The following is a 72,089-nucleotide window of genomic DNA, read 5'->3' on the forward strand; positions in this document are numbered from 1 at the left end:
TAATTACCCTTACGTTGAATTGATTTCGGGTTATTTCAATTTACATAGAGGTAACTTTCTAATAGATCACACCTTGTCAATAAATTTAATTCAACAATCAGCAATAGCATCATTCGTATACATAGAACGTAATAATTCAACTATATCTCGACAAGGTGCGATTCATACTATTGGAAATACAATAATAGAATTTAGTAATTTTTCTTTGAGATTTGAAGTTGACGCTTATTCTCATAGTGATACAGAAATTATAGGTATATTAGGAGCACCATTTCTGGATCAAATTTTTGAAACTAGATATTTTGAAAGAATTGCAATCATTTACGAAAGAGAAATTTGGAGACGTGAATTATCAATTCAGAGACGATTAAGACGTCGCGTAGCTAATTTCTTCAGAAATAATTTATTTGGAAGATCTTCTATTTTTCAAAGAATTTTCTCATGAGTGAACATATCAATATCATTTCATTCAATTTAGAGATTTATCCGAAAATTCACATATCTTCCAAAAATTTAATAGAGAATAGAGGACTCTTTTTAATTAATCCTGCCTTGGATATTAATTTAATAAACGAAAACAAACTCACTCAAAATACTGAAATCAAAAGAATTGAAAAATACACAATAAATTTCGGGTCATTCGTTACATCCGGAACAACAAAAATAGCAATTGCTAATAAAGCAATAAAATTTAAAACTTTTATTAATCCAAACCAACCTGAATTAACAGGTATATTAGGATCTCCTTTCCTTAATACAGATCCTAGTAAATTTACATTCTAATTAACTACATATTACATGTATTGTATAATACTATTCACAACACTTTTTATTGTAACATTTTCAATAATTTGGTGGCTAAGAATTTGGTATATAACTCAAAATATTAAATTCAATAATTCATCCAATATTTTAATTTAAACAAATCTCAAGAATAAAAAAAAATTATATATAAAGCAAATTTCACACCTATACGAGAATAATACTCCCAGTAAAATTTAATTAATGAACTCATATTTTCAGTTCTTACTAAAGTATAGCGAATTATATCCACTATTATCATTAAATTCTTCATTCTTTACAAATAAGGAAGGCCTATTCATATTAGATCCCTCGTTACCTATTAATATCATTAAAGAAGACAGACTTAATCCATTTTTAGGAGTAAATCGTATAATAAAATACTTTTTGAGAGACGGTACTTTACGAACGCACGGAGAAACAAAAGTTTGTATTAATTATACAGTAGTAGAATTTCAAACAATAATTTGTGACGACAATTCAGATATTATTGGAGTTCTAGGGCTTTCTTTTTCATTTGATATTATTAACGAACTAATTTAAATTAACATCAAAATGCCTCGTAGAAAACGCCAAAAAGATTATGTAGACGATAATAATGACGAAACTACAGGACCAAGTGGTTCAACCTTCACAACCTCCATTAATAGATCCCTTCATGATACTATGGTAAATTCTATGGCTGAATGTTTTGCGTTACAACAGGGTATAATGAATATTCCTTTCTATGACGGCCATAATATGCCAGTCAAAGATTTTATTGAAGATATTATAAATGCTGAATCTACTATTCCAAAACATTGTGAAGATCAGTATTTAAAATCTGTTCTTGCTAAATTAAAAGGTGCTGCTAGAAGTAGTACTCATGGTAAGTTTTTTGGAACCATTCAACAATTAATAGATCATTTAAAACAAAGATTTTCTACTCATAAATCATACGCATGGTATTTACAAGAAATATCCACAATTCGTATGAATCGAAGCGAAAATGTTAGTGAATTTTATGACAGGTTATCTCAGTTACTATCAGGAGCAAATTCAACACTTGCTAATTCCTATGGAGCAATTAATGCTCTAACCCAAATGAAACCCCTAAATCATTGTGCTTTAGAAGCCTTTATAAAAGGACTCCCAGATACTATGGCAACCATAATAGAAGCGCGAAATCCTAAAACACTTGATGATGCGTTTGATATTGGTTTAGATTTCGAACAACGTCATGGTTATCACAAACCTGACTACAATGCTTATCATTATTCCCGACATCAACCACAAGATTATAGATATCGAGAAAGAAGTCCCAGCAATAGAGTGCAATTTTCATATCCTCATGAACAAACGAGATATCAATCTCAATCATCTGCTCATACTGGAATATTATGAAATCCATATCCACCTTATATGCCAAATAATAATTTTCCTCAACAATACTCTAACTACCCTAACTTCAATTTTCCTAATGCTTATATGCCATATAATTCTTATCCCTTTTATCCTTATCCTCCTCCACAAGAACCATATTTTGGTAAACCTCAAGATGGAAATAGAACACCACCTCGTTCTCAATCTCCTCACTCTTTTGAAAAGAGTAATTTAAACTTAAACACGACTCGACGGACAGACGCGACGACGAGCGAAGATTTCAAAGAGCGTCAAGCCAACGCGAGAATTCTATCACTACAAAACACATCTTCCATGCCAGAAACTCTAGAGAATCCCCATTAATAAATATCAAATCCCCAAGCTTTCAAAGACTATCAGCAACTTTACTAATAGATACAGGCGCTGACATAAACATAATTAAAGAAGACGTAATATTGCCAGAGTTATTCATAAATCAAAGCGAAGCTATACATATAGCCGGAATTGTTCCTATTAAAATTCTAACATTAGGAACAGTTCAACTAGACATCAATTCGAAACTAATAACTTTTCAAGTAGTATCTACAAATTTCCCTATAGAATCGGATGGTATACTAGGTCGTAAATATCTACGTGAAGAAAAAGTTGAAATTTCATTTTGGCATAATACTATAGTCACACATTCAGATCCTGTAAAACCTATATTTTTCGCGGATAAAGAATCAACAGAAGCTAGAGATGCATTAACTAAAAACAAAGCTAATAAAAGAAAAAACGTAACTATCAAAGCCAGAACAAGACAAGTAATACCCATTGATATTTTAAACACAGAATTAAAGGAAGGATACCTACCATTAATAAAAAAAGCTGAAGGATTACTAGTAGGTGAAGGAGTAGTAACAAACGACAATGGTGTTTGTCATATCTATGCCATAAATATGACATCTGAGGATGCAGAAATTGAAATACCACCCCAAGAATTAATTCCTTTCGAATTCTATAAATTGCCAGGTGAAGATTTAGATAACTATTCAACAGATGAAGAATACATACCACCAACAGATAGAGTTTCAGCTATATTAGAATGTTTGCGACTTGATCATTTGAATGAAGACGAAAAAGAACATGTAAAGCAATTAGTAAGAGAATTTCCAGACAGTTTTCATCTAGCAGGAGAACAATTAACACCAACACATATGGTACAACACAAAATTCTTACAAATGACGAAATACCAAATCATACTAAGCAGTATAGATTTTCACCAACCCAAAAAGAAGAAATTGATAAAGTTATTGATAGAATGAAGTCAGAAGGAGCTATAGGTCCTTCTAATTCACCATACAACTCACCACTACTCATAATTCCAAAGAAAATCGATGGAACTGGTAAGAAAAAGTGGCGAATAGTAATCGACTTCAGGGCACTAAACGAGAAGACAATTGGTGATTGCTATCCATTACCGAATATAATTAGTATACTTGACACCCTCGGAGGAGCTCAATATTTTTCTATATTCGATTTAGCAAGTGGATTTCATCAAATTGAATTAGATCCTCTTGATAGATCAAAAACAGCATTTTCTACTATACATGGACATTACGAATACATAAGAATGCCCATGGGATTAAAAAATTCACCATCAACATTTCAAAGATTAATGGACCAAGTTTTAACAGGACTTCAAGGAGTTGAACTATTCGTATACTTAGATGACATCGTAGTTTACGCTAACGATTTAGAAGAACACGGTAAAAAGGTAAGACGATTGTTACGAAGACTAAAAAGTGCAAATCTTTCATTACAACCAGAAAAATGCGAATTTCTTTTTAAAGAAGTAGCTTATTTAGGACACATAATAAGCAGTGAAGGTGTAAAACCCAACCCGAAAACCGTAGAAGCAGTTAAAAATTTTCCTACACCTAAAACACCCAGAAATGTAAAACAATTTCTAGGATTAGCAGGATATTATCGAAGATTCATAAAAGATTTTTCAGCAAAAGCTAAACCACTATCTAATTTGTTAAAAAAGGAAGCTAAATTCGAATGGAATCAACAGCAAGAAGAAAGTTTCAAAGAGTTGAGAGAAGCTCTGTGTACTAGTCCCATTTTACAATACCCAGATTATGAAAAACCATTTACATTAACAACTGATGCTTCAGACTTTGCTATAGGTGCAGTTTTGAGTCAGGAAAAAGACGGTTTCGACCTTCCAATAGCATATCTTTCTAGAGTACTAAATGCACCAGAATTAAATTACTCAACAACTGAAAAAGAGTGTCTAGCAGTTCTGTATGCAGTTCATCATTTTAGACCTTATATATATGGTGAGAAATTTACTTTAATAAGTGATCATGAACCATTAAGATGGATTGACACCATAAAGGACCCAGGGCAACGATTAATAAGATGGAGACTAAAACTAAGAGATTATGAGTACGAATTTAAACATAAATCAGGAAAACTAAATACAAACGCTGATGCACTTTCTAGAAATGTTAATGAAGAAATTAAAAAAAATTCTCAAACTGAGATCGAACAACAGAAGCAAGTTAGAATCCTTATTAATAAAAAACTTGATAATGACCCAAAGAAACCAAAGAAACCACCGACAAAAGTTTATGTGAATCCTCTAAAATCAAAATTACAACCTCAAAAATCAATACTAAAACCATCAACATCAAAAGGTAATTTAAATCAAAGTACAATAGGATCAAGAGTATCACAAAGAAGAGCAACACAACCTAGAGTAATAACAATAGATAAAGATTCAGATGAAGATATTACTGAAGAAGATATAGAAATACCAATTCCCCCAATTCAAAAACCTAGTAGAAGTTTGCTTCCTAGTTTTAAACTTCCATCAGCAGCTATAAAAAACATGCCTGGACCTAAAAGTGCACCTCCACAATTTCTATCCAAAAATGTAAATTTTCCAACCTCAGAAAAAACAGTAATAACGATAGAACCACCAGTTAGTGGAAGCGAAGAAAGTTCCGACGAAGAAGAAAACAATGCGATGAACTTAAGCAGAAAAGAAATAACTCAAGACTTAGGAAATTCTATATCGCGATTTAATCAATCCCTAAAACAACATGAAGATTGGCTAATAGACTCACCTCAACCCCCTAGAGATTGGATTATACACTCAGATGGAAACGACGACGAATCTATTCATAAAGCAGCTAACGAATTAATTTCAGGAGACCACTCAGAATTCTCACAAAAATTAGATTTTTATTGGGATTATGCTAAAGGTGAATCTATGTGGCAGAAAAATCAAACAGATAATTTCGATATTGAAAATTCAATTAAAGAAACAATAGAACCAGAAAAATCAATACATCAAACACCACAGAAAAACGATACGGACAAAAACAAACTCAAAAATGTCACTTTCAGACCCTCAACATCAGAACCTAACACACCTGTATTTTTCAAAACTCCAAAGGCTATGTCAACACCTTATCACACTTCATTGCACGAAACAGATGTCGATACAGATGATGAAGATGAAGGAACCACAGATGATAATAATAAAGATGAAGAAGAGAAAAATGAAGAAAAAGAAAGCGAAGAAGATAAAGAAGACAATACAGAAAATGAAAAAGAGGAAGATGAAGAAGAATCCACAGACAACGAAACACAGGAAAATAAGTTTAATGCTATAAACAGCATTCCTCCAAATTTGCCTCCGAATTATTCAAGAACATCAGAAAAATCTTCAAACATCACAAGTGACAGAGAAAATCTTACTTATCATCGAAATAACTATCTTCATTTTCTATCTGCCGATTGCGAGTTCACAATTCCGATAAGCAGATTACTTATTGACATTGCAGTAATAGATCCTGAAGAAATAAAAAATAAAAAACCCATAAAAGGACAAATTCTTGTAACCCCAAGAGGACGATATAACATATATTCTATAATAGCAAAAGATAATTACTATGATCCATTATCAAAAGAAGACATTATTTTAGGAATGCAAAATTTAAAAATACTTCTTTCTAACGAGAAGGCAAAAGAAATAAGAATTTATCGACATGGAGACTTTACAGACGAATTGTTAAAAGGAGAACTAAGACAAATTATTGAATCAGTTTTCTACAATGGCAATATTAATATAACTATGTGTTATGGACAAGTATCTGTTCCTAAAGAAGAAAATAGAGAAGATATCATAAGTGAATTCCATAAAAGTAAAATAGCAGGACACAAAGGAATAGTGAAAACATATAGAAGAATTCGCGAAAAGTTTTATTGGCCACGATTAAGGGAACAAGTGACAGAATTTGTAAGAAAATGTCCCACATGTCAAACACAAAAATTAGTTAGAGTAAAAACTAGAGAACCTATGATTATAACAGACACACCCCTAGATGTTTTTGACAAAGTTTCACTAGACACAGTAGGAAAACTTCCTACTACCCCAGACGGAAATTGTCATATTCTCACAATGCAAGACCATTTATCCAAATACTGTATAGCAGTTGCAATTCCAGATATTTCAGCAACTACTATTGCTCATGCTGTTGCAAAAGAATTATTTTCAGTGTATGGAGCCCCAAAAGTAATTTTAACAGACAAAGGTACTTCTTTCATTGGCAAATTAATGTCAAAATTATCCAAAATTTTCAAAGTGCAACAAGTTACAACCTCTGGTTATAGGCCCCAAACAAACGGTGCTTTAGAACGTAGTCATGCCGTTTTAGCAGACTATATAAAGCAATACACTAAAGACTATGATGATTGGGACAAACTACTGCCCTTTGTAATGTTTGCCTACAATACATCCGTGCATGAAGCCACCAATTTTACCCCTTATGAGTTAGTTTTTGGAAAAACTGCTCGTTCTCCTAGTTCTTTTCCTCAGGAAGTTAAATTAGAAACATATGGTTCCTATTTAACTGAACTTATCACCAAATTAATTGAAATAAGGGCACTAGCAGCTAAAAATCTGATAAATGCTAAATTAAAATCTAAAGAAAGGTATGATAAATCTATCAAACCTTTTCAAGCAAAAGTCGGTGATAAATCTTATGTCATGAAAGAAGGTTTAAAAAGAAAATTCGATCCTCATTATCATGGTCCATACAGAATTGTGGATATTCTAAACAAAAATAATGTTATTCTAATAAATGATAATGGTCACAGGTTCCAAAAACATGTAGATAAGCTAAAAATTGCACATGAATAAGAATAATAACATGATTTTAATTTTTAGATTTCCGAATCCATAATTTTCTCCCCACCACTACAAGGAGAAATGGTATCAGCTTTTACGTTTCCAAAAGGAAAAATAGACAACATATCATACCCAAAAGGAATACTCGAGGAATTAACAGCAGAATACAACCTTAATAAACCCAATTATATAATTGACAAAACCACAGGACCCAATTTTAATAAATTATGGCAAGTGAAGTGCGCAGTAACAGACAATAAGAATAATAACATGTTTGTTGCTACTGGAAATGAGTGCAGAACAATTAGGGAATCGGAACATTCAGCAGCCAAAATAATCCTTAAAGAATTAAATGACACTTATTTCTTTAGCGAAGAAGAAAGACCCAAAAACCTAAAACAAAAAATTTATGTAATGTCCCACGACGAACCATCAGTACTAAAATTAAAACTTTTCAAATGGGAAAACTGTTGTGAATATTGCTATAAAAGAGGGCACGTTAAAGAACAATGCTTTAGCGTAATCAGAAATAAGAAAATATTAAGAAAAGAAAATCCAACAACAAGCGTATCTGACGATTCAGATGAATTTTGGAATTTACCAGCTCCTACCCTACCATGGGACTAAAATAACGCGATAGATTCCAATTAACAGTTATTTCAATAAGCCATGTATAAAATTTTAATAAATTAACTGTTAATAGGAAATTAAATAAAAATAAATAAATAAATAAATAAAATAAAAATAAATAAATAAATAAGGATAATATAATTATATTCAGTTATTAAAAAAAAAAAAAAAAAAAAATATTATAAAAACCTATTATACATATATAATTATCCATAATAAAAAAAAATATATATTATATTAATAAAATATATGTAAATAAAAAAAAATGTATACTTATAATTTAATCAATAAACCAAACAAAACATTAAAATAAGGACGAAAGAAAAGAAGGAAGAGGAATGGTGGTTGCCTTCTTTTTTCCTCTTTATTTCAAACAAAAATAATTATATGTAAATAAATAAATAAATATATAATTACATATAAAAGACGAAAGAAAGGAAGGAAGAGAAATGGTGGTTGCCTACTTTTTTCCTCTTTTAATTAATAAAATCCATAATTATAATTAATTAATCATAATCATAATAATATAATTAAATTAATTAATGAAATAATAATAACAAAATCCCACAATTAAAACAAATTAACTAAGTTATAATACAATATTAATAAACTAATTAAACAATAAATTAATTTTAATATTAATAAATAAAAAAAAATAACTTTGTATCATATATAATCAAAAAAAAATTATTATATATATAAAATAACGTCTGTTAAAAATAAATCTGTTTACAGATGGAAATTCCTGTTATAAGTTGGATTTTAAATGCCAAAGACTACATCACAACAATTAAAGATGGTTTTATACTATGCTTTCAGCTACTCTTACTAATAATAATCATCATCATAGTAAGAAAACTGTACTTGTGCTACTTATTAATAACCACAAGATGGAAAAGAAGAAGAAACCAAACACCAATAATACAAAATTAATAAAAAAAAAATAATAATAATAATAATAAACAAGTCCAACCACTCCCTTACATTGAGGACAATGTAAAGTCTAAGGAGGGAGGAAAGGTCTTAAAAATCTGCAAAAATTTCGACAATTTTAAGCCCAAAAACAACAAAAATAGAATAAAAATAAAAATGAATAGAGCATAAGACAACATCATTCAAATGAGCGCGCCAGCTTTAAGCACGCATCGATTGTACATCGACCGTGCCCGCACCTCTTTTACTATGCATGGCACACCGCGATGGCCGGATAGTGGTTCCACTCAACCACGTGACTAATGCATATAAGTGCCTCCAGTATAATAGTAAGGCGCGCATGCTTTGATTTCTATCATGAAAAAGCGGGAACTGAATTCAAATTCAAAATTCAATTCTCGCTCTTGAATGATAAAATTCTAATACAAAGCTTAATAACAATAATTCTAACCATATTATTAATAATAAGTCTGCATACTATGCTTAAATAATTAACACTAACACTATAAATATTAATTGACAAATTAATATAATTATTAATGATGTTAATTTATATTTATTAAATTATAATTATGTTTATTAATCTATATTTATTAAATCATAATAATAATAATTGTTATTGATACCCAAATAATAATTAAAGAATTACAATAATGATATTAAATAGATAACAATAATTTATTATATAAAGAATCATCATCAATAAAAAAAAAAATTTTGCTTAATTAAAAATATTATTAATACACATATTTAATAAAAATAGTAATAAATATTAAACATAGTTTATTTAAAAATAATATTAATTATTAATTATAAATTACTATCATTATTATTATTAATTATCATAATTGTTATTATCGTTTATTCGTATAATTATTTACATTATTAATTATTATTAACTAATTAACTGTCTTAATTAACAACTAATAAAATGTATAGCCAAAAAAAAAAAAAAATTTTATTATTTATAATAATAATAAATAAATTAATTAATAATCACCTTAAAATAAAATAACAATTTAAATAAAATTGTTATTATTAATTAATAATTTTTGGTATACTATAAATCTATATAAAAAATTATATAAATTTAAAGAAAATAACTCAACAATTAAGGATATCAACAATTTTTAATTTTTAAATAATTATTATTAATAAATAATGACGTTTGAAAGACTCGAATCAAGCCTCAAGTATCAGGCGAGTATAAGAGAGGAGGAGTCGACTCATCGTGCGGAGGAGTGAAAGGCCCCACGCCCACTATCCAATACTCGCGCACTGGGTCTCATGCCTCTCCCCTTAAGCTGAGTCCAGAATGAGAGAGGGTGCGCACCGATGTTCATATCTATAGATATACTAAAGCATGCTGTAGTATACCTATAGCTATGAACATCGGTGCACAGACTCTCTCATTCTGGACTCAGCTACATACAGAGCGAAGCGAGAACCGCTCGACCCGCCATATTGTCGGCCAGACGTATGCTTCTATAATGCATTATTAACACGCAATTTAACACAAATTCTGCAATTTTCTTTTACTTTCTTTTAGGACAGCTTCATTCTAAGGTTATTATCATCGAATAATTGATAAATGAATAATTTATTTAATTAAAACTGCCAACAACAGTTAACAATTGTTTTTATGAGAGTAGTTGTGAAATTTATTGAATCGTAGACAATTGGAGATTGGTTGGATAGAGATATTGAACAAAGTAATAATAAGAAAAAGAAAGAAATCATAAATTAAAAAAAAAATAATATATTCATACATATATTAATACAATAAAATCAATTATAAACATCTTTAAATGCAGAATTGCTCGATGATAATAATTCCTTTTGATAATTAATTGTAATTTATTAATTATTATTTATTGATTGTTATTTATTAATTATTATTTATTAATTATTATTTATTAATTGTTATTTATTAATTATTATTTATTAATTATTAATTATTAACTATTAAAACCAAAAATGTTGTTTTATAATAACTAATTACCCATTTTGGAAAATCTAATGAAATTACATTATAAACAACTGACTTTTTGCAAAATTTATTACAATAATTCCTTCAATAATTATCGATTTTGTAGTATTTGGATGGAATTATTTTTGGAACAATTAACTACGACTAGTTAATTAATTGTTCCTAATAAAAACTATCAACATTAATCAGGCAAATAGTTGAAAAGAAATTATATATTAATTTTAATATTTTATGGTCAACAAATTCAATAAACCTAGCAATTTTGCCGATAAATTATAAATTATGTAAAATAATTGTTATGTCAAATAAGAATTCAAAAAAAATGTATATTCAAATTACTTACCTTTAATTGCGACTAGAACAGCAATGATGTTTTATAAGTTTAATTTTACAATTGTTTTAAAGTTTTAATTGATTGACAATTGCTAAAAATGGAAGTAGAGAAAGAAATGAATTATTTAAATACAATTTTAGTTCCACAAATTAAGCACCTTTAAATTTTAATTTTTGAGAACTCAATTATGAGTATATATTCATAAATAATAGATTTATTAAAAGAAAGTGAATAATTTAAAGTAAGAAGCTTCAATTTTAAAAGAACGAATGAGAGAGGTTTTAGCGAAATAAATAATTGTATACAAAATTTATAAGAATATGTCAAATTTATTCAAACACACACACTTTCACACTACAATAGAAAACACACACACAACCTACATATACTATTAAACGGACATGTATTATAATTATAAAAATACTCCTAAATATATGTAAAAAGAAAAAGAACAGAAAAGAAGAGAAAAATCTTATAAATTGCACAGACCGCACATACACATTTCAAATCTTTTTGGAACCAATTTCGGCAACGGATTTTCCTCCAAGACCACTTTCACGTCCTCAGGCTCCATATACCAGGAAGGCCTTGACTGCGACTCAAAAGAAGGTCCTGCTTGTATCCCAAAAGAAGGCCTTGACTGCAACTCAAAAGAAGGTCCTGCTTGTATCTCAAAAGAAGATCCTGATTGTATCCCAAAAGAAGACTTTGGCTGCGATTCAAAAAAAGATCCTGCTTGTATCCCAAAAGAAGGCCCTGGCTGCGATTCAAAAGAAGGCCCTGGCTGCGATTCAAAATAAGGTCTTAGTTGTGTCTCAAAAGAAGGTCCTGCTTGTAGCCCAAAAGAAGGCCTTGGCCCCGACTCAAAAGAAGGCCCTGGCTGCGAATAAGGTTTTGGTTGTGTTTCAAAAGAAGGTGCTGCCTGTGGTTGAAGAACAGGATCCAGCCACAATGGATCAACCAAAAGTGATTTAACATCCTTTAAGAAAATTTTTGGTTGAAAAATTTTATTCACGATGGAGGACTTCATTGACAGATCTAAAGGCTTATCTTCAATTTTGCATGACGACACAAACTTCGGTGCATCATCGATCCAAACCATAGTGTCCACAATTTTCCTTGGTTCTAATGGTTCTAAAACAAACAATACAAACAACAAAATTATTATAACTAGAAAAGAAAAATATCGTATAAAAATTATCAAAAAGAGAAAGAATCAATAAAGTTATATTAAATACATAACAAAAATAATCACCTGTCAATTCCAATGCCTTTGGTAAACTTGAACATCCCCCGCAATAGCAGCAGCTAGGACGATCTGGTCGTCTATAAAAAAAAAAGAAAGGAAAATGTAAAAAGGAAAAGAGAGAGAGATAAAATACACAAAGGAATTAAAATCATACTCACAGAACAAGATTCAGCATCGACGTCATCTGTGCCGAATCTTCCTGCATCTCCTTTTTCAAATGGCGCAGTTTCTCATTTCGAGATTTAACATCCACTTTTTCTCTATATCCTCCTCGCTTCGGACGTCCCGGACGCCCCATTGCTTCAAAACAATCTACTTCTAATATGGAGTGATGAATAGAAGCCGCTATAACTTGTAGAGACTTCAAAAACTTCTCCAAACCTATTGGGCAATCTCCTTCTCCAGACACTACACAAAAAAATACATATTTTAAAAGAAAAATAACAAAAAGGAACACCAATAAACACTTAAAAAAATTATAACAAAAAGAAGATTTACACTTCTTACTTTTTCAGGATGTTTGTATTCCGCACCTCAAGAAGTCAAACAATTACTGAAGATGCTGCATGTGCTACCATCCTTTATAGGGATGCAAAATGCTGAAGTTGACAATTTGAAATCACCATCATGGGAAACAAAAAGTCAACGACCGTCCTGAAAAAGAAGAAATCCATACCTACCTTAAGAAGATGATTAAGAAAACACAAACAACACATATCATAACACAACAAACACTCTATGTAGTAATTTTATCGTTCTTATCTAAGCGCCACCGAATGTAAGAAGAGCGCAAGGATATTGATATCACTGTAGACACTGTAAGTAGTTCACGATTAGGACATTCTCAATTTCAAAATTCTCAAGTATAAACTTTGTATCTCAATAATGAGACTTAAATTTCATCGAGACGTTGAAAAATGTAAGGAGGGAGGACTGTTACATCCCAGATACATTTTTAATTTTGATTATAAAGGCATATCTGTAATGTAACTTCACTATCTTAATTTCAATACATAATACTCAAGTAAAAAAACGTAAAAATACAATAAATGAGATAGAAGTTATAACTGAAATCTTATACTTTGTCCTACATATTAGAATAATGATCAAAAAAACAAAACCAGAGATAGAAATTAACAAAAATAAAGAACAATGCGTTGAATCAAAAAGTGACTCACGTAAGCTCGAGCGCGCCGGCTATGACCTCTTTCCCGCAACCCGAGTTCTAGGAATCATCGCTTGTAACTCGAGCATCATATTTTCCATATATGAGGTAAAATGTTGGCTAGTTGCCGATGAGACGCATTCTTTCTTCGAATCTTAATTATAAATAGAACTATAATGAATAAGTATTATTCTAAAGAATTGACACCTTTTACCCCCATAATTGTCTACAAACTCTCCCACTTTTTAATAATTTTATAGTATATAAGGCAAAGCTCTTTCAATAAAAATTGTCAAAAGTTCCGGTGCGGTTTATAAGACCAATAGTCATTGTAGAGCGACCCTTCAGTTTTTCATTAAAATTTGTATTCTTTCTCTAATCGGCAACTGCAGTTCGAGTTGTACTCGGTTTTTGTGCAAGTCAATTTTGTTTTTCACTTAGAAACAAGTTTCTTTCCGTAAAAGGTGCAAGAAAAGCAATTTGACACTTAGAATCAATTATTTAAATGAATTAACTGTCGTATTTTGCGTGTCAAGTTTCATTAATTGTAGTTTTTCACCAATTCTTTCTCTAATTGGCAATTGCAGACCGAATTGTACTCAATTATTGTGCAAGTTGCTTTTCTCACACTTAGAAACAAGTTTCTTTCCTTAAATAGGTGCAAGTGACGATAAGTAACACTTAGAAACGGTATTTAACTCTTGAAACAAACGCAAAAACATTAATAAGTTGTGAAAGTTACATAAGTGTAACATAACAAACTTTCTAAGTTTCATTCAATTGAAACAACTGTTGCAAACCAAACTTATAACGACCTGCGCTATTATTGAAATCTACGAATAAACCTGTAATTAAAAGTAAGTAACAATTGTATAATTATTGTAATCATACTATTTAATATTTAAATAAATTATAAAAAGGGAATATTTGTGTTGTTGTAACTCAAAACCCGTAGTTTTGACAAGTACAAACGATCCTACTTAAAAAATAAAGGTCAAGCTTTACCAACTTGACCATAATCAGCCTACCATTCCTCCAAAATTCTATAACCTAACCTAATAACCTCGCCTTCTGCTCGGGATGTAACAGTATTTAATTTTATGTTCTGATTTAATTTTAAAGGGGTCAAAATAAAGTAAAATATATTATGTTAAAAAATTTTAATGTAAATAATGTTATTGACAATTTTTTTTAATATTTGGAGTCATTTTAGTCGACGAAATGAAACTTTCAACAGCGATTCATTTCCACAAAACAAATTTAAAGTTCGAAGGTTTCACCGACCTCGGAGAGTGGACTCCGGAACATCAAAAGCAAAATGAAGAGGACCATGCTTTGGTGTTTATGTACCAGCCGTTTAAAAGATTATGGTTACAAACGCTTAGCTGTTTTTTGAGTGTCGATTGTGCATCTGGCACGGTCTTGCACAAACTATTATTAGAGTGTATTGTTTTGACTAAGAACAGCGGCTTTTTTGTCGATATGACTCCTGGAACCGATATATGTGGAATATGTTCGGTATCACAGACAAAGACATCAACGTATCTCACCCATGCTGTGATGCTGTACGAAGACTTTGGTTCTTCTCTGTATTCCCCTATCTCATTAACCCTTTAACGCCCAAATGTATAAAATTTTGACATGTAGTTTGAGGACTTATTTCGGTACTTAAAAATGAATAGAAAAATTTATCAATCATATTTTCTTAAGTTTTCATATGCGTTCTATCGAATGGCGTTGTAAAAAAATCAAAAATTCATAAACAAAAAAGTTAATAATGTTTTTTATAAAAAATGTCCCATTTTTATCAAATTTTTGTTTAATTTTCAGTTTTTTCTACTACGAAATAGCAAAAAAAAATAATTCCAAATGTTACAAATAACGTGACAAAAATATATAAGCTACACTGAGAGAAGAAAAGCACAGAATCCGTACTGTGTCAAACACCGGCTGTGTAAAATGCGTGTCAGTGCCCGTTCTTAATTTTATTCAGTTGGTGTCATTCATAGTTCAGATACTATGCTCAAGCAGCGCGGCGGCGGTACGAACTAATTAGTACAGGATCTGTTTCATAGCAACCGACAGATACTGTGCTTCTAAACAGTAGCATTTGAAGTACAACATCTGTACCTCAAGCCAAAGTCAAAATCCGTTTCACATTTTAGCACACCTATCACACAGTGGCACTGCTGCTGCGTTTAATTGGAGTACAGATGCTGAAATTTTCCATTTTAAAATCTGTGCTTTTCTTCTCTCAATGTACAAGATAGGACAATAGAGAAAATCTAAAATTAAAAGGGCGGCTCAAAAATGCAGTTTGAAGTACAAATTTTTTTGCAAAATTTCACTCGAAAGTGTGAAATTGTTAAAAGTGTTTAGATTCGTTCGAAACTTGTTACTCGGGGGTTTTTAAGGTTGCTGATTGTAAATCTAAAACTAATTTTCAAAATTCAAAATGGCAGATCCAATATAGCTGATTAATTTTTAAATAAAAACTTATCGGTTTGTTGAATTTCGTTTATCACATTCTTTAGCCGTAAAAATGTTTAAAATAATTCTAATGTCGCCCGACTTTCACTACGTGGAGGTAAACGTGAATGGGACGCGTGTAAACTGTTTTAAATGGCCCTCAAGTAAAAACGCGGTATATTTTCTCGATTCAGGCTCAAGCGGAATTTGCCAGTAACCAAGGACCAAGTCAGTTGTCGAAAGATATTTAACTCCCTCAAATTTCTGCAACAGTTCTTCAATTATCGGGGACTTTCATTATCCGACAAAATAATAGTATTAATGAAACGGGCATCTAAACAAATTCGAACTTCGCCATTTTTTATATTACGATTCTAAGAGGGTTACAGAATTCACTATCAGAATATTCAATTATTCCAAGATCAAACATTTCTTTTAATTTTTTATTTACCGCCGGTCGTAAATTGAAAGCTACAGGGTATGATTTTTTTACTACCGTTTTTATATTACTGAGTTTAATAGAATGACTATATATATTCGTACATCCTGGTTCGTTTGAAAAAACATTCTCATATGTAAGCAATAAATCGATTACTTTCCCTTTTTGTACGTCAGTTAACGAATTTAATCTCGCCACATATTCATAAACTTCATCCTTGAACACATAAGTTTCATTTGTTATTTGTCTCATACATTTTTGGCTCGAACAATTCTCGGGATCTACCAAATGTATCATATTTTCATGACCTTGACTACAACTGATTTCTTCGACCATTGTTATTCCATCCCCCAATCTACACCCGGAGGTTTGGCATCATACCAATTCATATTGTTTATTTCTATTACTCGACACGAACTACTTTTTTCCCTTGCCATACGAAATGTAACTAATTCATTTGGTAATACGTCTCCTTCTAATTTAATACATTGTTTTTCCGTATCAATTACCCCTTTAAATTTCGTAAGCCAATCTATTCCTACCAAAACATTTGTGGTTAGGCCAGGCACCACTAAAAATGGCGAGGACAACTTTAGAGTTCCTATATCGAGAGTCAACTGTATCTGTCTACGAATAGTAGTAACCTTTTTTCCAACTGCTACGCTAACCGTGAGATTACTTACTGGGAGTTCGATTATTTTACCACGTGCCTTTAATTCCTCATAAAATTGTTCTGAAAGAGCGGTAACCTCACTTCCGCTGTCGACTAATACGTTCTCGTCAATTTCGCTTATTTTCGCTAAAATTCGCGGACTCGAGACCTTCATTTTCAATTTTTCTGTGACTACCTTTTCGTCCGTTTCAACATCCCAGCAAAGATCTCTCTTTCCACATCCTGTCTCGTCACATCTAATCGCGTAAGGGCTTGCATTATTTTTGCTATGTCCTTATAATCGATAGTAGCTAAGACTTCTCATGCTCGTTGGGGAAGTTGTTTTACAATTAGATAATTAACCTCGTATTCTTCTAATGATGATAGGCAAAATTTCGCGTTTCTCAATTGTTCTGTATAATAACACAGCCACACAAAAAAAATAAAGTGTCTTGATCTGGGGTCGAGACATATGTATTTCGATGTATTTCGATGCGCTGAATCCGAATCCGCCATCAGAATTTGGCTAATGGGTCCTGGTTTCGTCCTAACCTCAAAAAATACCCTAAAATCGTTAAAATGGTCACTTTTAATTTATCAAAATTAAATCTAACCGCATATTGTTAATTTTCTAAGATCCCTTAATTTAAATCAACTATTCTATAAGCTTTTTAATTCAAAATTCATATAAAACATTAAATCTATCGAACCTAACCTCAAAAACACATCTAAGATTCCAAACAAACAAATTATACCATACACAGCGCAATAAAAATTATGTAAACTCATGAAAGTTACAACTTAGGTGTTTTTATGATTGCTGATTACGAATCCGGTGTTAGTTTATCAAAATTCAAAATGGCGGATCCAATATGGCGAACAATATAATTAAAATTTGTTTGGATTGGCTTGAAAATCGTTACTCGGGGGCTTTTGAGGTCGCTGATGACAAATCCCATGTCGGTTTCTAAAAATTCAAAATGGCGGATTCAATATGGCGGTCTTTATTATTTTAACGATTTTTTTCAATTTATTACTCGCGGTTTTTCGGCACCTTTGATAACGAATCGTATATCAATTTTTATAATCTTAAAGTCTTACGAATTGTTAGAAAAAAATTGTTAGAAAACAATTCGTAAGACTTTAAGGTAATAAAAATCGATATAGGAATCGTTATCAAAGGTCCCAAAAATCCGCGAGTAATAAATTTAAAAAAATCGTTAAAATAATAAAGATCGCCATATTGGATCCGCCATTTTGAATTTTTAGAAACCGACATAGGATTCGTCATCAGCGACCCCGAAAACCACCGAGTAACGATTTTCAAGCCAATCCAAACAAATTTTTAATTATATTGTCCGCCATATTGGATCCGCCATTTTGAATTTTGATTAACTAACACCGGCTTTGTAATCAGCAGTCATAATAACACCTAAGTTGTAACTTTCATGACCTTACCTATTTTTTATTGCGCTGTGTATGGTTGTTACGTCCGAATTCGTAACTATTTTTATTTTTTTTGTAATCACTATTTAAGTATTTTAGGAATAAGACACCTTTTATATTATTTAAATTCAAAGGAAATTCCAGGAAATATTGTCTTAGAATTAAGTTTTTTTTTAATTACACAATTAGTAGAAAAGATGTAATTCATCACTATTAATCTGCTCACCATTTTACCTTTTACGAATTTATCTAAAATTATTCAATCTATATTAAAAAAATAACTAAAAACTGCAATTTTTTATGTTTTCTTTGGGTGTTGTCAGAGTAATATTTTAAAAAAATATAAAATATTACAATTTTAAAAAAAAATACGAAATCAAAAAAACACATCTATAAGAAATTGTCAGAATCATCAAAAAACAACTTCACAGGAAGGACTTTTAAATGTATTGGTAAAATACCAAGGAAAAGAAAATACCCACACATTGGCAATATAGAATAGAGAACATCGAACTCTATCACGCCACTTTTAAAGAATTTGCAAGCTTGCAAAAAGCTTGCCTAGCAACAATGAAGTTCGAGGGGCCGTGTGCAACGGCATCCCCCACTTTACTGATTCTGAACCGATTTCCAGGGTGTGACCGATTATTCACATTGAACAATCGAGGAGTTTTAATTAGTATTTCCCGCAGAGCGGACGTTACCATTTTTTTATATTTTGTGATTTAATTCCCGCAAAAGGCGGAGGTTTATATTTTTTTTTGTCCCCAGAATTAAGGGTTGATTTTGAATTGCTATTGATTAATTAATTAAAGTGAATTGAATTGAAATTTTTAATAATCTTTTACGCGAATTGAAAGTAATTAATAAAAAAGAATACTAAGTGAAATATTATAATTAAAAGAATAATCACATAAAATACAAAATAAGTAAACTAAATAAAAAGAATATCGTTCAAAAAAAGATTGTGTTGATAAAGTGAATTAAAGAAAAGTTTGAAGTGGAATAAGTAAAATAAGATAGGGAGTGTTAAATATTAAACCTCTGTCTAGTGGTTTGAAAGTATTTTTGTCATAAATATTGTTGCCAAATAGTATCAGATTTGATTACAAATTTAAATTCGGTGAACCCGAAGTTTAAATATTAAAATCAATTTTGATATTCTTCTTTGATCAAGCCATTTAAAATATTATGCTGATAACAATTAAAGAATAAATTCAAAAGAGATAATTGAAGAAGTACACAAAGAAAATAACTAAAATAAGAAAAAATTATTAAGTATAAAAGATTCTATCTCAGGTGTCAATCTGAGTAGTCCACCTGAGAAAAGTAATAGGATACTTTTCTGTTCTGGATAAAATTAATAAAATTGTAAGTTGGTGAGTCAATTATTAGTTATCATACTGTTTTACACATGGTTACATTTACACATTAATATATTCTCTATAAAAAAAAATATAATTAAAAACAAATATTATTTCTTATTGTAACTAATAATATTCAAATACTACACAAGTTATATTGTTATACACGAATTAAGAATTTACAAGGGTATGTTTTATTAAAAGGGATATTTTGTCATATTAATTATTGTTTATTATTAAAAATAATCTTTAAGGGAATTAAAGATTTTGGTCACTTTGTACGACTTTTATGCTAATTCAAATCACACATAAGAGAAATAAATTAAGATAAATCATGTATTACTCATATTACTCAGCGTTTCATTGAAATTCTACCTTACTATTGCCACCTTTTCCTTTTGTCTTATTTCAATCAAAATACCGTCTAATCGGAGACGTTGAATTAATAACGTACTTAAAGAAGGGATCCTAATTTTTAAATAACAATCTTTATTATAAATAAACTTAATGTTCATTTCATACTATATGAAACTGAGTTTTGTCTTGATTCTAAGACTATTAAAAAAATTCTTTTCTTAATACAGTTAAGTTCGAATTCGATCAAAATATAAAAAATCTTTTAATTAATTATATTTAAATTATAAACAATCGAATTCAAACATAACAATGGTATAATTTGTTTGTTTGGAATCTTAGATGTGTTTTTGAGGTTAGGTTCGATAGATTTAATGTTTTATATGAATTTTCAAATAAAAAGCTTATAGAATAGTTTATTTAAATTAAGGGATCTTAGAAAATTAACAATATGCGGTTAGATTCAATTTTGATAAATTAAGAGTGACCATTTTAACGATTTTAGGGTATTTTTTGAGGTTAGGACGAAACCAGGACCCATTGGCCAAATTCTGATAGCGGATTCGGATTCAGCGCATCGAAATACATCGGAATACATATGTCTCGACCCCAGATCAAGACACTTTATTTTTTTTGTGTGGCTGTGTAATCTTGTAAAGATCGGTCATTTAGTTAAAATCGACGATTTTCCCAAATAGATTTCGCCAGCATGCGCGCTTCGATGGAATAGAACTCGTCTAAGAATTTATCTTTAAAATGCTAATAGTTTATAAAAGGAAATGTTCTCGCATCATGCCACATTCGGGCTTTTCCCACTAACGCGTCCTCAATTATAACTAATTTTAAATTTTCTGATACATTTTTTCTGAGAAAATATTTTTCTAACTCTTTGATGAATTCAATAGGATTTTTTTTTATTCCGTCGAATTTTGGTACGGGCATCAAAACTTGCATAGACTCGAAATAATTTAACATACCTCGTAAGAGTTCGTCTGGTACCCCATTTTTCACGTTATTATCACTATATTCATTTTTGTTATAATGTTCGTCTTTATCTATTTGTTTACTTTTATTCTTATATCGTTGATTATTTAATTCACGTTTTTGTGTTTCGTCAAAGATATCTACCTCGCAATGCCCATCATGATTACCCGACAAATGAGTCACATGCTTACCATAATTTAAGAAATCAAAATTTTCTGTTTGACAAAATACATTTGTTTTTTGTGTTCCACTCAAGCCAGCACCATCGGTCCTGTTGTTATTGTTTTCGATTAAAGTTTTGAGCCGACTAATTTCCAATCGTAATGTCTCGTTTTCCTTATCTGCTTGTTTTCGTTGAGTATTGACTCTCTCCAATTCGCTGGTCAATTCATTAAGTTCAGCTTGTTGTTTAATATACAATTCATAAGCCTCGTCGTCGACCTTGGAGCGTGTTTGTGGAGCCATTTCATACAAATAAAATCAAAAATTAATTACAATTTTATAATTTGTCAATATTCTCATTTCAAAAATATTCTTTCTTTAATATTCAAAAACTTGACTGCCTCTAGTTGGGCGCCAATTGTAATAAATACTTAGTTATTTATTTAAATCTGGTCTGAAATATAAAAAATTATTACACAAAATCAAAAATGAATTTAGGCTTTAGTTTATTTTTCTCGAGAATTATAACAAATTAGGATCCAATTATAATAAAAAATCATAACAAAATATTATTTCAATAAATTTACCATTCGAACCACTCTCACACAGATATGTACACACTACGCACACTTAGAATGTTTATACAATAAAAATTTACGTTGATTCGAAGTCAAGATCTTGTTAAATTAAAAAAAAAGATATCTTGAAATAAATAATTAGAATAAAATGTGGTCAGAGACAAATATAAATTAAAATGAAGGACTCACCGTAATGGTTTAAATAATTATACATAAATTGGTTTGTCTACCGACAATGTCAAATAGTTCTCGTGATCCGAGTAACATAAAATTTGTGTACTTTTGCTCTCGAAAAAGGCTGGAGATACGATCGTTGTCCCTCCTCTCGTGGACAGCGATTAAAATAATAATCCAGATTAGGAAACATATAACGATTATATTGAGCAGGCAGTCTAATTTTGTTTTCCTTTTGTTACAAGGAAATTCCCACAAATGGAGATCCTCTCAAAATGTATAATACTCCAGACAGATAAGAATTTTTCGAGAGTGTTAAATCGGAGACAGAATTCGCGCGTCGATTCACACGTGGTGATCAACAATTGCACACCAACCGCTACAATTATAAATTTAACAATTAACAAAAATCACAAACTATTCCTTTCCTTTATATCCTTTTTATAAATTCATACCTCTATCGAGCGTCGTGTTATATATAAAATATCTGCGCGTCACACGCAATTTAACAAAATTGAGGTCCCTCTTCGCAGCTATCGCGAAGGTTCCCTGACCACTGATCACATTTTTCAAATTTGCAGCAGAATAAGACTTTACATTTTCTCTCCCCACCATCACTCTGCTCTATACCTTTTCGTCTTATTATTATGAGTTACTCACATTCGCACCGAACAATATCAATCGGCCTTTTTCAAGGCCACTTAATATCTGCGCATTGCAATATTATATCAATCGGCTTTTTGAAAGACCACAAAATTATTGCGCATTGCAATATTATATCGATCGGCCTTTTGCAAGGCCACCCAATCGTCCCGCATTGCAAAATTATTTTTATCGGACTTTTTCAAAGCCATATTATACCCGCCATTTTGAATTTTGCAAATTGAACTTCAGATTCGTAATCAGCGACCTCGAAAACCCCCGAGTAAAAAGTGTCAAGCGAATTCAAGAAATTTTTTACCATTCGCTTGCCATATTAGACCCGCCATTTTGAATTTTGAAAATCTGACTTTAGATTCGTAATAAGTGACCCCAAAAACCCCCGAGTAAAAAGTTTCAAGCGAATTTAAGAAATTTTTTAAAATTCGTCCGCCATATTGGATCTGCTATTTTGAATTTTGAAAATCTGACTTCAGATTCGTAATCAGCGACCCCAAAAACCCCCGAGTAAAAAGTGTCAAGCGAATTCAAGAAATTTTTTACAATTCGCCTGCCATATTGGATCCGACATTTTGAATTTTGAAAATCTGACTTCAGATTCGTAATCAGCGACCGTAAAAAACCCGAGTAAAAAGTTTCAAGGGAATTCAAGAATTTTTTTTAAATTCGTCAGCCATATTGGATCCGCCATTTTAAATTTTGAAAATCTGACATCAGATTCGTAATCAGCGACCCCAAAAACATTAAAATCTATTTTGACCAAATATTTGTGCATCGTTTTTTAAAAGTAATTAATAAATATATTTACTTATTTTCGAGTTTAGCCTCTTCTAATTGACATAGTAAGGACGCCATTTTGAATTTTTAATTGTGCCACTTTGCAATTGAAAGGGGATGTCATGACGAGTATTTTCATGTGCATAACTTGTATTTTGATTGCATACAATTTTGGGCACAGCTTTGGGCCGTTTGACGTGAAACGTCCCAGCTGTAAACCACTGTTTGAAAATAATAAAATATTTCATAAAGGATGAATGGATAAGAAAGTGACTAAAATCAATTATAAAGTAATAGCATAGTTTATTGCACTTTAAGAAGGGTAATTAAAATTTGTCTCTTCACAGGCACGTAAAATTGGTAAACAATCATTTTCTAACAAATGTTTCTCTGTTCACAGGCACATTTTTCAAAATCTCCCAAAGAACCGTCATCACAATTGTTTTTAATTAACTGAATTCAAAAGATTGTAATAAATGTTGTAATAAATTAATTTAAAAATTATAATTTTTATAACTGTTTAGTTTAATGAACTAAATTATAAAATATATGTTTTTTATATTTGTGGCATAATTAAATAGACAGTTTAAAATTAATATTAATAATTATAATACCAATAACCATTTTGAATTTTTAAAATTGGATTTTAGAGTTATAATCAGCAACCCTAAAAACCCCCGAATAACAAGTTTCAAGCCAATCTAATGAGTTTATAGAATTTAATATTTTAAGAATGAATTAAAAGTTTAAAAAGTTAATTTGTTTTAAAAACAAATTGGTGTTGAAATTTAATAATATAAGTACTTTATACAAAACGAGCATGTAATCCCCGCTTTCTCGGCGCGTTTTTGAGACGCAAACTATGCCTTTACTTCAAGCAGCAGTTTTACCGTCCTAAGGACGAGAAAGTAACCTTTACTATAGTAAAACTACTGCTTGAAGCTAAGCCATGCTTTAGCTCTCAAAAACGCACCGAGTAACTGCTTAACTACCGGCTGAAAAACATTGAATGTGCCCAGAATGCAATAAATAAAAAATCATCAATTTTGTCTGAAACTGGTTACTCAGGAGTTTTCGGAGTCACTGATTAAGAATCTGATGTCGGTTTTTCAAAATTCAAAATGACGGATCTAATATGGCAAACGGCTTCTTTAAAAATTGATCCAATGTACTTGAAATTTGTTACTCGGGGGTTTTCGGGGTCGCTGATTAAGAATCTGACAACGGTTTTTTAAAATTCAAAATGGCGGATCTAATATGGAGGACGGCTTTTTAAAAATTGATCCAATGCACCTGAAATTTGTTACTCGAGGGTTTTCAGGGTTGCTGATTAAGAATCTGATGACGGTTTTACAAAATTCAAAGTGGTGGATGCAATATGTCGGACGACTTTTTTAAAAAATTAATCAATATAACTTAAAAATAGTTATTATTTTTATAATATGAAATAATATTAAAAAATAACGATATTTGAAATATGTTGAAATGTATAGGTGATTTTTAAGTTTCTCAGTTTAACTTTTTCGTGAACATCTTATAACCTGTATCATCAGCTAGTATATTTATAAATAACATAAGTTTCCAGGATGCACTTCCCAAACTTATGTCAAATTAGGTTGAAGGACGTTGACAATGATTGTTTTGAAATTTATCATAAATCTTGATTTTAGAGTTATCCTTTATTCATTCACTTTGTGCACTTTTTAACGTTTATAAATGATTTTAATACATGTTTATAAGCTTGTTTATATTAATTACGCAAATTAAATAATATAAAAGATTAAAAGAATTTAAAAAATAGAAAATAGAAAAAAATACAAAAGTAAAAAAAGTGGGATGTTAAATCTTATTGTCAACCTCCTCGAACCCAATCTGACATCAGTTTGAGGGGTGCATTCTGGAGATGTTATATTAGTCGATTTTTAAAAAATTCGTCCGCCATATTGGAGCCGCCATTTTAAATTTAAAAAATCGGCATTAGATTCGTAATTAGCAACCCTGAAAACCCCTAAGTAACAAATTTAAGTAAGTTGGGTCGAATTTTAAAAAAAATCGAATCCATAGTGGATTCGCCATTTTGAATTTTGAAAAACCGACATCAGCTTGGTAATCAGCAACCCCAAAAACCCCCGAGTAACAAATTTCAGGTAAATTGGATCAGTTTTTAAAAAAGTCGTCCGCCATATTGGATCCGACATTTTGAGTTTTGAAAAATCGACATTACATTCGTAATTAGCAACCCCGAAACCCCCCAAGTAACAAATTTCAGGTACATTGGATCGATTTTTAAAAAAGCCGTTCTCCATATTGGATCCGCTATTTGAATTTTGAAAAACCGACATCAGATTCGTAATTTTTCCTGCATTCAGAGCATAGTCCGAAATGGGAAAGATCTTTGCCATCGGCAGTCAAGGGGTTAAAAGAACACGACTATTCGAGTTCGGAAGCATCGGAGTATGCCATTAGGTATGTTGCTGGATACGTAAGCAGAAAGGTATCAAGATTTGCAAAATTAAATCCTGAAAATAAAACTACGGTTTGCAATAATTCGCTTGCTGGGTGTAAAAACATGATACCTCGGATTTGACTTGAAAAAATGACGTTTAGTTGTTTGATTTGAAGAACATGACACATCGAAAACGAAAATTTATTTATTCAAATTTCGGTTAGTACGACAGTCCGCAAATTTTAAAATGTGTCAAATCTTTGAAACTTTTATAAAACAAATGCTTTCGCTTCATAATAATTATGTCAATTCAAAGAAGAATTAGGATGTCGCCTAAAATAGGCGCCTTTTGCAATTTCTTATCTCTTAGTACTTGTAAAGCCTCGTTTCTAGTAAGTTCAAATAAATTGTTCCTAATATGAAATTAAGTTTTACTATTTAATTTCCTATCATGTTATGGGCTCAGGCTCCGCGAAAATCGTATTATAATTCGATAATCACGAAAGTAACTCCGGGAGTGTCGTCTCCATCTGTAATCAAAATAGTTCCAAAAGTGTTATCGCATAACCTCACTTCGTTCGAAAATGGCGAACGGCGGAAGCATGAATCCCATATGGATCGAAATGTTGTCGAGACACAATTATGACACATGGAGGATACAGGCTGAAGCTCTGTTCATTAAAAATGACTCATGGACCTATGTCTCGGGAGAAACGCCACAACTCGTAATTCCAGAAGAGGAGGCACAGCGACAAGCAGCCGAAGCCGCGATTAAGGAATGTCTGAAAGGAGACGCATGACTATTCCCGAAATCTTATTTGACATAATAGTCATTTGACATAAAACCATTTACTATAAAGGACCTAGCGGTGTAAGCATTCAAAATCTGCCTCAGCTAAAAAAAATTTGAAATTCTTGTTACATCTTGTCAGCACGAAGATAAATTTTTTTACCAAATATTTTTCAAAAAATGGATTTTTGTAAGATTATAGATTAATAAGAGGAATTTCAAAAAAAATTTGCCTAGACCTGAATATGTAGAGTTTGTGATGAAGCGAAATAGGGATGCCATCACATTGAGCACTACTACTAAGAGACTTTAAGTGTCGGACGTCCAGTAGTTAGTCCAAGAGAATAGACCCTCGGTTCTCTCGCGAGTGACTTATCCCAAGCGCCTTATATAAACTCCCCGGCGAGTGGACAGAAGGCAGTGCGGCATCAACTCTCCAACCACTCGGAAGGAAACAGTCAGAGAGATCAGCCAAGCAGTTCAGCCAAGCAGCTCAACCCCAGCACCCAGTGGTAACCAGGTACGTGAGGCATCTTCTTTGAGACCGCCACCTCGGCGTCGGAGAAGGTGTAGCTGCCGTTAAACCGCGAGTGTCGAGAACTTACCGACGGTGCACGCTGCGCTAGCTGCCGTCGATACGCGAGTAACTCTGATGATAAACTTACCCACGCTGCACGTTGCGCTAGCTGCCGTCGATACGCGAGTGACTCTGAAGATAAACTTACCTACGGTGCACGCTACCTCAGCTGCCGTTGATCGCGAGTGATTCCCCTGAACATAAGAACATACCTCAGAATAGTGAAACGCGAAGCCACCTCTCGGTAGATAGAGGGAACCAATTCGAATTTTAAAATCAAGTTTAATTTCATTTACCTGTGGAATTTAACCCAGTGCGTCGCATTATCTCCCATCTAATAGAGAACCATATTAAGCTCGTTGTCTTCTAACCATTCAATCACCTGTTAATTACATTTTATGAATCGTATTACCCATTACTTGAAAGAAAGAAAAATTAGTTTTATTATAGAAATCAAAGTTTAGTTTATTTTGCTTACCAAAGAGTTTGAAAAGGAATGTAAATCGCCTTACTCATCTGAAAAGAAACAAAAATTAGTTTAATATCATTATGCAAATAAATTTTAGTTTACTCACCTGAGCCTTAATAAACGAACGTATAAAAAAAGTGAAAGATTAGTCACAAGTTTAGTTTTATTTTAGATTGTTACGAAAGTCTTATATTATGTATCTTCGATAAAGAAAATTTTTTATTTTTTTTATTTATTTTTTGACTGATTAGGATTAATTAGACTCTGTCTTAATTAATGGAATAAGTCTAATCATCACTTACCTTCGAGAATCTCGTACTTTACATAGTAACTTCGAAATTAACCGCACAACACCAGAATCTCGATGTCTACACCAAACATATTGAAATTGTGAACTACCACTAAGAAGAAGTTTAAATAAAATTGATTACTTTTATTTAAAATCAATTGTGTCATTTTCTTTACCATCTTCGTGTCTTATACTCAATTAAAGAAAATAGAGAAGAAAAGAACGAAACATCACAAGTTGCATTCGAGAATCTCTCCTTCATAAAAGAAAAAAGACAGAACTTAGGTATTTATTTGTTTTCCATGTAATTTTAACGAGATTCTCGTTTTTCTCGATTTTTTACGAGCGATTTCTAGCTCGAATGCAACAAGAATATAACTTTGAAAAATCTAGATATGACCTGACTGTCCGATACAATTTTAACAATAATTAAGGAAAGTGCTGATCTGCAATTATTTAGCGTTCCGTATGCAGCACCAGCATTAAATAATTGAGACAGCCATGACAAAACAATTTTTTGTCGAACTTGAAACGATCGCATTTTAATCTCCCTAGTAAAAAAAGCAGGATTGGAAGAGAGCGAATAGTATTGGCGGTGAGTTTATGCCAATACGTTTTTGCGAGAAAACCGTATTGGGTGCATTCTGCCAATCCTGCTTTTTCACCGTCAATCCTGTCCTCTTTAATCTTTCGATTTCACGTTTATTGACTCGACTTGAATGTGTACTGTAAATCTATTACCACATGATTTAGGGAGCTTTCGACGTTCGCGCTAGGGGCTCTATGAGTATATGTGAGTCACAGCGCTAATCTAGAAAATACTCTAAATCATACGGTAATAGACCAACAGTTTTTCAAATTTCATTTATTTACATTTTAACAAAATTTTATATTTCCTGTTCGTTATCAGCATTTTTACAGATTAAATCAATCAGTCTTTTTGATTAAAATACCAAATCGAGTCAATAAACGTGAAATCGAAAGATTCAAGAGGACAGAATTGACGGTGAAAAAGCAGGATTGTCAGAATGACCCCAATACGATTTTCACGCGAAAACGTATTGGCAGAAACTTACCGCTAGTACAGTAGGTTTCAAAAATGCCTTCCTAGTATAAACGTGTCGCACTCATATGTTCCCATGGAAACATATGAGTGCGACACGTTCAAACTAAGAAGGCATAATTGAAACCTACTGTACTATTCGCTCTCTTCCAATCCTCCTTTTTTTACTGGGTCGTACAATGAAGAGTCCAATCCCTTATCGGCTTAGTATACTGTTTTATCGTATTATCGGATAAGGATGAAACAACAATATTTAAGGGGAAGTGACACCTTTGACCCGAAAAAAATTGATTTTAGTTTTTTTTTTAAACGATACTTTATGAGGTGTAGAATAGAAATTACATCATGAGAAGTAATTTGGAAGTTATTTTATGTGAAAAAAATCGATATCTGTAAAAGGTGTCCAAGAGCGCTTTGAGTTCTTTTTAGCGCCATTGGCTACTTTTTCTTTAAAGGAGCATTCAGACCTCTGCAGACTGCCTACCCTCGCAGCACAGAAAAAACTTAGTCTCAAAATAAGTAGCGTACGCTACTCATTTTGAGTTGCAACAAAAATGAGACTCATTGTCTCATTTTGAGACTACGTAAAAATTACTCATAATGAGACAAATCATATTCATTATGAGTGTAATAAATAACTGTAAATTTAATGTAAAAATGATTAACTATTTAAAAAACAATATTTATATTAATTGTTTTTGCATAAATAACATATGAGATGTAACATAATATTCATTTTACTTATATTTTGCCTATAATTATCAAATAAGAAAATCAAATTTTTAGGTTATAAATGCTTGTTGACATACCACTAGTGCCAACCATATTTCTCAAAACTTATTGGATTCAACAGAGCCACTGTCGAAAGACTTATAAAATACCGCTAAAAGTTTAAAAATTTATTACACCATTTTTTTAATTACTATAAATAACTTAATTTTTAATTATTAAATTCATTTATAAATAAACATTAAAATATTTTAAAATTATTTAAAAATAATATTTTTTGCAGTAAATATATTAAATGTAAGTAATTAAAAACATTTCGTAATGTATGTTTTCCGTTAGTTAGGTTAATTTCTATTATATTTAACTTTTTAAATTTATCAGTTACGTTACAAATTTTTATTATAAAAATTAAAATATTTAAATTCAGAAACTTTTTTTTTTAATTAAAATATACAAGGGGTGTTTACGAGATTCTCGCCCTAGGGCGCCCCAAGGCGACCAAAGGTTCTCAAAGTCACTTTTATTATTCTTTATTTATATGAAAACAAACGATAATAAAAGTGACTTTGAGAACCTTTGGTAGCCTCGGGGCGCCCTAGGGCGAGCATCTCGTAAACGCTCAAGGTGTTTTATTGTATGTTTAGTCTAAATATTTTTCTTAAAAACTGAATTTTTCAGATTCCAATATTAAACTCAACTTAATAAAAAAGAAATAGAAGAACATTTTTATACTTTCAAAAACATGATAAACATTTTGTAATAGGTAAGTTAATTAAAAAAAAATTTTATTTTATTTTAAATTTAAAAAAAATATTTTTAATGATTCAATTATACATACAAAATTAGTAAATAATTATTATTATACATATAATATTTGATAACATTGTATTTAACACATTTCAATTATGTTTGAAGAAATTATTAATTTTAATTTTTTAATATTTAATTTTAATTAATAATTTTTTTAAATTTAACATTATTTTTATATTTAAATAATTAAACAAAAATTATATTAATCTAAAAAAATTGTGAATGTTTTTATTATTACAAATTATAAACTCTCATAGAACAGAAATTATGCTAAGTTTTTTCTTTTGATTCTAAAAATATTAGCATTTTAGAACAAACATTTTATGTGCGTTTTTATATTTATTATTATACTATTATTAATAATAATAATAATTAAATTAATTAATAATTATTATTTACTAACTACAAATAAATAATTATTATTTTAGGTAAGTAGAAATATAAATCATGCAAAAATTTACCTTTTTAATTTAAAAAAACTTCATTGTTTGAGAAATCAAAATTACGCTGCTTTTTTTTCTTTCTTAAAAACAATTCAAAAAATTTTAAAATATTAGGATTAGGTGATAGAAAATATTTTTTCTCCTTCTCAATTACAACTTATAAACAAAATTCAATAAAATAATTTTTTATTAATCACATTTTGATTAAGATATTTTGAATTTCTTTTGAAAAAAAAGAATTTACAAGATTTCTATTTGTATAATTACAACTTTTGAGAATATTTTCTGTTTTGCTCAAATAATGTAAATATTGCTTTTAAAATTTGCCATATCACGTAATTAAATTTTTCGTGAAGGAAAACTGAAGTTACAGGTCTAAAAAACTAAAATAGATTTATTATTTTTAGAAGGCCGAAAAAATAAGTTTTGTGCAAAGTTAGCAAAGTAGTTTAAAACTTTAGTCAGAAATATGTTGACATTCTATTATATCTTACACAATTTTGTACTTTAATTATAATTTTTTAACAAAATTTGAAGTATATTTAAAAAAAAAGAAAAGTAAATTTTCATGATACACATTTAAAAAAAATTTTGATTTATTAAATATTTACATTTTTTTGTCATTATACATGTGCACCCGTTGTTATAAAGTTCTTAGGGGAGAGTGGGGCAAAGGCGCTATGCGGGGCAAAGACGTTTTTTAAAATATCTCTTTTCTTTTCTGTCTATTCCAATTGGTATTAAAAATTAAGTTGCAATGCAATCAGACCAATTAATTAAAAAAAAAAAACCTAAAAATATCAAATATTTTAAGAGATATAACAAAAAAATTGTTTTGCAAAAATAAAATGATAATTTTGCTGAACAAACTTTCATTTTTTAAAACATAAGTTTATGTATTTAATTTTTCAAACCGTAACATGTAAATAAATTAAATATTTCTTTACACAACTGGCGTGGTGTTTTAGTTTAATTTTGTATCTAAATATTTTGAATTTAAAGTAAAAAAAAGTTTGTTACGTGGGGCAAAGGCAATATTGAACATAATTTGGTTAAAAACAATTGAATATTCAAATTTTCTATGTATTAATTCACAATATAAGGTTAAAATCATTAAAAGTTTTTATTTTTTATTTAAGTAGTTTAATTCTTTTAATAATATGTTGTTAACCTTATATTTTGTAAATATTATACTAATAAATATCACTTGTTAATTTTTTTAAGGCTTATAAATGCTTTCTTTTAGAAATATAAGCGAAAACGTCGCTGCCCCAGCTTGTGGGGCAAAGGCATTTTTTGCATTGTTTTTAAATTTTTTTAAATAATGTATTTATAATTATAATATACAAAATAACAACTATTAAAATTTCTTGTTGATTAGTTTTAGAATAATGAAAAACAAAGACCGCATAAATTAACTGCTTAATTTAAAAAATATACATCGATAAATGTAAAGCTAGCGCCTTTGTCCCACTCTCCCCTATACAAAAATAAACGTTTGAAATAAATTTAAAGAATACTGTCATACACAAACTTTTACATATTTTTTAAAGTCGACAAAATCTAATGTAAATCGAACCATAGCTGCTTGACAATAATATAATTTTTCTCATTTAATGTATGACGGTGAAATACATTATGCGAAGCTAGAGAATCTGGAGAACGAAGAATATATTCTTGAGACCCTCACAGCACCGGGATATTCAGGATATCCCAGAGACGTCCTGGGGATATCGATTTGTTTTCGGAAGTTTGGATATCCCTGGATTATCCTCTGGATATCCATGGACGTCCCTAGGATATCCCAGAGATATCCAAACTTCCGAAAACAAATCGATATCCCCAGGACGTCTCTGGGATATCCTGAATATCCCGGTGCTGTGAGGGGATGTTTTTATTTCGTAAGCCATTAGTTGGATATCAAGCTGAACCGTTTGCACACTTTTACAAACGAATGTTGGGTTATTATTATTCGATACTATTTTATGCAGTTCTGCGAATAAAGATAGACCATTTTCATATCCCACTAGGATATAACATTGGTTTGCTGTATACTTTACATGATTCAATTCAACCCAGCTGACTGTCCACAATGTTTGTTCTGAAGGAAAGAGATGTCCAAAAAGAGTTTTTGATTTTGTTAAACACTTTTTTGGTCCATGTGAAATCTCTTCGACATTCGTAGAGGCAATCCATTGTAGCGCTTGCCACAATTGATGCTTTCGAGACAAAGTAATAGGCACATTTTTCCAATTTCGCATGGCTTGAACAATTTTTTTAAAGAACTGATGTTTTGCTTCAAATCTTAATGTCCAAAAATGGACCAAAGGCCCGAAAATTTTTATAAGTCTCGGGTAATGTATTAAAAAATGTTGCTTTGGTATAAATTTTCTTCCTTCAGCTGATTCTGGATTTTCATAAACTTGAGCGTAAGTTTCCAAGTACAAAGGAATTAAAGATTCTAGATAACTTAATGTCTCTAATGAAATTGTATGAGAACAAACAATCGCTATGATTTCCAATAATTGATTATGATTTTCCAAGTACTGAATATTTTCATCGTTCATTTTATCGTGGACAATAAATGGAAGAATAACAGCTAACATCCACGATTGGGAAATGGTTTGTCTGAGATTATTTTTTCCACTTATGTGTGCAAGTTTTATTGCTGATGGTATTGCACTTTTCTCACTATAACCATAATCAAAGTCGGCAACTCGTTGATTAAAATCCTCTAAAGTTATCCAGTTTTCTTTGATACAAAACCGATTTAAAAATAATTTTATTTGTAAAAGTACTATGCCTGCAAACAAATCGTTAGAAATGTCAGGTGGTGTCGAAGTTGTAGGATGGAAACCAAGTAGTTTGCGTAGCAGACAAGATCTATTTATGCCGTAGTCTTGGGATAGTATTTTTTTCTCTTCTTCTGTTGCGGCTGTTTCAATTTTTTCTATTTGCTCGTCATGTGTTGATGGTGATCGCAAGCGTTGACCTTCTTCACGAATCATAATTCGTATTTCTTCGAGCGAAGCTAAACAATATCTACATGGATGCAGGGCAGTAGAAGATTCTTTAAAACCACAAAACATTTGTATGCCTAACGTGTCACCTGACAATGCTGAGGCAGTTCCAATTGCAACGTTACCGTCGGGTAATTCAATTCCATTTTCTATTTCCTGTACATCTTTAACAATTGTCTCTGCAAGCTGTGTGAGGCCATATTTCTTTATATCCTGGTATCTCATAACACAGGTCAACAAAAAAAGACTTACTTTTTTTATGAGATAGCGGAATGGTTTCCTATGTATTTTTGGACGCTGAACACGATCCCGACTTCCAAATTTGACCATCACGTCAGGATTTTGAGAAAAGTGGGGGTAAAGACCCCAAAAACGCTTTTTTGAGGATTTTCAACATTTCTTTTCTCTTTAACCTGACGTGCTAGAGACTTCCACAAGGTCTTAAATTAAAGCTTGTAATGTGCACTACAAGACCAATATCCATAAAATAAAAAAAAATTAAAATTTTTTTTTAAAAATGGGGTTGAAGACACCAAAAATTTGTGTTTTTGGATTGCTTTAATAGACTTCTTGCAATCGCTTGGATTCGCTTGAAAATGGGTACTTGGGGTTTTTGGGGTCGCTGATTACGAATCCAATATTTGTTTGCAAAAATTTAAAACGGCGAAACCAAGATGGCAGATGTAAAAATTAAGAATTGCTTGGATTCGCTTGAAAATTGTTATTTCAGGGTTTTTTGGGTCGCTGATTACGAATCCGCCATTTTTAATTTTTGCAAACTAATATCGGATTCGTAATCAGTGACCCCAAAAGCCCCAAGTAACCATTTTCATGCGAATCCAAGCAATTGCAAAAAGTCTATTAAAGCAATCCAAAAACACAAATTTTTGGTGTCTTCAAACCCATTTTTTGAAAAAAATTTTTATTTTTTTTTATTTTATGGATATTGGTCTTTTAGTGCACATTATAAGCTTTAATTTAAGACCTTGTGGAAGTCTCTAGCACGTCAGGTTGAAGAGAAAATAAATGTTGAAATTCCTCAAAAAAGCGTTTTTGGGGTCTTTACCCTCACTTTTCTCAAAATCCTGACGTGATGGGCAATTTTGGAAGTCGGGATCGTGTTCAGCGTCCAAAAATACATAGGAAACCATTTCGCTATCTCATAAAAAAAAGTAAGTCTTTTTTTGTTGACCTGTGTAATTATTTAACTCTGACAACTCGGTTCTGGATTGCGCGGCTGTGAATGAGAGAGAAAGCAGGGACGAATTCATGCGGGGGAACGATAAACTTTTGAGTTTATTTATATTACTCGTGAAACATTATTATTTATTATTCCCTAGCATAAATCCGTCCCGGTTTTTAGATTTTTAAAAAAGTTAAAGTCAAGAGAGAAAAATGAGAAAATTTTTTTCATTTCTTTCTCACTCTACAGCTCAAAAAATAGTTAACGAAATGACTTCAAAGACGGCTTATTCTACGCAAAATTTAATCAGCCTTCTAACCGTATTTAAGTTTTTTTTTGTATCTCCGTTTACTTACGAGATATGATTAAAAAAGTGATGGCATGTTTTTTCATAGAGTCGCTTGTAATTGTCCTGATACTCGTGAAAGGTAGTGTAAAGCACTGTTATTTAATTTTAAATAAAATTTAAAATTCCCTCTAGAAACAGTTTTTCCATCACATCGAAAAAGCAAACTGTGAAGGCGATTTTGACTTTTTCGGTAAATTGTTTTTCTACTTATAGTCGTATAAATGCATCCTAATATAAATATTAGAATAAATATTAGAATATTAGAATAAAAAATTCTATTTCACATCATCCGAGTAACAAAATATCTAGTGTAAACCTTTAAAATTTGCCGCCCCTAAAATTGGCCGCCCTAGGCAGCTGCCTACCTTGCCTACCTAGTTAATCCGCCACTGGATACGCATCAGTTCGTCGATGCTGATCCTAGGTCCGGTCAATGGAAACTGAACATCTTTGAGGTTATCCTGCACTTCTCGCAGGATTGGTTCCAGTTGTTCGGATGTTATGAGGCCGGTGTGTAGATATCCTTTCCTGGCTTCATAAACTGCCTCTAACATAGTGGTGGTGGCCTGCATGATGTGATCAAGACCCAGTCTTAATGCCTTGACGATGGCATATGTTAAATTCTGCCTTTCCCTCTCTTCCTTCGATTTCAGCTGGTTCTTCTCGAGTAAGGCTTGGAGTTGTTCCTGTAGTTTTCTGAGCAATGATCCATGTTGTTGTACTTGGGAGTGTAACGAGTCGAGTTGTGATCGCACTACATGGGTTTGCTTTCCGACAAGGTGTGATAAATTACCCTGGGCTTCATTGAGATCTTGGATGGCAGCACTATATCTTTCTCCGTCATCGTAGGTCAATACCCCAACGATTGGTCCTGCAATCTTTCCCAGGAAACCCAATAGTGGAACTGAACGCCTTGCTCGTATTTTCGTAGTCATCTTGGTTGGTAAGGTCTTTTTAGTATTTTCCACCTCTTCGATCTGGACTCGAAACTGTTTTTGAAGTTCTGAGGCCATTTCCCATTTATCTTCCCAGTCATAGTATTCGACTAATTCATTGCACCATTCCTCATCAGGTTTACACTGCTGTTTTAGCGCTGCAGCCTGCTCCCTAGGTCGTCGAAGAATCGAGTCTGTCTTCCTTCTTATTTGTTTATTTCCTTGCTTACATCACTTTTAGTGCATACAAAGGAGTAACGCTGATTGTCTACATAATACGTAGTAAATAAGATTTGCGGTCGATGAACACAGATACGAATACTAACACTCCAATACATGATTCATACATACATACACTTATTTTAAAAGAATAATACAAAATTTAATAGTCACGTTAGTGGTCTTTATTTTAAATAAAATTTTTAAAACAGAAATTTAATTTCCTTAATCATGTATACGTCCTGCGAAAATTCGGATGAGCGTATTTACAAATTTTTTTATTTGGAAACAAACATGGGAGTCAAAAAGATTCATCCAGCTCTCAAAGGGAGTATTTTTATTACCGCTATAATCCACATAATCGGTCAGCAAGTGATTGCACGCTGGGCAGTCGCTCAAAATATGAAATAAGCTCTCTTTTTCCAGTTGGCACGATTCACAAAGGGATTCCTGATTAAATACTATTTTCTTTTTGTCAAAGTAAATTCTACAAACATATTTATTTAGTAGTCTAAGTTAAGCAAAAACTTTTTTGTATCTCAAAGGCATATTAAGGAAAAGGTAGTTTCGCGAATCTCCCGGGGGGCTCAAGTGGGGGATGATCAAGAGACTTTGAGTTGATTCTATGCCGGCTTTATCTTGATCATTATTATATTTTGCAAATTTTTTCAGTGCTTTTTTACTAGAGTAGAAGGGGGTAATGTATATGCACTTTTCTTTCAAAGACTCCTGTGGTCGCAATTTTCAACCAATTTTGATCAATAAGGACTCGTTGGAAAGACAATGTTTCTAGCTACATTTACGGTGTACATTATTTTTTTGTAGATGTTGATGGAGCTTTGCTATATCCAAAAAACTGAAGGTACTTTTTTTCGACATACTAAAATTTGGGGGGCAATGTAGTGCACCACTTTATTAGTGAAATAAAAACCAGAGAATATATTATAAACGATTTTATTTTATTAGATATAATATTAGGAACATAAGAAACTTAAAAAACTATAAACTAGTAGTGATGCCCACGAGACGAGGCGGAAAAAAAAGAAAAAAAAACGAGACGAGACGAGACTTTGCATGGTATCATCTTGTCTCGTGGACATCACTATAAACTAGAGATTTCTTTGGTCATGTGTTAGATAAAACTTAAAGAAAACTGAAAAAATTTACAAAAAGAAAAAGAGATTGTAGAACAAATTATTTTTTAACGGCGACGCTTTGTTTGGTATTTCAAAATCACTTCGTCATCTTCTTCGTCTTTTGGAACCTTAGCAACACAGGGACGGCCGCGTTTACGTTTTGGTTCAATCTTGATTATTGCTTCTTTATTTGTTTTCTCAGCAGCTTTTTGTCGCTTTAACAACTCTTTTTCAAATTTTCTTTCTGCAGCTAACTTCTTCTTGACAGATAGGGCGTCTTTTTTTTTAGCAACTTCCTCTTGTTCAACACGAATGGTCTCAATCATCTGTGGATCAGTCAGAATGGCAGCCTTACGACGCTTGCGACCACGATTGCTTTCTTTTCGGGCTTCAGCTTTCGGTAACGGCCGAATAACTTCAACTGAGATTTGGTTGACATCAACTTGCATAGGTTCTTGATTTAAAGGACTCATTGGATTCGAAATTGATGGCTCTTGAATTACTGGTTCAAGCGGTAGCGTAGGTGACATGGGATGAGACAATGATGCTTTGTCTACGTTTTCGTACTGATCTTGGCGATCAGTCACAGTTGAGACCAAGAAATCATCTTCTGTAAAAATGTTTCTGTTAAATGGCCAAATTCCCGTTGCTCTGAATCCACTAATAATATTCACCGACGAGGCACCTTTGAGGATTGGCTCTGTAGCCAGTTCAGCGACATTTACAATTGCAATTGGAATACTGGGATGATTAAACATCCAGGCATTGCATTGGTTTGCGTAATATGATTTTAAAGGTCCGAAAACACCTCGATCTAGTGGCTGTAGTTTGTGACTGGTGTGTGGAGGCAGCGTCAACAGGTCAATATTATTCTGCTTACAAAACTCCAATGCTTCAATGGCCATATGCGATTTATGATTATCGAGAATAAGCAAAGTCCTTTTGGTGCTTGCTTTAATGGCATGTTGTTTGAAATGAAGTAAAAATTTACAGAAAGTGTTAGCAGTCTGCCAACCTGATCCATTCGCAACACCCTTTGCATCCTCATTGCTGTGCAGGAGGAATTTATCTTTCATATTAACCCGTGGAAAGACGAAAAATGGTGGAATTTTTTCGCCGGCGGCAGAAACAGCCATTGTGAGAGTCACGTTGGTACCGCGTTCACCTGAACTGATAGCTGATACACATCTCTGACCTTTTTGAGCTATAACGTATTTCGTTTTATACACAGTATTTAGCCCTGTTTCATCCATATTCCACACTGTCGCCGCTGTGTATTGATGTGATTGCCGGATTTTTTCGTACAAATCAAAAAACTCTTGAACGATGTGAGCATTGAACGCAATCGCTCGACCAAGCGATGTTGATACTGGACAACGTAAAGTCAACTTGGGATGTCGTTTCATAAAACCTTCAGTCCAATCTCTACTAGCAGCTGATTCTTCGTTATTTTTTGGAAACCAACTTGCAGGAATTTTTTTAATAGATTTGGCTGCCTTCAGTCTCTGTGCAAATTGAAAAGCAAGTGTTCGAAGTTGATGAATCGAAAGGCCGTAAAACAATTTAGCGGACTTCAACAAATATTCTTCGAGCTGCTGTTCTTGTTCGCAGTTGAATACCTAAAATGTGAATGCCGATATAAAAATGATCTATAAAATTACTCCACACAATTACTTACTCGTTGAGCCATATGTGCTTCACTTTTTGTTTTACATCCTTTTAATCGTTGGCGCAAAGTTTGTGGTGGGATTCCGAAACGTTTTGCTGCGCCTCGCACACTGGAACCTTCTCGGACAAATTCTATCGCTAGATTAATTTTATTGTCATCTGGTTTCATTGTAATTCGTTCACGATATCGCACCATTTCGCTAAAAACAAGAAGAATAACTTAGCATACAGTTATCATTGACTAATAATAACGAATAACTCTCTATTTCAAAAAATGAATAGTAGCTTTAAAAAAATTATAGGTTGGGTTTTCTTCTTTTGTCATAAAAAATCTTATGCTTAAAAAATTACAAAAAGCAAACATGGTTAAATAATACATATTTACGGTACTCTGTATAATTGCACTACATTGCCCCCAACCCCGTGCACTACAATGCCCCCAAGCACTCTCTTCACGTTGACTTCAATATCTCAATAAAAACAAAAGTAAACGTCAAAACAATACTAAATTTGTGTTCAGCAGTAAATTTTACATGGAAAAATGACTTACCTGATACTAGTTTAACGAGCCTTATATTTTCTTCAAGTCACTAAAAAAACGGAAATATGGTTTTGAAATCTAGTGTTTTTGAAGTGACGCCACAACTTCTTTTACAAGAAGCACAATAAACCCAAAATGTTATACCTTACTATACTTTGATACTATGAACCTACCATACCGACGGCAGGTAATTCAATTAATTCGTTTAGTCGGTAAAGCCAGTGCACTACATTACCCCCTTCTACTCTATTTAAAGACAAAGAGTCAAAATCTAGATCTTTCCACGTATCATTCATTTCGCCAGGTTCAAAGAAAACTTTCTTAATTCGGTTAAACCAATTAAATTTATTTTCAGGACATTTTCTAGCGTTTCTTAATAAACTTATCGCGCAACGTCTAGGGTACCGTGAATCTGGCATCTGGGAAATTTTTATTATCCAGGAAAGCGTGCTCTTAAAAATTTCGTTTGCTAGGTGGCTATAGCCCGTCTCCAATCTCACCGCATAGTTTGGTGTGCATATTGGCAAACTTAGCAGCTGTTTAAGAAATGAGAGTTGGACCCTCTCTACATCGCTCAGGAAGCCCAGGCTCTAGACCAGAAAACCTTGGAATAGTACACAATCAGCTAAGCTTCGAAAAAGTCTGGAGCACGAGTCCCACGAGCTTATGCCGAGCGAAAAAATAACTTTCAAAACAGAGCCCACCGCGACATTCGCCGAACCTGTAAACTTTTTCATTGCTAGTTTGAAGGAGCAAGACTTGTGGAAAGGCACACCCAAATAGGTATAACTATCCACTACTTTTATTTTGTCGTTCCCTTATTTAAATGACTTAAACTTTTTAGCCTTTGAGTTTCCGGATTTTGTAAAGATGATAATTTCTGTTTTTTCAATGTTTACAATAAGTTTATTCGCGGCACAATACGAGTGGAGGGCATTTAATTTTTTACTTAATTCCATTAACTTCTCCGATATATTCAAAATATATCCCGCTGCTGGACTTGAAAGGAGTAATCTGGTAGCGATCACTTGGAGTGGTCATCTCTACTTCTCGGGAATAGAGCTGCTTCGTTGTCATCACTAAGGTTAGGAACAGGCATGTCAAGGTTAGATAATTGGTCGTCATCGCTTGTTCGTCAATCTAAAATCAGAAAGAACAAGTTAATATGGGTTTAGAATTAAGTCAGGAATTCGCAATTGGGCAATCCTGACCTTATCCCTATGTTTTGCGAACCTTTCACTGTTTTTGGTTTCGAGAATCACATTGTTATTCTGTGTAAATCGTACAAGGGTATACGGATCTTCTGCTCGCTTATTAAACTTATTTGACCGGACTTCTTTAAAAACATACACCTTGTTGCCTATTTTGGCATTCAAAGGTCGTGCTTTACGATCGTAGATTTCTTTTGATCGAACTAAATATTTAGCAGCTAAATTTTGTAGTTCGTTCATCCGTGTAATTAAGTCTTTCAGATAGGATCCATATGTTTCGACTTCGGGCCCTTGAGGTAACGAACTGGGTGCCTTAGCCAAATGTCCAAACACGAGTTCGTATGGGGTAAAATTGGTTGCCTCATGAACGGACGTATTATAATTAAACATCGCGAACGGAAGCAAACGATCCCAATCGTCAAAATCCTTCGCGTAATGTTTAATATAGTCTGTCAGTTCGATATGACTTCTCTCGAGTGCCCCGTTAGTTTGTGGGCGGTAACCAGATTTAGTAAGTTGCTTAACGCCAAAGATTTTTTCCAACTTGCACATCAAGGTGCTAACAAAACTTGCTCCTCTATCCGTTAGAATGCAACGGGGTGCTCCAAACACTGAGAATAAGTTCGTAGCTACCGCATGGGCAATTGTTTTTGTTTCTATATTCGGAATGGGGACCGCGATACAGTACTTAGAGAAATTATCCTGCATTGTGAGGATGTGCCGATTTCCGTTTGCGGTGGTTCGCAATTTCCCGACGGTGTCTAGAGACACCTTGTCAAAAGGCATTGCCGGAGTATCGGTAATTATCATCGGTTCTCTTGTACGGGCCCTAGCGAGTTTGTTTTCAAAACAACTCTTACATCCTCGAATAAATTGGGTAACATCGTCACGCATCCGGGGCCAATAATATCTTTCCCTTATTCGTCGGTAAGTCTTGCTTATACCCTTGTGTCCACCTATCAAACTAGAATGAAATTCGGAAACGATTTTACCGTGTAGTTCGACAGGGGGTACTTCAATTTTTCGGTGGCACAAGGTGACGGTTGCGTCGCTACCGCGGAAAATTCCTGCGACAAGTTCCGACATTTTATTTTGAGGGAGTGTACCTAACAGGTCCCCGGAATTTGCCATTTAACAAGAATTCTGATTGTTAGATGCTAAGGCTTTTCTTAAATTTTTCAGTCCGATTATAACATCTTTCCAACAAATTTCATCAAAATGACGCCTTTTAGCAATAATCGAAAAGACCTTGTATTTACCGTTAGGGGAGATACAAATTTGTCCTTTGACGGGTCTACTGTCCCTAATATCATGTAAGTCAATATTTTCTGTGGCGACTAATAATTTCGAGATTGTATCGACTGGTTCACAATCTTCAGAAAGGAAGTGGGCATAGTTGTCTCGTCTGTACGTCAAAGGTTCTGTCCATTGATTTGTTACACTACCAAGGGGCTTGCTGTTGTTCGGTTTCAATTCTTGGGGTTCACTATCACAATCACGATCACTTTCACTGGATGTCCCGGAAGATGATGGAGGATCAAAATATGAATTCCTGAAGTTTAGGAACGAAGAGCTAAGAGGCGCGAACTTCTTTGGTACATCATTGTCTGTATCCTGTATTCGTCTAGGTTTTATGCCCTGGTTCCTTGCAGTGATCTCCTGGTTAAAGTTGACCCTTTCATCCTTGGATCCCGTGAACGGGGTGGATGGTGCACGTGGGATAGTTGATGGCCCTGGAGTAGATAGTTCGGTTTCCATCCGGAGCGTTTGATCATCTATAGAATGTTCAAAGACTTCTGGGATGTCCTTAAATCTTACCGTACTTTGTCTCCTTGGTTTAGTGGATTTACTAGTTAGAGGAGTTTCCTTTTGTGATCCTTCCACCGTGGTGGGCAATTCAGGTTGCTCACTTGAAAACTCTTCCGATTCAGTTAATTTTTTCGCTCTTCTCCGGTTGAAGTCGTCCAAAAATTTCTTTACTCTTTTGGAGAGTTTCCTAATCGGTTCCAACGACAGGATCAAGAGTTTCTAAATAGTCCAGATGTTCTTGATCTTCTTCACCGTCAAAAACATATTGTCTTTGTGGACTATGGTCTAGGCCTTCATAATCCCAAAGTAGAGTGTTGTTTGTTGGATTGAAGAAATTTAATCCGGCGTTCGCAATCGATCGATCGAATCTATTGACAGATTCTAATACACCCTGAATCAGCTGTTTAGCGTTGGACGGTGATCGTTGTTCTGCGTTCTGATCATCTGATTCACAGGTCTCGTCATTGCTGTTATCGATTTTGCGTTGACCTTCGATAATCATTTCTTCTAGAGGTAACTCTTCAGGTTCCGATTCCGATTATGGCGATGAATCCGGTTATGGGTTTTTCAAAGCTCCTTCTCTAGCAAGACGATCCTCGTTCTCATTGCCGATAATGCCCTCATGTCCAGGGATATGCTCCCAAACAACGTCAAGAGGTTCAATAGCCTTAATTAATTGTTCGTAAGGCTTTCGTCCGCTTCACTAACGGGGATATCCTGCGGGGGTCGATAGGTTTCGTCACTATCAGCCATTGCAGACTTGGTACTTTCAACAGGTCGCCCTCGACAATGAGGTTCCTTGGCAGCCGTTTTAGCAGGATTTTAATTGAGTTTAGTAGGAGGACCCTTTGAACTACTTGGTTGTCCCGAGCTGGTACTTGGTTCCGGATCCTTTGGACGTTTTAAAATAGTTTTTTTGGTTCCGTTATCCCTTTTGGCGATGTGGTAACGGAGTGTCGACGAGGAGGTTCCTTTCCTGAATGTTTTGGATTACACAACTTCTGCGTAGTCCCAAGGTTGGAGGAAGGTCTAGGTCGTGGCTTCGTTTGTTTTGGTTTGAGTTTTTCTTGTAAACTACCAAATCGTTGTCGGGTTGTTGACGCGCTGGCCTTCTTGGTTCCGTCGGATTTTCTTTCTTTATCTTTGGGGTTCGCTTGCGCGCCTTCTTTCGCTTCACTTGTCGAGGAGCGCGTTATAGGTAATGCCCGACATGTTTTCACGTTCTCACTTGGCTCGACATCACTGGATTCCGATTTACGAGTGATTGCCCTTTTCCGAGGTTTGGGCTTTTCGAGATCCGAGGAAAATGATTCTGACCAACTGCAATCTGAAGTCGACTCGTTTTCTTCGTCAACAGGGTTTTTTGATAGCGCTTCAAGAATCGTATTGATTTTTCTGGGCTTATATTCGAACTTATATTGATAATTCTGAAGACGAATTCTCCATCTTTGAATTCGTGGTCCCGGATTATCGATATAGGTCATCCAGTGTACCGGCTCAAAATCGCAAGCTAGGACGAACTCGCGACCATATAGATAGGGTTTGAAGTGTTCGGTCGCGTACAGTATGGCTAAGCACTCCTTTTCAGCCTTGGGGTAAGATTGTTCTGCACTGTTCAGCACTTTTGAGTAATATGCCACAGGCAAATCAATGCCGTCTTTTAATTGCGTTAGAATTGCGCCTACAGCGTGTTCTGAAGCGTCGCATGTTAATTTAAAGGTTACGCTAAAGTTCGGATACTGCAAGATGGGTTCGCGGCACAAATATCGTCTTAAATAATAAAAAATTTTCTTCTGTGGGCTTTCTCATTTCCACTAGGTGTCCTTTTTTAAGAGTTCAGTCAAAGGTTTGGCCCACTTAGCGTAGTTTTCGATAAACCGTCTATAGTATTCAGAAAGCCCAAGAAAACTTTTAATGTCCCTAGGGGTTTTTGGAAGAGGGAATTTTCAAATTGCTGTAATTTTATTTGGGTTCGGCTTTATTCCTTTTCACTTATCACATGTCCAAGATACGCGACTTCGGTTTTTAAGAACTCGCATTTATCTGGCTGTAGTTTCAAATTGGCATCCTTAAGTCGGTTAAAAAGTCTACGTGTTCGTATGTCGTGTTCTTCAAGAGTGTCAGAGTAAATTACAATGTCGTCTAAGTACACAAACGCTTCATTATCGAGCATAGTACTTAAAACATTATTTAGCAGTCGTTGAAATGTAGGTGGGGCGTTATTTTATGCCCATGGGCATCCGCTTCTATTCGTAGTGACCATTGCGAGACGAAAAGGCAGTTTTGTGCCTATCATCAGGGTGAGTTTTCACTTGATGGAAACCACTTTTTCTCACCCGACGCGTCAAGTTTCTTTGGGACAATCAGCAGTGGCGAGTTGAATGGGGAATTAGAATGTCCTATAATTCCGCTATTAAACTGCTTCGATAATTAAACGTCAATTTGTTCAAGGGCCTCGACAGGGGACCTATATTGTTTTTGTGAATGACTTTATCGTCGATGGTCGGAATTCTATGCTGGATAAGGTGTGTGCACGATAGTAGTTCACCATTTGAATGAAATATATCAGCATAGTCTTCCGCCTATCCTAATACGATTTTCCGCTCGTCTGGAGCCAAATGAGCCAAGTATAACGCATTCTTGACCTTGATAGCTCTCTCAGAATAACTTTGTTGCGAATCGAAATGAATGCCTTTTGCCTCAGAATCTGTAAATTCTTCACCGGGGAATTTACAGAAATCGAACGGGATTAACTCCTGAGGCTTAAGGGTTATGTCAATGTCATTTTCGGTAGTGTTGATTGCCGTAGCATGGCATACACCATCCTTATTTGTGACAATGGCCTCGCCCAGGTAAAGTCCTTCTGGGGTTTCAATTCGAGGGAAATATCCTTCTTTTAACCCTGTATTTGTTATGTCTATCGTGACCGGGGTTTTTGTGCGGGATTTTATGCGTAGGACTCGAGCAAACGGTTTGATTTCAGACCTTAAGGTTTTTTTAGCCTCCACTGATTCCTTATCAACAAAATTGATAGGGGTCACTGGGGAAGATATGGTCACAAGGGTATTATGCCTAAAAGAAATTTGGGCTTGGACCTGTCGCGTCGTAGGTATGGTCTTCCAAGGATACCATGGGTCGAAATGGGAAAACAGTTTTTGACAACGTGATATTCTACCGGAACATTATTGATAGTTAACTGAATGGTTCCCATTGTGCTAACAGCGTGATTAGTTATTCCTGTAATTTCAAGACACTTGTCTGGGACAAGTGTGAGCACGGGATTTAATGCACACATCTTCACGAGGTTAGTGTCCGACCCAGGATCTACGAGAAACCTTATTTTGTCATGTCTGAATTCAGAGGCGCTTAATTGGACTGCTGGGGAGTCCTCGGCCTTTGATTTTGCTCTAAAGATCCTATTGAGTGTTCCGCAAAGTGCACGTTCTTCGGACGCTGCGGAAGGGGACTCGCTGGTGCGTCCGGACGGCGAGTCTGCTGGTAGTTTAAATTACTAGCAGGTGCTGGAGACACAGCCCGTGGTGGGGTTGTACTAGTCCGATAGTTCTGAGTCGGTCTATGATATTGGTTCTGCATAGGTGTGGGATTAAGAGGAGCCTGGGGCATCATTTGCGGATATGCAAAAGGTGTTGGATATTGTGGGTTTTGAGGTGGGATCATGTGGGAAGGTGTAGGATATGTGAAGGGAGGGGGATACTGGGCCATGATGGATCGATAGAAATTCCCAAGCTGCTCTGGGGTAAGATGCAACATGTCAGAGGAAGTAGGCTTAGAGGAATGGTTGACATGATTTGGCTCTCTGTCAAAGTCCGTTCTACGTCTCGTCGCAATATTGGGTTTCTCAATTTGTCGCGAATACGGGCTTGGAGATCTTGTTCGTTCCTCGATCTTCGATATATGATAAGATGACGAAAGCGATCTTTCGCTATAGCTTTCGCGATCTTTAGCATGTTTTGCAAATTCTAGGGCTTCGTCCAAATCACGTGGATTTCTGGCATCGACGAATTTTGATACTTCTGTGGAAAGCCCTCTTATGAACGAGTCCAGGGCGCATTCACGAATAGGTTGCAAAATGATATTGAACTCAGCGAGTTCTACACCGTTGTTACCTTCTCTAACTTCCCTGAACGTCCTATTATATTTCGTCTCTAAGGCATGATGGGCACCTGCGATTAGGCCCTGCAAACGATCATAATAATCACTAGCAGTTTCCGTCTGTTTTTGTCTAAGGGTTATTATACTCTCGAAATACCACTGGTATTTTTTATTCGGGGCAAATCGCTTCCTTAAGTAATCAAGCAGCTCGTCTAGTTGATCAAAATCCTTGTTTTTGCAACTGTCCCATGCTGCTCCATGTAATCTACTTAAAACGGCCCTAAGAAATTCGGGTTTGGCGGTATCCGTAACGAAAATTCCCGCACGTTGTACGGTTTGTAGGAATTCTTTTAGCGAGGGGTTTCGACCGTCGAACAGAGGGATGTCACTTGCGCTTGTTCGTAGATTTAACCGATCTAAAGCGTTTGCCACACTAACGTCAAGGTTCGCCGGAGGTTGTTGACCGTTAAGATTAGGGTTCGACATGTTTATGCGAGGATATTTGAGGTGCAAAAAATTGTTATAACTAGATATATATATAATATATAATATATATATATATATATATATATATATATATATATAACTTTTTTCAGGACTTTTGACATCCCTATTTATTATTTAGAGTTAAACTTAAACCGACAGATTAGCTCGGTCGGATGAATGCCTGGCTCGGTGGGCGGACCAAGGGTACTTGGTTCGCGCCCATTAGCCTGGGATTTTTCCGGCACGTAAGATAATCTGAGCGGGAGGTTTGACGTCGAAGTATAATGATGTGCACCGTCGATTATTGTCCGGTACACACCATTAGAATTCGACTGTCGATAAACCGGTTGTACTCGGAGAGGTTTTCTACAGTTTCCCTCTCCATTGGCGAGAAAACCCATTAGACGGGTGGTCCAGGCAAATGCGAGTACTCTTAACCTCAAAGTCGTTCTGTAGAAACGCAAAAACAAGTTGGTATATTAAGAGTGTGTGTTCTGACAGTTGGTTAAGCCTGAAGTCATTTAAAAAAAAAGTTATACTTGATGACAATAGAATAGATTATTTATAAAATACTAAAAAATAAAATAAAGTACACGGAAAAACCTTTGAGAAGTCTGCCTTCCCACTGTCACAAAATTTCGCTTCTCACTGCATGGAAAGTCTGATCGCCCGCCACTGGGTGCGTAGCATTACCGTTTTCGATAGACAAACTTCCCAAAAAGTTATGAAAATTACAACTGGGTACGTTGGTCACCCAGTTTGGGAGTGCAGATGAACAAGTTTAGTGGTGGCGCTGACGCATAAGTTTTGGGTGAGCAGACTGCTTAAAGGTTTTTCCGTGTACTGTAAAGAATTAAAAGAAGTTCTAAAAAACTATTAAAAAATTTAAAATAGTCCCACATAGCAAAAAATTTTTCTGCAAGTTTGCCATGAAAGTAAGTTTGCATCAAACTTGCGTCAAATAGCAAAATCTAAAATGTATGCACAGTAGTTTTCTACAACATCTAGAGCTGCGCACTACATTTTAGTCACCTTTCATGTAAGGGAAGGCATCGCTTATTAAAATATATAGGAGAGTATAGTCGAGGTTGGACCACTGTCTAGGTAGGCCATTCGCGTTTTTTTGTCAAGTTTACTAGCGCCACCTACGCGCATGATTGTCGAAGCTTGTCTTAGTAAAAACTAACTTTTTGTTTAATTACATTTTCGGAGAATCGAAAATTGTGTTTTTTGTGACGTCGGTACAAAAAAAGCTCAAAAAAAGTTTTGTGCATCATGTGAAAAATCATTAATAAAAGATAAAAAAAATTGAATCGTCAAGGCAAACATGCAGAAATTTTGTGGGACTCATTGTTGAAAGAAAATCAAAGTGAAAAATCTAATCCTGAAACGTATTTCTTTTTGGTTACAACAATTCGGTAATGTTACTTTCTGTCAAGGTCGGCCACTTTGTGTTTAAAATGCGCAAAGATAAGGACGAGCTACTTCATTTGCAAAAACTGCAATTCTGTATAACTCATAATATAATTGATCATCTTATTAATATTTTTATTTAATTTTATTAATATTTCAGTGCAAAATTTTTTTTTATTTATATTTATTTTTTTATATTGTTTATTTTTATTATTTTATTATTTCATCAAGTTACAAGCTGTAAACAATAAAAAATCAATTTTCTGTAACTCCAAACATGTTATTTTATTTTTTAACGATTAAAGCCCTTTGAATTTTAAACATGACCGACCTTGACTGTAAGGACCAACCTGGACTGCAATGTAAAAACAAAGTCTTCTTTTAAGCCCGAAATTTGTCTTTTTTCAAGGTGTAAACGGAAGTAGACCATGTTGGCTAAGTGTCAGTAATGATTAGAAGTTTAAAAAGAATACTCCCCAATTGATACAAGTAAGATGTTAAAAGAACTGAAATTAAACTGTAAGCTAGTAAGAAGGCTAAAGTTTAGCCAAACCATTTAGCTAAATTTCAGCCTTCTTACAAGCTTACAGTTGAATTTCAGTTTATTTAACACCTTACTTGTATCAATTGGGGAGTCTTCCGTTTACGTTTAAGACTTTGTTTTTACAGTGTATGTTCATATTCTTGAATTTTATTAAAATAAACATATGTCACATTTAATTTCTTATAACAAACAACAATTATTAAAACTATCAGTGGAAATTTCTCTCTTTAAGATAAAGAATTAAATGCTAATGCACATATATATTAGGTGAAATTAAAATTATAAAATTTTTATAAACTTGTTTAGAATCGAATTAAAATATTAACATACTAATAAAACTAAACTTTCTGTCTAAGATTCACCAATTATAAATATAATTTATGGACTTATATATTATTAATAAAACACGAGTCAAAAGTAAACCGGCGACGCGACGCGCTATTCAGACTTTTCACGTTTGCAAATTGCGTTCCTTGTGACGTCTCAATCAATTTTTTCATCCTCGCCAGACTTACAGTCAGCTGTTAGCGTACCTTATTAGAAGTTAATTTCATCTAACTTTTTATTAATACCATTGGATCTGAAATTAAGTCCGGTGTATTACAAATAAATTACAAACTGAGTTTTATTTAAGTAAGAGTACAACTAACTTTCATTTTCAGTTAGTTTTTATGATTAAATAAAGTTGATAGCTTCAGATAAGTCAAAAATTAAAACTAGCCACCATTAAATTTAAGACTTTGTTTTTACTGTGTACAAATTTTTTTTTTAAATCTTTATAACTTTTTCATTTTAAGACCAATCAATTTACTTTGTAAATGGAACTTTAAACAGGTTCCTATTAAACAGGACTTTCCAACCATATACTTCAATTGTCCAAATTCATTTTTAAAAAAAAGTTATAAACAAAAGTCAAAAAGTGGGCCGACCTCGACTATGTTCCCCTACATTTTGAAAACAAAATTTTTTTGGAATTTTTTAGATATTTTAGAAAGTTTGCTGCAAATTTTCCTTATGTTTTTATTGCAAACTTGCCAATAGGGTGACATTTTTAAATGTATACAAGTTTGCTGCAAACTTGTAAACTTTGCAGGGAAAACTTGCAGCAAACTTGCAGAAAAATACTTTGCTACGTGGGGTAACTAATTTTTCAGAAGATTGTATATCACCTGATTACCCCTTCGCTGTTTCGAAATATATTCACATGATTGGCCCAAAATGTTCAGAAAAACTTTAGTCAAATTATGTTTTTGTTTTAAAATTCTTACATTACTTAAAAATAATAAATAATTGTTCATTTATTACTGAATATAGTATCATTGATACCCATAGTGAATGAATAATAAAATAAAAGAAAAATTTGTCTTTCAGTGCTCTCGAGAAAAATATAAGCGCTTTTTTTGGTAGTAAAGACGTATAAAGACGTATGCTAGACGTATCACTATGAACTCAAGCTACAGAATACTGGAAAAAAGAGTTCATCCATTTGCATCAGAAAAAAGTAAAAGCTTTTGTTCAAATTTGAGTACACTGATGGTGCAAAGAAGCGAAAAAATTCTACTATACGATATTTTGGAAAGTATACAAGTGTGAATTCTAGAGTTGTGCAAAAAGCTCGATCGAGTATTTCAAGCTTTTCGTTTTTCTAGCAGAGCTGAGCAGAATCAATCCGAACTTGAACCAAATTCCATCCGACACGTGCAGTATTAAACCTAAAATAATTTTTAGCACTTGAATTTTTCGAGCACTCAAATATTTTTGAGTAACTAAAACTCGAGCCTGGCTCGAGCTCGACCATGCTATTCGAGCTTTTTGCACACCTCTAGTGAATTCCAATGTAATAACCCAGTAAGAAACGTGAAATTGAAAAGTATTAAAAAGATTCTATTCTTTTGAATGCCATTTCTGTCCAATACTTTTCTATCCAGTAAGAGCAATATGAAAAGTAACGATATCAATCCTCTTGAATACCTAGTAAGAAAGCAAAGATTAAGAAGCATTAAAAAAATTCTATCCTTTTGAATACCATTTCTGTCCTATGCTTCTACATTCCGCGACAGTAGTTGAAAAGTTTACAATTTCAATTCAACTTCAAAAAGTTTTCAATTTAAATTACTTTCAAATAACTGCACTCATGACTTTATTTGCTATTTTAAAAAGGAATAATTACTAACCCCTTCAGTGTGTAGCTAAAATATAACAAAATGGTCCCAAAATGTGTAAGACCTTCTTGTAAATAAATTTTCATGACAATAGGTACTAAGGGGTTTTTGGGGTCGCTGATTACGATTCCGGTGTTAGTTTTCAAAAATTCAAAATGGCGGATCCAAAATGGCGGACACGATTTTGAAAAATTCATTGAATACGCTTAAAATTCGTTATTCGGGGGTTTTCGGGGTCGCTGATTACGAATCTGTTATTAGCTTTTCAAAGTTTAAATGGTAAGAATTATTAAAAGAATTTATCCACTTTTAAAATTTTTCAAAATTTTTGGCGACCATTTTGGATGAAAATTATTTGTTTTTAAAATCTTACTTCAGATTCGTGATCAGCGACCCCAAAAACCCCCGAGTAAAAATTTTTAAAAGAATTTATCCATTTTTGAAATTTTTCAAAATTTTTGGCGGCCATTTTGGATGAAAAATTATGTATTCTGAAAATATGACTTCAGAATCGTGATCAGCGACCCCAAAAACCCCCGAGTAAAAATTTTTGCGAATATACGTTAAGATGTTTTCTTGTTCGGGCCATGACGTGTATACACGTCATCCACTGTTTGGGCCAGTTTTTTTCATGACGTGTATACACGTCATCCACAGTCAAGGGGTTAAATTATCAGTTAAGAGGGTTAAAAGTGTTTAAAGGTCTCTGAAATTTTTCGGTTATGATTTATTGTCTAACAGAATAACGGCCCTGACTCGTTTAAATGACGTAAAATTGGTAAACAATCAATTTTTCAGCAAGTTTTTCTTTGAACACAAACATTTTTTACAAAATCTGCCAGTGTATGTATCTTATAAATTACAAAAATCCAGAAGATTGCTTGAATGCATGCAGAAACGCGGTTCCAATGGAAAATTGAAAAGTGATGTAATGACAGGCTGTAATAATTTCGGATGGGATTGGAAAGCATTCAGAAAAAAATTTTGTCTTTGTTAACAATTACAAACAGAATTGAATTGCATTCATTTTTAGACGAAACGTGGTCCTATCATGATATAGAAAAGTATTGGACAGAAATGGCATTCAAAAGTATTGGATAATTTCTACTACATCATACAGAGTTTGAATTATTTCAATCCTTTTCAATTCCTCGCTTCTTACTGGGAGAAAAACTGCAACTTTCAAGTATAGCAAAATCTTATAAAAAAATCACAAAGGACGGTTGTCTATATTTATCGTCATTAAAAGAAAATAAACGATCCAACAATTCATTTGCCAAATTGAGAGACGGTAGTTACGTTAAACTTCATTCTTTTGTTGTTGACCACCAAAATAATTTAGAATGCACAGTAGGGCAAGAAATAATAACTGAAAATGCTTTTGAGAATAAATGCTTAATGACGAGGAGAATAGTTGCTCTAAAAAAAGATCAGTTGATTGTAAATACAAGTGATATTGAAAATGTATGTGTTTATATAAAAGTTGAAAAGCAGCAATATCTTTGCGCTTTGCCAAATTTATGTTCTTATTAAAATGTAAGTTTACACGGAAAAGTTTTCGGGCGAGCTGCGTTCTCCGCGCGTAGAGAAGGTTTCCTAAAAGAGAGAAGGCATATCGCCTTGTAAATGGGTGAGCTTCTCTCTCTACTGGGAACGCTGCTCACCCAGTGTTGGACGAGCTGTGCTGAAAGTCAGTGGTAGATACACGACTGGTAGAGCAGCTCGTCCAATGCTGGCCTGCTGTGCTATCTTTTTGCGACTATTGCTGCACCAAAGTGAAGTTGCGCAGCGTTACTAGAGCAAATAGAGTTGCTCGCCCCAAAACTTTTCCGTGTAGAGCATATTTTTCAATATCAGTGATAGATTTTAGGACTTCACCAGACGGTATTATTATCAGTATAAGACATTGTTAAAAGTAATCACGTATTCATTGATACCTGAGTAAATTATTATATTTCATTATTCAGAAATCTAAGACAACAAAATATGCTTTTAAAACCAAAAATTTTGACTCCAACTGGTCATATTGTCTTCGTAAAAATGTACTTTTATAACTTAAATTGTTGTTTGTGTTCTCGAGATATTAATTATTTAACTAATAAACAAAAAAGACATTTTCTTTATTTCGCCTTGCTGAAACTACACATCCTATTCTTTATTTTAAGACCACACGGAGAGAAATCTGTTGCTATTATTGCTTGCAGAATCTTTACAAATTTTATTAGTCACTGCTGAATAGAATTTTAGCTTGAGGTTATAATAAGTTATATACGAAATCATCTATTTAATGTAATGGAGAGTTCTGAGCAATAAACACAAAAAGCAGCTGCTAATTTTGCACGAAATCTTTATTATAAATATAAAGAGAACGTGCTATAAAAGTATTAGATTCTTCTTATAAGAATCGCTCGAACTCCGACTGATTTTCAGGCGGACTTTATACAACACAATCTTACCTGCGTATACGCACATATAACTCACACACACATATATTTCTCTGGATGGTTTCGAGGAACGGAACGCGTACAAAGCGGTGACGTTTGCAATAACATAACCTAACAATTTTCACATGTTGCTTATATATTCAAACACGAATAAAAATGCAATAATTTTTAAATAATATACTTACTATTAAATAAATACTATCTTTTTATAACAGCAACAAGTATTAAATACTACATATAATATACAATGTTTTACCAGACGACAAAACTGTCCAGAAAAATATATATGTGTGTGAGTTATATGTGCGTATACACAGGTAAGATTGTGTTGTATAAAGTCCGCCTGAAAATCAGTCGGAGTTCGAGCGATTCTTATAAGAAGAATCTAATACTTTTATAGCACGTTCTCTTTGTATTTATAATAAAGATTTCGTGCAAAATTAGCTACTGTCTCTTATGCTTATTGCATTGAAAGTATTTTTACAATAAGTATATGAATCCATGCTAAAAATATAAGAGAAACGTTAAGCAATTTAAGTAATGTACTCTTTCGAGTAATATTAGCAGCAGATTTCTCTCCGTGTAGAAAAAATATAAATAAATAGGTCCTTATTTAAAAAAAAGTCAAAAACAAATTGTGAAAATTCTGCTTTTTCGACAACCTGTATATGAGGCATTTTACGTGAAATGTCCTAAGTTGAAATTTCAACTTCTTGAAAAAAATTGAAATTTGAGGAATTTGTTGTTCTATCAAGTAGAAATGTGACCCAATAAATATGTTTGATTTTTTTGAAAAATTGGAGGGGGTAGAGGGGGGTAAATTTGACCAATTTTGCCAACATCGGCTACTTTGTGAATTTTTTCTGAACATACTTGTAATGGGAAAAATTTTTTAGAATATGTTTCTGAAAGGTTTTTTCGTCCTCTTTCCAATGGTGTATTTTATTTTTTAATATTTTAAAAATTTACCCTAATTTTTGATAATTTATATTTAATTTTCAATTTCCCAAAAATCGGTCCGTTTTTTTGAAAATAAATTATTGCAAACGAAAGCTGAGGTTTTTTCCTACCGGCATGTAAATTTTCAGAATGCCCTTTTTTTGGTTTTTGAGTTATTAAATTTCAAAGAATAAATTGCAGCGCGCTGCGTCGCGGTTGCACTGAGCCGCGTGGCAACCGGCGTGAGACGAGGCGCCCAGGACGCAATTTATTCTTTGAAATTTAATAACTCAAAAACAAAAAAAAGGGCATTCTGAAAATTTACATGCCGATAGGAAAAAACCTCAGCTTTCGTTTGCAATAATTTATTTTCAAAAAAACGGACCGATTTTTGGGAAATTGAAAATTAAATATAAATTATCAAAAATTAGGGTAAATTTTTAAAATATTAAAAAATAAAATACACTATTGGAAAGAGGACGAAAAAACCTTTCAGAAACATATTCTAAAAAATTTTTCCCATTACAAGTATGTTCAGAAAAAATTCACAAAGTAGCCGATGTTGGCAAAATTGGTCAAATTTACCCCCCTCTACCCCCTCCAATTTTTCGAAAAAATCAAAAATATTTATTGGGTCACATTTCTACTTGATAGAACAACAAATTCCTCGAGTTTCAATTTTTTTCAAGAAGTTGAAATTTCAACTTAGGACATTTCACGTAAAATGCCTCATATTTGAGGTTGGCACACTTGAGTAACTTTGCCCTATATATTCAGAACAGTTTTTTTAATATAAAAAAACCCTTTATACTACACTGAAAGTATTTTAGGAAGACTGCAAGCTTTTCATGACCGAAATTAAAGTTTTCTGTCTCAGGGTCGCAGTTCGCCTTAAAAAGACGAGAATCTACACTTGAAAGGTGAGCAGCAGCTCCTAAGGAGTAGTAGATTCTCGCCTTTTTGAGGCGATTTGCGAGCCCTGAGGCATAGAGCTCTAGCTGCTCCCATGTGAAGCCTGCAGGCTCACCATAATTCTTTCAGTGTATTTTTGAAGATTTTATGTACGAAGTTCCTGTGTGATCATTGTAGAAGAAAGTTTACTCCTAAAGCCAAAAAGGTTTTAAAATGTGATTTTAGATCAAAATAATACCTAAAAAAATGTGCAAGGATTTCACAATGATTTTATACAGAAAATAAAATGTGAGAGCTTTTTATGGGATTTCATATTAGATTTGATGTGGGTTTTCATATGGGAAAATGTTTACAATTAACTGATTACGACTTTATAAGATAATTTTTATTAGATTTTATAAAGAGAAAATTTTCACGGGTTTTAATACAGGAATTTCATGTGGGAAATCATATAGGATTTCTGGTAAGTATAATTCGTGAGTTTTTATACAAGAAAAATTTTATGATTTACTAATAAAATTTTTTTAAAAGAAATTTTATATGCTTTTATGAAGGAATTATTTGGGGTTTTGATACAGGAATTTCATGTGGGAAAATTGTATTTCCACAAAGCATTTAAAGACTGATATCAGGTAAGTATAATTCGTAAAGAAAAATACAAGAAGAATTTAACATAAGTTTTTATAGAAGAATATGTATGTGAAAACTTTATATATTAATAATTTTTATCTTTCTACCTGCTCGATGATAAATCTTTCTTTCTGTACCACTTGTTTGTGATGATGACGTTGATGCGATTCCATACAAGATTTGATGTAGGTTTTGCATTAAGGAAAATTTTTGAGTTACTAAGTAAGATTTTGTGTAGGATTTTGTATATCGACAGAAGATTTGAAATTGGATTCCACATAGGATTTCATATGAGGTATTTTGAAAGATTTCATATAATATTGTACATAGGATTTGACATGGGTGAATTTTAATTAAAAATTTTTTAGGAATTTATGTCAGAAATTCAATGAGTTTTGAGATGGGAAATAATATAGGAAGTTGACGTAGGAAATTGTCATAGGGAATTGACAAAAATAAAATGCCAGAAAAATTGTAAGAAATGATGTAGGAATCTACATAGGTTTTTATATAAGTACAAAATTGTATATTCCCACATGAAATCATACCTCAAATCGTGTCCTAAATATACATGTGCTTTCACATGGGATCCCATGTGGATTCCCATGTGGGACCTGAGATTTCATATGGGTTTTCATGAAGGAACCTACATAAGATCCCATGTGGGATCCCACGTGGGTCTTTTCAATAGGGTAAAATCTACTAAACCGATTTTAAAAAACCAAAAGCCCTTCGATTCTTTATCTAAAAAACTAGACAACAAATCTGTAAAATTTTATGTTTTTACCCTATGTTATTTTTTTCGTGGGTAAATTGACCAAAAAACACATCATTTTTCGATTTTTAAAGAAAAATGCGTACATTAGGGTCATCCATAAAGCATGTGATACTTAATTTCAGAAATTTTAACCCCCCTACTCCCGTCTTGATGTCTTTTTTATTAATGATTAACATGGAGCCTGATATTTAATATATTTATTAAATTATCGCAACGTCTTTCATCATTTAACATAAGCTTAGAAATTAGTCAATCACAGCAATGGACATAGAAGTTTCGGCGTGTAACTTTACTTTTTTATCTTTCAATTCCTTTTCTTTGGTTTTTATTTAATTATTCTTTTTCTTTAACTTTTCTTCTTCAACCTTTTCTTTTTAACGTCTTTTTAAAACATCTTGATACCTTCCGTGGGCCTTTTTCATTGATTGAATTAGCGGTTTTGTAATGATCAAATATTTAAGAACCTGCGCTTTTATCAAATAAGTGTCTCTTCCCTCAAATTTTCTACCAATATCTCATAATTGATGAAAAATCCTCTTTCCAAAGCAGCATTTCCATGCGACAATGTAAGAATCAGTTTAAGTACTCTCTGTAGATTTTCGGAATCTGATTCGAATTTCTTTGATAGCCACTAGGGCTTTATATTCCTGTTCTGCATTTTGAATAACACTTCCAGGAAGTATATTTGATTTTAAGAGAATATCCAGGACTAATCGTAGCTTTTTTCAACCGACTTAGCAGAGACAGCTATAAACGAGGAATCATACTTCAATGGAGATTTTTCCATTAATTTTTATACTAGAAACTGAAGACATTTTCTGAAGTCTTGCTTAAATAAAAAAATATCATTTTGAACTTACACCTTTGGATTTTTGTAAAGCATCATGCGTAATATAGCCCAAATCAAAGTCGTTTGCTGTTATCAAATTCATATATTTTTTATCAGATTTTTTCATTACATCGTTTCGATTTAATACAGATTTCATTAACATTTCTTCATCGACGAAACATGTCATGCAATTGTTTAGTAAAAAGGTATAGTTCACCAAACAAAAAAGGCGCTAAAGGAGCATCCGATTAAAGTTCCAACAAAGATTTCTATGTTTTTAGAAAAATTTTATCTAAATTTTTCTAGATTTTTTAAAAAGTTGAAGTCAAGAGACAAAAATGAGAAAATTTGATAATTTTTTTTATTTTTTTCTCACTCTACAACTCAAAAAATATTTAACGAAATCACTTCAAAGATGGCTTATTTTACGCAAAATTTAATCAGCTTTCTAACCGAATTTAGGTTTTTTTGTATCTTCTTTTATTTACGAGAAATGATTGAAAAAGTGATGGCTTTTTTTTCATAGAGTCGCGTGTAATCGTCCTGATACTCGTAGATGGTAGTGTAAAAAATGAAAATAATAAAAACAATAATAATTATTATAATTATTCTAGTTGAAATATAAATAATAATAATTAATTTTTCTGAGAACTTTTCTAAAATCAAAAGGTTTAAAAAAATTTTTAATCTATAAATAATTTAAAGATCTAAGAGTTTCGGGGGTCGCTAATTATGAATATAAAGTCAGTTTTTAAAAATTCAAGAATTAATTTATTAATAATTAATTAATTGGATTTTAATTTAATTAATAATGAAATAATTATTAATTAATTATAAATAAGATGAAAAAATCAACTATTAGTGTCAAAGTCTTTCATTTGACTGTGGGACACTTAAAATAAAGTATTTCAATCCAGAAAACTAACACTTTAGGCAAGTCAAGGAAGTTTTACCGAACTATTCCTGAAAACTAACACTTTAAGCAAGTCAAGAAAGTTTTACCGAACTATTCCTGAAACGTTAGTATCAATCAAGGAGGTATTTATTTAATTTATATTAAACGTTCAGATTAAATTTTTTTTGAACTTTTACAGTACTATCTTGTGAGAAATAAAGATATCACATTAAATTTTAAATATTGCTACTGAAAAAATAATTTAAAAATGATTAAAAATTACGATTATGCCACTATATTCCAATTTTATTGAAAAATTCGGTAAAATATAAGGATCAAATTTTCTCCGTGTATTAATATTTGTTTTATAGTTGCTTCGAAAAAAGGAAAATATCCTGCTTTGGGAAAACCTCGTAACTGTACTATATATTTACAATCAAACTTAAATCTTTATTCCATTATAATTAACATATTCAATTATCTTTCATTCAGCACCTATATGTTTCCTGAAGTGGTGAAAAAGACTACTACGAAAGAATGTTCCAATAAAAAAATGTAAGTTTATCTCTAACAACAGAATTGTAAAGATCACAAATCTTTTATTTTTTCTTCATTATTAAAATGAGAAACAAATGTTCTCAAGTATTCAAATCTTAAATAGATAATAATAATGTGTTTCAGCAATATTATCAAAACCAGAATTTCTCATGAAACTCAAACTATCTTCGATATTGACAACATTCAAAGGATCAACCTCATTGGCGACATTTTCAGCACCGACCGCATCAACGTCATCATCACAAACAAGTGGTACAGAAAGAAAGATTTATCATCGAGCAGGTAGAAAGATAAAAATTATTAACGGTAAATATATTAAAAATACCTCTAAATTAACATGTAACATTACTTTTTATCCCACATGCACAAAAATGGCGCTTTCTGATAGCAGACGACAGGGAGGAAAGTCATTCATTTCTTCGACTTGTATGAAAATGGCGGCTGTTTTCATACAAGTCGAACAAGGGAATGACTTTTACTCCCTGTCGTCTGCTATCTGAAATCGCCGCTTTTAGGCATTAGGAAATTAGGAATAAAAAATATCGTAAGTAACACGAGAATAAAGGCAGCCAATTTCTTTACGATGATTTTTGTGACAGGAGAGGAGGTCTCGGGCGCCGTAGGCGCCCGAGACCTTCACTCGTGTCACAAAAATCACCGTGCCTTTATCCTCTTGTTGCTTAACCCTTTAACGCCGGGACGGACACTTTTTTGAATCATTTTCAACGTTAATTATTTTGGTTATTAGACATGTAGAAAATTTTCGGAATAACATTTTCTGACGTATTTTTTATCGCTCTTTCAGAATCTGTCATCAAAATTGGAAAAAACAAAAATTCCTAAAAGTTATGGCCATTTTTTTGGAAAAAAATCCAAATTTTTGACATTTTTGATTCAAAAATGATTTTTTTTTCATGTTAGCAGTAACCAGAAAAATTCTTTATCTTAAAATATCGCGTCCACAATATCCAAGCTTCAAAGTTATGGACCATACATTTAAAAATTTCAAGATGGCAGATCCAAAATGGCGACAAAAGAATTTTTTTTCCCCAAAATTGACACCCTGTGGACTTTTTTTTTAATTCTCCTTTTATCTTCAAGACAAATAGTACTTGAATGTTTTTTGGGTCGCTGATTACGAATATGATGTCAGTTTTCAAAAATTCAAAATGGCGGATCCAATATGGCGGACGAATTTCTGAAAAATCATCAGATTCACTTGAAACTTGTTACTCGGTGGTTTTTGGGGTCGCTGAAAACGAATATGAAGTCAGTTTTTAAAAATTCAAAATGGCGGATCCAATATGGCGGATGAATTTCTAAAAAATTATCAAATTCACTTGAAACTTGTTACTCGGGGGTTTTTGGGGTCGCTGATTACGAATATGATGTCAGTTTTAAAAAATTCAAAATAGCGGATCCAATATAGCGGACGAATTTCTAAAAAATCATCAGATTCACTTGAAACTTGTTACTCGGGGGTTTTTGGGGTCGCTGAAAACGAATATAAAGTCATTTTTCAAAAATTCAAAATGACGGATCCAATATGGCGGACGAATTTCTAAAAAATTATCAAATTCACTTGAAACTTGTTACTCGGGGGTTTTTGGGGTCGCTGATTACGAATATGATGTCAGTTTTCAAAAATTCAAAATGGCGGATCCAATATGGCGGACGAATTTCTAAAAAATCATCAGATTCACTTGAAACTTGTTACTCGGGGGTTTTTGGGGTCGCTGAAAACGAATATGAAGCCGGTTTTCAAAAATTCAATATTCCGAATTTAATATGGTAGTGAAAATTTCAGAGAAAGATTAGATTGTGTTAAAAGTTTATACGTTCTTTAGAGAAACCATGTCTTTCTGGTGTTGTCAATGAAGTAAGAAACAATATGTGACCGCGTCCGAGAACAGGGACATTATGAACAAACTCAACTTTTTTTAAGTGAAAATATTTTATTTGTTTAAAGAATTGAAATTACTTTTTTAACCCAGGACTACATGCATTTTAAGGACCTTAAAGTGTAAGACACTGTCAAAATAAAAAAATCGATTTTTTGGCCATAAGGTCCCTTTTCTCAGATGGGGTCACATATACTTTCTAAAGGAAATGCAATTCAATGATGTTGTAAAACAACTGACTGCAAAGACTAACTAATAGACAATTCATTTAGCTAAATGAATGAAGTAAGAAATTATCCGCCATTTTGAATTTTTGAAAACTGACATCATATTCGTAATCAGCGACCCCAAAAACCCCCGAGTAACAAGTTTCAAGTGAATCTGATGATTTTTTAGAAATTCGTCCGCCATATTGGATCCGTCATTTTGAATTTTTGAAAAATGACTTTATATTCGTTTTCAGCGACCCCAAAAACCCCCGAGTAACAAGTTTCAAGTGAATCTGATGATTTTTTAGAAATTCGTCCGCCATATTGGATCCGCCATTTTGAATTTTTAAAAACTGACATCATATTCGTAATCAGCGACCCCAAAAACCCCCGAGTAACAAGTTTCAAGTGAATTTGATAATTTTTTAGAAATTCATCCGCCATATTGGATCCGCCATTTTGAATTTTTAAAAACTGACTTCATATTCGTTTTCAGCGACCCCAAAAACCACCGAGTAACAAGTTTCAAGTGAATCTGATGATTTTTCAGAAATTCGTCCGCCATATTGGATCCGCCATTTTGAATTTTTGAAAACTGACATCATATTCGTAATCAGCGACCCAAAAAACATTCAAGTACTATTTGTCTTGAAGATAAAAGGAGAATTAAAAAAAAAGTCCACAGGGTGTCAATTTTGGGGAAAAAAAATTCTTTTGTCGCCATTTTGGATCTGCCATCTTGAAATTTTTAAATGTATGGTCCATAACTTTGAAGCTTGGATATTGTGGACGCGATATTTTAAGATAAAGAATTTTTCTGGTTACTGCTAACATGAAAAAAAAATCATTTTTGAATCAAAAATGTCAAAAATTTGGATTTTTTTCCAAAAAAATGGCCATAACTTTTAGGAATTTTTGTTTTTTCCAATTTTGATGACAGATTCTGAAAGAGCGATAAAAAATACGTCAGAAAATGTTATTCCGAAAATTTTCTACATGTCTAATAACCAAAATAATTAACGTTGAAAATGATTCAAAAAAGTGTCCGTCCCGGCGTTAAAGGGTTAATATACTATTAACGTCAATATTATGTTAATAGTAATATCTTTAATATTACAAAGTAACATAACATTAATATCACGTGCATTTGGGTACCTATTAAAAACAATTTCATTACTTAAATAATATTTCTAATCGATGTAAAGAGAATATCATCGTCGTCGTTGGACAGTCAACCTGAGCGATCTACCACACAAATGCTAACAAATATCAAAAAAATGAAAATTACATCATTTATCGACTATTAAATAAATGTTTACTTGCATGGAATAATTTTAATTTAAGTCAATTATGTTGTATTTTAATCATTAGTTTCAGTAATTTAAGCAAATACCACCTAATTAAATTAATTTAAAATAATTTGACTCATGTACATAATTTTTTGTTAATAGATAAGTAATCGGTTATTTGAATGATATAATTTATTTTCAGTTTAGTATACATATATTTCTAAAATTTTGAACCTACATATGAACAACGATATATTTTGATTAATTTTATTAACTTTAATTTAATTCACAAAATGTTTTTTCTAATAAAAAAATTATTTTTAACTATAAATATATGTTCGCAATTACAATATTTTTCATTTCATTCCAGTAATTTTAAAACATTATTATTTTTTGTGACAATTCTAATTAATTACATTATTAGATACTATTATTCATTTAATAAAACATTGAATTTAACGATCATTTTTAGTCAGTAAATGTTTAAATAAAAATACTATTATTTATTACAATTTGTTTAACAATGAACTTTCGATCATTTTTTAAAAATCAATGTCCGACATTTTAAATTCTGGAATTCTGGCCCGGATTCGCAATTAGCGATCTCGAAAACCCCTAAATAGCAATAGAAGGAATGATAATTTTTTTTAATTGTCACCCGCCATATTGGATCCGCCATTTTGAATTTTGGAATTCTGACATCGTATTCGAAATCATTGACCTTAAAAACCCTCAGATCGCGATAGACGGGACGATTAGAAAACGTTTTCAAAATTGTCATCCACCATATTGGATCCACCATTTTGAATTTTTGCATTCTGACCTCGGATTCGTAATCAGCGACTTCAAAAGCCCCTAGATAGAAGTAGACGGGCGATTAGAAAACGTTTTCAAAACTGACATTCGCCATATTAGATTCGCCATTTTTAATTTTGGAATTCTGATCTCGGATTCGTAATCAGCGACCTATAAATCCCCTAGGTAGCGATAGAAGGGATGATAATTTTTTTAAATTATCACCCGACATATTGGATCCGCCATTTTGAATGTTTCATTCTGACATCGGATTCGTAATCATTGACCTTAAAAACCCTCAGATCGCGATAGACGGGACGATTAGAAAACGTTTTCAAAATTGTCATCCACCATATTGGATCCACCATTTTGAATTTTTGCATTCTGATCTCGGATTCGTAATCAGCGATCTTTAAAAACCTTTGATAATAAGTTTAGTAAAATTCTATAAATTTTTTTTAAAGTCCACTTTAAAAAAAAATTGTTCGACATGTTGGATTCGCCATTTTGAATTTTTTAATTTTGACGTTAAATTCGTAATCAGCGCACCCAAAAACCTTTTGATGGACAATTTTGGGAAAATCCGATAAACAAACATTAATTTATAAAACAGAAATTTTTAATTTTTTTAAAATATTTTATATGCAATATTTATTGTTAAATAAATAATATATAGTGTGCTAAATAATTTAATTAGCTTCGTTTCTTCATTGAAAGCAATTTGCAACTTGTCCGATGTCTTAATATTTAATATTTTTAAGACTCTTTTTACAAACTAATTTTAAGTCAAGGATGACTACTTTTTGTTACATCTTAAAATTAGCTCGTTTGTAGACTTTCTTTTCTGTGTAATTCTCATATGACATAAAATTCAGTTGTCATAGATTTCATTTTACAAAAAATCATTTGACATGAAAATATAAGCGCGAATTTCAAAATTGTCGAATCACAAAGTTGTTGATAATATCTAATTGGTTACTTTTAAAATTCGCGCCGATATTTTTATGTAAAATATAATTTGTGTAAAATGATTTTTATGTCAAATGAAAATTTTTTTGAATGACTTTTATGTCAAATGTCCTAAGTTGAAATTTCAACTTCTTAAAAAAAATTGAAACTCGAGGAATTTGTTGTTCTATCAAGTAGAAATGTGACCCAAAAAATATTTTTGATTTTTTCGAAAAATTGGAGGGGGTAGGGGGGGTCAATTTGACCAATTTTGCCAACATCGGCTAGTTTGTGAATTTTTCCTGAACATACTTGTAATGGGAAAAATTTTTTAGAATATGTTTCTGAAAGGTTTTTTCGTCCTTTTTCCAATGGTGTATTTTATTTTTTAATATTTTAAAAATTTACCCTAATTTTTGATGATTTATATTTAATTTTCAATTACCCAAAAATCGGTCCGTTTTTTTTTAAATAAATTATTGCAAACGAAAGCTGAGGTTTTTTCCTATCGGCATGTAAATTTTCAGAATGCCCTTTTTTTTTGTTTTTGAGTTATTGAATTTCAAAGAATAAATTGCGGCGCGCTGCGTCGCGGTTGCACTGAGCCGCGTGGCAACCCATGGCAACCGGCGTGAGACGAGGCGCCCGGGACGCTGCGCGCCGCAATTTATTCTTTGAAATTCAATAACTCAAAAACAAAAAAAAAGGGCATTCTGAAAATTTACATGCCGATAGGAAAAAACCTCAGCTTTCGTTTGCAATAATTTATTTAAAAAAAAACGGACCGATTTTTGGGTAATTGAAAATTAAATATAAATCATCAAAAATTAGGGTAAATTTTTAAAATATTAAAAAATAAAATACACCATTGGAAAAAGGACGAAAAAACCTTTCAGAAACATATTCTAAAAAATTTTTCCCATTACAAGTATGTTCAGAAAAAATTCACAAAGTAGCCGATGTTGGCAAAATTGGTCAAATTTACCCCCCACTACCTCCTCCAATTTTTCGAAAAAATCAAACATATTTATTGGGTCACATTTCTACTTGATAGAACAACAAATTCCTCGAGTTTCAATTTTTTTCAAGAAGTTGAAATTTCAACTTAGGACATTTCACCTAAAATGCCTTATATGTTAAACAAATTTTACCCCAAATTAATTTTCTGTCAAATAAAACTTATGTCAATTGAAATATATGTCAAGTGATTTTTATGTGAAGTAAAATTCAAGTCAATTGTATTTTTATGTTAAATGGGAATTATGCTAATTGATTTTCATATAAAATAAAATATATGTTGAATTAATTCTATGTCAAATTACATATATGTTATATAAATTGTATGTCTAATGAAATACATATATACCTATAAAATGTATACCATATTAAATATGCCATTGATGCAATATAAATTGTATGGTTTAATAAAATGTATGTCAAATAAATTTCAAATTAAATGTTTTCTATACTAAATAGATTTTTTGTCAAATGAAATTTATGGTAAATGGTTTTATGTCAAATGAATATTATGTCAAATAAGATTTCGAGAATAGTCATGCGTCTCGACGAAAGCAATGATGGCCAAGGAGGGGATTAAATTGAACAAGAAAATACCCATAATAAGCATTAAGAGAACCTAAATCCTGGAATAGGAAACCAGATTAATCGCCCAGGAAACGAAAATATAGCACAAGCGGATAAATTTTCAATAGTAAATGGCATGGTAAGTCGTTTTGCAGTGATCGTAAATTAACACTTATTTACATTCTTCAAATACTGTCATCCTTTTAAAGTATTGTTTTAATTTTCACCCTATTTTATATATAATTTGTGACTTTCACTTTTGGCAATCCTAGCTGTAATCTATAAAAATCAATCAAACTGCAATTTATGAAGTTCTATTTATTTATATTATGATTTTTAAAAATGTTAATTAACGAGTAATTTAATGTAATTAATCAATTGATTCTGATTTCATTAGTTTATAAGTTGTGTCAGCCCGAAATTGAAATTTTAATTAATTTTAATCTTACTCGATCCAAATAATTCTTAAGTAATTTTTTTCTTATTTCTTTTACTTATTTTTTCAATAAATGAGAAAATTACTGAGTTCTCAGATTTTTTACTTAATTATAAGCTATAAACAAATTTCAATTGATATTTTATAATATACTCTCCATTTTAATCTAAGTGGTTTTCTGATGTTTCATCACACGCAGGTTTACATCAATGAGAATGTTTCTTTTGATTTAGAAGTGTGGGAATCTTTAAAACTGACGTTGAAAGTTTCAATTCTTACAATAAATGTTGCCGTCGCCATATAAATACGTATATGTCCAAATTAAAAAAAGATTAAGAGCGTTCGATAGTCTCTAAAATTTGTAGGTTATGTGCGACTTACAGTTATCGCCCAAGAATAACGGCACTGCCTGTTTCAAATGACTTGAAGTTAGTAAACAACCGTTTTCGAACGATTTTTTCTCTGCACACAGGCAGTTTTTACAAAATCTGACAACGTACATTTGTCACAAATGTTTTTCATTGTATGAATTCAAAAGATTTTGTTAATCCATGCAGAAACGCGGTTGCAGAATTGGAAATACAAAAGTAATGTAATGACAGGCGGAAAGACGTGTGTTACAGCCATTTTGCCAGTAGAGGGCAGAAGCATGCAGCGAGCGTAAAGGCTCAGCTGTTAAAATGATTTGCATTACATTACTATGGTAATTCCAATCTTGCAACCACGTTTCTGCATGGATTAACAAAATCTTTTGAAATTGAGGTAATTAAAAACATTTGTCACGATTGTACGTTGTCAGATTTTGTAAAAAGTGCCTGTGAACAAAAAAAATTTGTTAGAAAATGAATGTTTACTGCAATTTCACGTCATTTAAATCGGTCAGTGCCGTATTGTTGGGTGATAACTATTAGTCGCACATTATCGAGAATTTTAAGAGACCATCAAACACCGTTAATTAGTTATTGAAAAAAATTTTTTTTTAATTACTTAAAAATTGAAGCAAAACCCAATAACTTTAAAAGTTATAAGCTACAATAAGAACATATAGTAATTTATTAAAATAAAAGATAAGTTACTTAAATACAATGCATATTAATAATTAAATGAACGCACTAAGGTTTTCGCACGAGACAATTATTTGCAACGCATTTCTCTTTCGACATTTTTAATCTTAACTGACTCTCATAATTCAGGCTCTTTATATATAATTTCGTAATTACTGTTGTAAAATAAACCAGCATAATAATTCTCTAAGATTCAGATATCCATACATGGATATCGAACTGGTTTATGGTTTATATCAAAACTGTCTGTAGTCTTAGGAACTTGATTTCGCGTAGATGAATCCTCTTCTGGCTCTTGATTCTGATTGTCAACAATTTCATCACTATCCTCGTCGGACATCTCAGTTGGACCAGATTGGGAAGTTTCATCTGTCACCGGTTTCCACAATTTAAGTTGGCTCACATGTGCTGTACTGAAATATCGTCTTCCAAGTTTATCGGCTCGCAGATCTGACACGCCATATGTGTCTTTTGGTAAAATTTTATGTACTACTAATGGTCCACGATACTTTGGTTGAAATTTGGTTGAATCGTTGGTGGCTACTGGAACGTCTAAGAAGTTGAAAGGAGATCTAGGTCTAGATTTGGTCTAGAAATGTTAAATATAAGGTAAATGTACATAATTACGTGCTAGTACATAATTCCGTGCTATATCACGTGCTATTTCCTTAAATTAAATAGAATAAGAAATTGACAAAATATTTCAACAAGTGAAAAATTTTAGCACAAACTTTGTTATTTATTAAATTAATATTCTGTGTTTTAATTGCATCTGTTTAGTTTATGTACTCAAAATAAAATATTTTGTCAGTCAATCGACGACTAAGCGTCGTGCAATGCGGTATGCTTCGAGTGACAGCTACGACTAGGGGTGATCATCGTAAGGATAAGAAAAGTGAAGTGTGAATATTTTTTAATTTATGTTTTCATTTTATGATTAATTAAGACCTATTTAAATTATATTTCCTATTGCTGAGTTATTTTTAAAAGTTTTTTTTACATAAAAATCACTTTTTTAAATACACGGAATTACGTTCGCTCTTCTCACACGAAGTACATTATTCCGTGTGACACACGTAAATAGGGAATTACATTATTTTATATTAAACTTATTTTAATGAATCTAATAAGAATATTTAATATGTACTGAAAAAAATTCTTAGTAGATTTGACTACTTTTTAACTACTTTCCTTAGTTCAATAAGTCCCCAAAGATAATTTTGAACTTACATTAATTATCAGATATGTAGTTGAATGAAGTGATAATACAGTTGCATTAACTACTTTTCTTAGTTAAATAGGAACCAATGACAGTTTTGCAGTAGAATTAACTGCTGATATATAGTTAAAGTTACTAAGATAACTCAGTAATAAAGTAACTACTGAAAATGGTAAAATAAAATTATTTATAATTTATTATAAATATTATCGAGTTGTATTTTTTTATATTTCCCCCTACCCACTTTTGTTTACCTATACCTTATTTATTTAATGTCTATATACCTATAACGGAGAAAAATCTCTAAACGTCGGGAGTTGAATGCTCGACCCTAACATTCGTAAACCGATAACCCAACCACTTAACCACGCTCGCCCGCTTCGATGAGTTGCTTAATACTTAAAGGCATTCCAGACACAGTTCAACTGATAACTGTAGTTAATTTTACTACTTAAAGTAGTTGCATTTACAACTTTTTACAGTTGATAATCTTCTATAAAAATCTATAACATAAATTACATGGAAAATAATTCAACTCCTAGAAGAAGTAAAAACTACTACAAAATTAGTCTATCGAACTACTTTAAGTAGTACAATCTACTACTTTTTGTAGTCATTTCTATAACATACCTGCAGTTACAAAGTTAACTGTAAAATTACATTAATTTAATTAATAATTTTTAACTACATAAAACTTTTATGGAATTTACCACGAAAATGAGCTAAATATAAACTTTAAAAATGTTTTTTTAATAATAGCATCAAATTACGTAAATATACACAATTTAGAAAAAAATTAAAGATTTACGGCTTTCGAACTTTCGGCAAAATTTAAAGATTTGAATATTAAAAATCGATCTTCTCTTACAGTTTTTAATATTTTTTAACGAAAATTTTTTTCCATGCATATTTTACCATTCTAAACAACTTCTCGCATGTATTTGCAATAATATGCAATAGGTCAGAAGAAAAAAATTCTAACCTCTTCAAAAATTAAAATTAAATATTTTTGACCATCTTATATGTTTTCAGGTTAAAAATGATGCAAGAAAAAAAATATTACCTCCTTTAATAATTTTATTTTAAAGGGGTCAAAATTAAGGTGGGGTCTCCCCTTAAAAATTTTATTTCTAGTAAATTTTGTTAAAAAAAGTTATTGTTTAGCATGAAACTTATTTAATAGAGAATTCATATGTTGAATTTTTTATTTAACAGAATTTTCATACAGCACAATCCTCATTTCAATAAAAAATTATCCAATGCAATTTTTGTTTGATTGATTATTCATTAATAAGAATTGTTATTTTAACAAATTTATAATTTACAAAACTGAAATTTGTATAAATTTTTATAAGCCACAATTTATATTCAAAAAAAAATTTCGTTTATAAGATTCTTATTTAATTTAAATAGAATTGTGAGCGATTGTTTATTTATTGAAATTGTTACAGACATTATCCATAATTATTAAAAGTTTTAATTGTCTAATATTTTATTTGATGAAATTTTTTTATAAAATATTCTATATTTGTAATAATTTTTGCACACCAAAATTTTCATGTTAAAAAAATTGCGTTTATAAAATTTTTATTCGATAAAAATTTTACTTATCGAAATTTATATTGAATCGATTTTTTTTAATGGAATTTTTGTTTATGTAAATTTTCATATTACTCAATTTACTTTATATCAAATTTGTTTTAATCGAAATGTATATATGTAAAAGAAATACCATTTTACGTGATGTCTATTTTTTCAAATTTACATTTGATGTAATTTCTATTTAATTTAATATATATTTGGAAGAATTTTTGTCTGTCACGATTCGCGTTAACCTTAATGTGTTTTAAATCAAATTCTCTTTTATAGTATTTTTTAAGTGGCAGAACTTTTGTTCAGCACATGGGAATTTTTCATATGAGTTTCCTATCTATGTATTTTTTTAAATGTAAATGAAAGTACGAAACGTGGTTGGTTGGGCTAGGGGAATTGTGAATTTTAATTGGCTAAACTTCTTAGCCCCCTAGTGTTGTTTTTTACATTTAAAAAAATACATAGATGGGAAACTCATATAAAAAATTTCCATGTGCTGAACAAAAGTTCTGTCACTTAAAAAATAGTGTAAAAGAGAATTCGATTCAAAAAACATTACAGTTACAGTTTACGCGAATCGTGACAGACAAAAATTTGTCCAAATATATGTATATTAAATTAAATAGAAATTACATCAAATGTAAATTTGATAAAATAGACATCACGTAAAATGGTATTTCTTTTACATATACATTTCGATTAAAACAAATTTGACATAAAGTAAATTATGTAATATGCAGGAAGGAAGATTAAGGAGACCGAACTCTGCTTCTACAAATGTCTGACAAGTAACACTACCCTAGTGCCAATCGGCGATTGACTTGAGTTTGTGAGCATTTTTTAGAGGACCTGAAAATATTTGACACGTATTTTTTTATATCGGCAATGAAGAGGTTTTAAGGGTTGAAAATAGGGGTTGAAAAGTAATATTTTGAGTGGCAAAATATGCATA

General features: G+C 32.2%; 2 protein-coding genes across 2 annotated transcripts; both read right to left on the minus strand.

Annotated features, from left to right (window-relative positions):
- Positions 1-11,708: 11,708 nt before the first annotated feature.
- LOC122505699 lies at positions 11,709-13,327 on the minus strand. Its single transcript, XM_043617482.1, has 3 exons — positions 12,644-13,327; positions 12,492-12,562; positions 11,709-12,370 (listed from the first exon to the last, which is right to left on the minus strand). The coding sequence occupies exons 1-3, from the start codon at positions 12,781-12,783 to the stop codon at positions 11,709-11,711; spliced, it is 873 nt and encodes a 290-aa protein (XP_043473417.1). The 5' UTR covers positions 12,784-13,327.
- Positions 13,328-27,856: 14,529 nt separating this feature from the next.
- On the minus strand, positions 27,857-34,570 carry LOC122505700. The gene is made up of 2 exons (XM_043617483.1): positions 33,386-34,570; positions 27,857-27,904 (listed from the first exon to the last, which is right to left on the minus strand). Exons 1-2 carry the CDS (start codon positions 34,568-34,570, stop codon positions 27,857-27,859), a joined length of 1,233 nt encoding a protein of 410 aa, XP_043473418.1.
- Between the last annotated feature and the right edge of the window lie 37,519 nt (positions 34,571-72,089).

Source organism: Leptopilina heterotoma, unplaced genomic scaffold, assembly GCF_015476425.1.
Source record: "Leptopilina heterotoma isolate Lh14 unplaced genomic scaffold, ASM1547642v1 Lhet_364, whole genome shotgun sequence".
NCBI classification, from domain to species: Eukaryota; Metazoa; Arthropoda; class Insecta; order Hymenoptera; family Figitidae; genus Leptopilina; species Leptopilina heterotoma.

Excerpts from the sequence above, each read along its gene's own strand:
- LOC122505700 (XM_043617483.1), bottom strand. The coding sequence starts at position 34,570 with ATGAGATACCAGGATATAAAGAAATATGGCCTCACACAGCTTGCAGAG. Across the intron at positions 27,905-33,385 it reads GCTGGGTTGAATTGAATCAT|GTGATTGAATGGTTAGAAGA; the intron begins GTAAAGTATACA and ends TGTAATTAACAG.
- LOC122505699 (XM_043617482.1), bottom strand. The coding sequence starts at position 12,783 with ATGGGGCGTCCGGGACGTCCGAAGCGAGGAGGATATAGAGAAAAAGTG. Across the intron at positions 12,563-12,643 it reads TCGATGCTGAATCTTGTTCT|ACGACCAGATCGTCCTAGCT; the intron begins GTGAGTATGATT and ends TTTTTTTTATAG. Across the intron at positions 12,371-12,491 it reads AAAGGCATTGGAATTGACAG|AACCATTAGAACCAAGGAAA; the intron begins GTGATTATTTTT and ends TGTTTGTTTTAG.